This window comes from Cajanus cajan, chromosome 3, assembly GCF_000230855.2.
Source record: "Cajanus cajan strain Asha chromosome 3, NIPB_CcT2T_4, whole genome shotgun sequence".
Classification (NCBI taxonomy): domain Eukaryota; kingdom Viridiplantae; phylum Streptophyta; class Magnoliopsida; order Fabales; family Fabaceae; genus Cajanus; species Cajanus cajan.
The window spans coordinates 56,701,017-56,773,105 of NC_138519.1; the positions used below are offsets into that span (position 1 = coordinate 56,701,017).

The 72,089-nt window shown below is 40.1% G+C and overlaps 1 long non-coding RNA gene across 1 annotated transcript; it reads right to left on the reverse strand.

Annotated features, from left to right (window-relative positions):
* Positions 1-20,589: 20,589 nt before the first annotated feature.
* LOC145955795 (uncharacterized) lies at positions 20,590-24,874 on the reverse strand. Its single transcript, XR_014432488.1, has 2 exons — positions 21,403-24,874; positions 20,590-21,086 (listed from the first exon to the last, which is right to left on the reverse strand). It is a non-coding gene; the product is annotated as an uncharacterized LOC145955795 (long non-coding RNA).
* Between the last annotated feature and the right edge of the window lie 47,215 nt (positions 24,875-72,089).

Below are 72,089 nucleotides of genomic sequence, written 5' to 3' on the forward strand. Positions count from 1 at the left end.
AGAAAATTCCTAAGAAAGAAGAGGAATTCCCCCTACAAGTTCAACAAGAAGGCTAATAAGAAAGAGGAAGCAAGTACATCCTCTTACAATTGTTTTGAGTGTGGAAAACCAGGACACATAAAATCTGAATGTCCAAACCTCTTAAAGAAGCAACAAGAGGAAAAAAAATGAAGAAAAATGTCAAAGGGAAAAGAGCCTACATTGCTTAGGAAGACAATGACTCAAGCACAACAAGTGATGAATCTGAATTTGAAGAGAACAACTTATGTTTAATGGCTGGAGCTGATCAAGACACAATAGTAAAAGAAGAGGCTGTGAAATTAGATGCTTTAAATTCAAAGCTTAAAAACAAGCTGTCATGGTATGAAAATGCTTTAATTAGAGCTAAACAAGTGCTTGAAAAATTGAAAATTGAGCATGACAATCTTCAAACTATTTTGAACTTCAATGAAGCTCATTGTGAAACCTCCCCTTCTTCAAAAGTTGTTTGTGAAAATTGCAAGGCTTTGGAAAAGGAAAATTCTGATTTGAAAATCACTCTTGCAAAGTTCACAAATGGAAATGCAAATTTGAATATCATTTTGGGAAAGCAAAGAAATACTTTTGATAGAAGTGGACTTGGTTTTAATCAAAGCATGAATATGCCATTAAAAACAAAGGAAAGAGTTTTTAAGAAAAACCAATTTTTTAGAAAATACAAAGGCAATTTCATTAAACAAACAACTTGCTATTATTGTTGTAAGAAAGGTCATACAATAAGGAATTGCTACTCTAGGAAGTATGGTGTTCCAAATGGAGAAATAATTTGGATAAAAAAGAGCCAAGCGCTGAGAACTAACCATCAAGGACCCTTCACATGGGTACCTAAATCAATTTTCTGATATTTGTTGTAGGAATGCTTGATAGCCAAAAGCTTATTATGGTATCTTGATAGTGGCTGCTCAAGGCATATGACTGGAGATCCTTCAAAATTCTCAAGTCTGAAATTAAAGAATGAAGGGTTTGTTACTTATGGTGACAACAACAAAGGGAGGATTCTTGATCATGGAAACATTGGTAACTCTTCCTCCTTAACATTGATTGAGAATGTATTGCTTGTTGAAGGGCTGAAACATAACTTGCTTAGCATAAGTCAACTTAGTGACAAAGGTTTTAAAATTGAATTTGATAACACTTGTTGCTTGATATGTGACAAATTGACAAAAGAAATTAGATTCATTGGAAAAAAAATGATAACATATACATGCTAGATTTAGAACACTCAATAGCAATTTCCAACACCAAGTGTTTAATAACCAAAGAAGACAATATTTGGCTTTGGCATAGAAGAGCTGCACATATACACATGGATTACTTAAACAAACTCAGTAGAGAGGAGTTAGTGATAGGATTACCTAAACTCAAGTTTAGTAAGGACAAACTATGTGATGCTTGTCAAAAGGGCAAGCAAGTGAAGGCTAGCTTTAAAAGCAAAAATCAAATTACAACTACTAGACCTTTACAATTAATTCACATGGATTTGTTTGGTCCTTCAAGAACCATGAGTCTAGGTGGGAACTACTATGGGTTAGTTATTGTAGATGACTATTCAAGATTCACTTGGGTTATGTTTCTTGCAAATAAACGTGAAGCCTTTAATGCTTTTAAGAAATTTGCCAAGCTGGTTCAAAATGAAAAGAACATAAATATCACCTCAATTAGAAGTGACCATGGAGGTGAATTCCAAAATATTTTGTTCCAAAAATTCTGTGAGGAGCATGGTATTAATCATAATTTTTCAACACCTAGGACACCTCAACAAAATGGGGTTGTTGAAAGGAAAAATAGGTCTCTTGAGGAATTAGCTAGGACTATGTTGAATGAGACCAAACTACCAAAAACATTTTTGGGCTGATGTTATTAACACAGCTTGTCATGTGTTAAACAAGGTTCTAATTAGGCCTATTCTAAAGAAAACACCCTATGAGATTTACAATGGGAGGAAGCCTAATATTTCATACTTTAGAGTATTTGGGTGTAAGTTTTTTGTGCTGAATAATGGCAAAGAGCAACTTAAAAAATTTGATGCAAAAGCTGATGAGGCAATCTTCTTAGGATATTCTACAAATAGCACAACCTATAGGGTATATAACAAGAGAACTCTAATTGTTGAAGAATCAGTTCATGTTGTGTTTGATGAGATTAACAAACAAGAGACAAAGCAAACTGAAATAGAGGACTTGACTGATTTGCTTGATCAACCACCATTCGAAAGTGAACCTAATAAAAAGCCTAAAGAGAGTGAAATGAATGAAACCACTGAAAAGATAAGTGAACAATTGCCTAAGGAATGGAAAACTTATAAGGACTTATCAATGGAAAATATAATTGGAAATATTGGTAAAGGAGTGTCAACTAGAAGATCCATCAATAATATTTGTAATACTATGGCTTTTTTTTTCACAAGTTGAACCTAAGACAATAGATGAAGCACTACAAGATGAACATTGGTTAATGGCTATGCAAGAGGAACTAAATCAATTTGAATTAGAAATGAAGTATGGGATTTAGTGCCATTACCAAATCATTATCCAATTATAGGAACCAAATGGGTTTTTAGAAATAAGCTTGATGAATCTGGAATCATTATAAGAAATAAGGCAAGGTTAGTGGCTAAAGGGTATAATCAAGAAGAGGGAATTGATTATGATGAGACTTTTGCCCCTATAACAAGAATAGAAGTCATTAGATTACTTCTTGCTTATGCTTCAATAATGAATTTCAAGCTTTATCAAATGGATGTGAAAAGTGATTTTCTTAATGGTTTAATACAAGAAGAAGTGTATATGGAGCAACCACCAGGTTTTGTTGATTTTAAGTATCCTAATCATGTGTACAAACTTAAAAAGGCACTCTATGGCTTGAAACAAGCTCCAAGATCATGGTATGACAGGTTGAGAAATTTTTTGATTGAGAATGACTATGTAAGAGGGAAAGTAGATAATACATTGTTTGTGAAGAAGTTTAAAAATGATACAATGTATGTTCAAATCTATGTGGATGACATTGTTTTTGGATCTACTAATGTCTCTCTATGCAAAGAATTTGTTAAGACCATGCAAGGTGAATTTGAAATGTCAATGATGGGAGAGCTTACATTCTTCTTGGAGTTGCAAATCAAACAAATGAGTGATGGAATCTTTATAACTCAAAGCAAGTATTGCAATGAACTGTTGAAGAAGTTTGGTATGAAAGGGTGTAAGGAGGCTGCAACACCAGTATCAAACACATGCAATCTTGACTTGGATGAGAAAGGGATAGCTGTTGACAACTCAAAAATATAGAGGTATCATTGGATCACTTTTATATTTGATAGCTAGTAGGCCTGACATAATGTTTGCTATGTGCTTGTGTGCAAGATTTCAGGAAAATCTAAAAGAATCTCACATGAACTCTGTAAAGAGAATTCTTAAATATCTAAAAGGAACAACTAATGTAGGTTTATGGTATCCAAAAGGAGTCTCACTAAGTCTAATAGGTTACTCAAATTCAGACTATGCTGGGTGTAGACTTGATAGGAAAATCACAAGTGGTACTTGTCACCTACTTGGAAGTGCACTAGTCTCATGGCATAGTAAAAAGTAAGCTTGTGTTGCTTTAAGTATGGATGAGGCTGAATATTGTAGACCCCTAAAATTGTCCGGGTCGGAAATAAAGCTTGAAGACTCTCGAAGACCAAAGGAAAGTCAGCCGGAAGGACTCCTAGAAGACCATAGGATGACTATCTGTAGGTTTAGAGGTCTTAGAATAGCTAAAATAAGAAAAGTGGGAGGAATGAAGCCCAATACGGCCTCCCAGAGGTTCAGTACGGCCGTATTGAACATTTTGAACTTCAATACGGCCGCACTGAACTCAATACGGCCGTATTGAAGTTTCTGAACTTCAATACGGCTGCATTGAATTCAATACGGCTGCACTGAACTTTAATACGGCTGCATTGAATTCAATACGGCTGCACTGAACTTCAATACGGCTGCAATGAACTTCAATACGGCCGTATTGAGGTTTTTTGAACTTCAATACGGCCGTATTGAATTCAATACGGCCGTATTGTAGTTCAAAATTTCAGTGTTGACCGTATTGACCCCCAGAGACCGTATTGAGCCTTTTCCCTATAAATATGACGTCAATGGGACGTCATTTCACACTTTTGGACTGAGTTTTAACGCTCTTCTTGAGTATTCTGGGTTTTTTTGAGCAGTGCTCTGCCTAGAAATCACTCGGAGAGTTGATCCGACGAAGTTTTTGAGTTCTGAGCATTTTGCTTGAGTCTCAAACTAAGTCGAAGGGAAATCCATCGGATTTCCAAGTCAAAAATTATTTTTTAGGGGGGAGCGAGCGGTCTTGTAGAGGGAGGGAACGCCAAAACGCTTCCCAATTTCTGTCAAGATATATAAGAAAGCACGCTTCAAAGGTTTATATCTTTAAAGTCCCTTCTTTTACCGCTTTCTGTGTGTACATATTTAAACTGTCATCATGTAGATAGTTAATTTATAATTGCTTAGAATAAATAGGGGTAATTTAGTAATTTTGCACTATTATTTTTAAAATAATCTGTCATAGGGAACCCGAAAGGGGCGCTGTGGGGTGCTAACACCTTCCCCACGCGTAACCGACTCCCTTACCCGACTCTGGTTGTAATGGCCGAAGTCGATTTTTGAAATCGATTGCCTTAAACTTCTTTTTCCAATGTTTTGAGTAAAACATTGGTGGCGACTCCATGAACCCTTCAATTTTATGAAAATCGCTAATCCATGGAGGGTCCCGCTTGGGATTAACATGGATTGGTGAGCCTTTTAATAAAATTGCTCGTTTGACGAGGTCTCAGTTTGAGAATAAGTCATTCTAGCAATCCATATTTTTAAACAAATAAAAGAGTCCAACCATCCCTCGCGAATGCCGAAAGCCCGTTTCGGGCCGGTGGCGACAGATGGCGACTCCACTGGGGAAGCCTCGAGAGTCAGTCCCATTTAGTGACAGATTATTTTAACAAATAATAGTTAAAATTACTTTATTACCCCTTTGCTTGTATGATAACATGTTTATTTATTTGGCTTTAAATAACTGTTGTATGTTTAATTTTACGCAATTGTTTGAAATAAAAACTGCACACAAACCTTTGCACACAACAGTTCCCTCTATACCCGGGGGCATGAGTGGAAAGCCATAGGGAGTGGATGTTAGTACGGCCGGTTGTCGAAAGGGTCTATAGGTGCCCGTAGACCGGTGTCGGAAAGCATCACTCAAGGTGATAACCATGAACTCGAGTCCGACAGTGCGTTGGAGCTTTCCATCGGCTTACGACGAGAGGAATTGGGTCCCTATAATGGGGGCACCTTGGGGGCCTCAGACCGGTGAGAACAGTTAGAACCACCTTGAATATGCACTTTTCTGCAGGATACCCCTACCTCGTGATTCGCTCGTGACTGTTCGTGGATGAGTGAATTGTTTGTGCATTTTTATGTGACATTGTATGAGCATACATTGCATTTCTTTAAACATACAACATTTTTTAAATAATAAGAATAAATAGAAATAAAGATTTTCTAGTACATGGTGTTAACATCTACCTTCATTGCATTCATATAGGTAGTTTCCCTTTTCACCCAAAAAATACAAAAAAAATACAAAATATCCAAAAGAAAAAATATGCATTTATCCAAACCAAGCAATATCATGCATCATCTTAGGAAAATCCCAAAACATGATAATGCTTAGTTGAATATACACTATGCATGCATATTCATCTCCATCATCTCATATCATGCATTGTATTGTAGAATATGGAGAGGTCTAGGGAAGTGCAAAGGCAATTGAAGAAAGTAGACTTCTTATTATGCCGTGCCGAGAAGTTGGATCACCTCTGTTCCTTGATGCCACGAGAGGATCGTATGGAATTCGAGAAATCTTATGGACGAGTTCTCGACTTAATGAAGATATGTGTAGATCCGGCCTTTCTGAGAGCATTGGTCCACTTTTGGAGTCTTGATCTACATTGTTTCGAGTTCCCCCAGTTTGACCTAGTTCCTACTCTCGAGGAGTACGAGCTCATGCTTCGATGGCCCAAATCAGCAGGGGTCTATATTTTTCATGGAAATTATGTGGCCGTAGAGAGGGTCGCTACTCAGGTCAAATTGCCATCACGATTATCCGTTTTAGTGGGGAACGGCAGTATTAAGGGTTGGAAGCTTGCTATGATTGAAGATCACCTTTCTTCCTTAGCTGGTGAGGGAGATTGGTTAGCTTTCAACAGAACTCTAGCGTTAGCTGTGTTTGGGACGATCTTATTCCCCTTTCATGCTAACACAGTGGACCATGCTGCTATGGACGCTTTCTTCGCTTGGGACGTACATATGAAGAGTCCCGTGCCTGCTATTCTTGCCGACACCTTGCTTTCTGTTAACCTATCTCAACAGAAGCAAGGGAAGACTATACGATGTTGCACCTCCTTGTTGTATGTGTGGGGCATCACACACTTCTACGCCTCCAGTCACATGGGGACCTTGCCCGATCCATTGAGGAATTTTTCGAAGATCCCCTTATGTCGCCGATATGCTTCCGAGTGGAGGGAAGAGATGGAACAGTGGAGTATTGAGCACTTCACATGGGTTTGCCCTTGGTTCCGTCCAAGCAATGTATTGATGAGATGCGGCAATTACCCAAGCGTACCACTGATGGGCCTCAGAGGTTGCATAGCCTATTCACCTAAATTGGCTATGAGGCAACTAATGAGGACTCAAATTGTTCCTACCAAAGAAGAGCTTGGGGGGTTGTGTTTCTCCTTTGATTCCGAGCATCAGAGGGATATGCACGCTGTCATTAGAGCATGGGAGAGACCAATCTATGAGGGAGATCGAGAGCTTGGAAAGCCTCGGGTATCAGTCTCCACCGACTATGAGATTTGGAGGAGAGAGAGGGGGGTGTCCCAACCATCTACCTCTTGTGCAACTGCAACTACAAGGAGGTTAATGCAAGAACAAGTCGACGCCTTGACCAAGAAACTGGAAATCATGGGAGCTCAGATGAGAGTTCTTGAAGAGAAGAATGAAGAATCCAGTTTCACCATTGATGGTCTACAAAGGCAATGCAAGAAGAAAGACCATGAGATAGAGCGGCTCAAGGATGAGTGTGCTAACCTCAATGAGGAGGCTATTCGGGCATCCAAAATGCCAAAGGTTGAACCGAGTAGTCAACTCCAAGATGTCAACGCAAAAATAGCATGCCTTGAAGCCGAGCATGCAAGGCAGGCACAGTTGATCAAGGACATGCAAGAGGATTTGCTCTTGACTCGATCCGATGCGCAACAATGGTGGGAGGTTGCTCAACAACAAACCACAAGCCTTTCCGATTTCCACAGGAAGGAAAGGGAAGGACTAGCACTTATGGCTAAACTCCGAGAGGAGAAGGATAGAGCCGAGGATGAGCTTAATGAGCTGCAGGCCATGATCAACTATCATACTCAAAAGGCGAAGGACGCTCAGAAGATCAGTGATGATATGAGCCAAGCTGTCCATATGCAAGTCGAAACAATGGCCCGCCATGTTGAGGAAGCCGAAGACGAATGGAGGAGAAACATGAACCCGCCTGTGGGTTTTTATCGGCTTTTCTCATTTTGTAAAAAATTGCTTCAAAGCATTGTATGATAAGATGTACACTTTCTTCAATTAATAAAAATTGTATTTTTGAGATTTATTGCCTTTGCATCTCATTAGTCATTCATTTGCATTTATCTCTCCCGGTAATTTAATAATAAATATTAATAAAAAGAAAGAATTAATCGATGCGTATGTTCAGAATGGATCGCACGCCATTGGTAATTAAATGCAAACCAACAACTGCACCAAGCAAGCACACGGCGACTCCGTTGTTGGTAATCAAGACAGACAAAGGGAAAGGTCCGACACCGTTAAGGATCATCACTCCAAGGCCTTTCCCCTATGAATCAAATAAGGCTGTGCCATGGATATACGACGTCCATTCTTCTGCTGACAGCGATATCTCCAACATCGCTGGACTTGGGGGCATGACTAGGAGTGGAAGGATCTACACTCCCGAAGATCTGCACGACAAAGCTCCCAAGAATAAAGGAAAAGAAAAGGAGAAAACCGAGGAAGATAGAGAATCCGAGGAGGAGACTGATGAGCTGTTAAAATTCATCAAACAAAGCGAGTACTCCATTGTGGATCAACTTCACAAGACACCAGCAAAGATCACTTTGTTGTCGTTGATCCTAAGCTCCGAACCGCATCGGCAAGCTCTGTTGAAAGTCTTGAACGAGGCATATGTGTCGCATACTATCTCCCAAGATAAATTTGAGGGGATTGTTAGTCACATCACGGCTAATGATCACCTCTCTTTCACCGATGAAGAGATCCCCGCTGAGGGACCGAACCACAACAAGCCCTTGCACATCTCTGTAAAGTGCAAGGAGTATCACATCGCAAAGGTCTTGGTGGATAATGGATCTTCCTTGAACGTAATGCCAAAAAGAACGTTCGACCAAATGACAATCAAGGAAGTCCAAATGCGCCCGAGCAACATGATCGTTCGAGCTTTCGACGGCTCTAAAAGAGAAGTGGTGGGAGAAATCAGTCTTCTAATTCAAATTGGGCCCACTATCTTTAATGTCGAATTCCAAGTAATGGATATTACTCCTGCATACAGCTGTCTCCTCGGCCGACCTTGGATTCATGATGCGAAAGCTGTACCCTCTACGCTCCACCAGAAAGTCAAGTTCATAGTGGGTGACAAACTGGTGACCGTACAAGCTGAAGATGACATACTCATCAGCAAGCCATCCACCATACCTTATGTGGATGCAGCAGAGGAAGCTTTGGAAACCGCCTTCCTAGCATTGGAAATTGCCAATGTTGAGACGTTTCCCCGAGAAATGAAGAAGGTAGCTCATATGCTCACCAAGAATGGATACTTGCCGGGACAAGGACTTGGCAAGGACTCCCAAGGAATTTCGGAGCTACCCATCATTAAGGATAATCCGGGGAAACAAGGGTTAGGATACAACCCTGTTAAAGATCAAAGAACGAAGAGGAATCAAGATCCTTCTCGACGTTCTTTAAGCCAGATCTTTAGGAAGGCTGGTTCACAAAGGCCAGCTGTCGTCATCAAGTGTCCTTTTCCTTCTAATAGGGATGTGTAAATTCAGTGACTATTAGAGATCACTCCTCGGGGACAGCCCGACCCCCGAGCCTCAATAGGGCACATGTTTTCCACTATGATTATAATAAAATCATTCTTTCTTATTGCTTCTTTTCTTGCTTACAATAAAATTCTAGACCGCATTATTTAACCCTGTTTGAATAAACATAAATGAGGTTAAAATCGTCTTAATAATCAATAAACCCGCATCATTTTTATGTGGAAGTGTGTGTGACAACTTGGAGCACCTTTCCTTGGCCTCAATAAGTGCCGTCATGGATAAAAAGAAATCCATTCAGGACAAAAATCCTAAAAAACAAAAAGCTCGGCAGGAAACCCAAAAAGAGGACTGCGCAAAAATAAGAGCAAAAGACCCGTTAGGAATCCCACAAAAGGGTGACCTAGGCAAAAATTAGGGTTACAAAATAATGAACAAAAACAAAAGCCTGCTAAAACTCCACAAATGGCTGTTTTAGGCAAAAGTTAGGGCAATCGAAAAACAGAATAAATCCATGATGGTACCTCCAACTGAATTCAACAAAGGGGCTCAAGAAAAGCTATCCAAGTTATCAAATCACAAATGTTAATAACCAAGACGTGCTTAACTTCATAAGTGTTTAATCAAACAAGCCTAAACACTTAAGCCTACCATTGGCCAAGCCATTCTTACAAAACCCATTTTTTAGAATGAAAATAAATAATCCCTTCTAAAACACAAACTTTTGAAAATATATCCTTTCCTTCTTTTCTCTCTTGTCCCAACGATTTTTTTAATAATCTAGTGGAAACATGGAGATATAGTGGTCAATAGGAGGGTTGACACATCTTCTAAAGAAAGGGAAAGATCATTGGGTCGATGACACAAAAAACAAATATGCATCATTCCTCGGTCATAAAAGTTGGCAGCGCACAGTCCGTCTGGAGGAATGGCAAAATCCAAGCAAAAAACGCATCGGTTAATTCTTTTGAAAAATGAATCAAATAGAATTAGGTGCATCATACTGCATACATGCATACAAATGATAGGTGTACTAGAAGATCACTTATTCTCTGTTTAATTAAAAAAAAAAAAAAAAAATTTAATACGCCCGTATTGAATTTAATACGGCCGTATTAAGACGACCGTTGAAGCAACCTTTCAGCTTCAATACGGGTGTATTAAATCCAATACGCCCGTATTGACCTCCAATACGCCCGTATTAAATTCAATACGGGCCGTATTGGTTGCCAAAATTGCCCAATAACGGCTACACCAATACGGCCGTATTGAATCAATACGGGCCGTATTGGCAAAACTTTGTCTATAAATAAGCGTTTTCCTTCTCATTTTTGCATTCCAATCTTCATTCCTCTGCATCCTGCTTGTGAGTGAACCCCAAGAAGAAACCTCAGAAATGGCAGAATCATCTGGAAAGAGGCAGAGGGCCCCAGCTCGACGTGAGATGACAGACAGACATCAGGAACGGCTGCAGCTCATAGAGTCATTAACCTTCGAGCCGTCGAGGGCGCCCGACTTCGATATTCTCCGTACAGTGGGCTTGGAGGATGAAGTCCGAGGCTACTTCAACAGTATAGGATGGGGATTCCTCCTTGATCCCCCTTCTCACCTGTACTTGACGGCGACGAAGGAGTTTTTGGCCACTGTCGGCGTTACTGAGTCGACAAACAGTTTTGGGGAGGCTGTCTGCTCAGTTGACTTCTAGATAAACCAGGGGTACCGCTCACTGACGTTGGACGAGTTCAACGTCCAGGCAGGATTTTTCAGCAGGACTGATCAGCTCGCATATCGAGATGCTATATGCGAGTGGCCTGATCAGTGGACCCCGGTCGACATGTGGAGAGCGATCACAGGCCACGAGGATTATCATGCCGGGGTGAAGGGCACCCAGCTCCCGACCGCTCTTCGGATCTGTCACAAGATCCTCACCAGCACCATCCATGGCAGGTGGAAGAGCCCCGAGTCGGTGACACGGCTGGATTTATTAGCATTATACTGCATGGCCACCAGTCGGAGGGCCAACCCCGGATACTTCTTCCTCGAGCACGTTAGGAACTTGGGGGCACGAGAAGGAGGATCTAGGCAGGGATACATCCTGGTTGCCCCACTCCTCTCACGGCTTGCGGAGACTTGGGGATGCCCAGACGGCGTAGAGCCAGGGCCATTGGCACCGAAGCCAATTAATGCCTCCACCTTGATCAGTATGAAGATCATAGCGAGGTCAGGAGGGAGGTATGTACGAGCGGACGGCCCCGATGCCTTCGCCGAGCTCTTCAATGACGTTGATCTTCAGGGCGACGGTAGCCCACAGCCAGAGGCCGGCACCTCACAATCGGATAGGGCCTACTTTGATGCCCGCTTTGACGCTTTACAACAAAGCATCAATACTCAATTCGATGCTTTTCAGCACAGTATCGGCGCATGGCAGCAGAGCACCGATGCTCGACTGGACACTTTGGTGCAGGGGTTCGATAACCTCTCGGTCTGGATGCACCGCCAGTTTCCCGCTCCTCCACAAGACCCGCCGGCAGAAGAATGAAGACCGGCTTTCTTTTTCCTATTGTTATGTATTTGTTTGAATGGGCTGCGTCCCATCATTTCCCTTGTACAAAATTTCATGTTTATTTAATGAATGAAATTTTTTCACTCTTTGAGTCTAAATCTTTTAACACTTTTATTTCTGTACAACAAAAGCCAAAATCAACAAAAAAGGGCAAAATACAGAAAAAAGCCAAAATCAAAAAAGGCAAAAACACAGAAAAAGCCAAAATCAACAAAAAAGGCAAAATACAGAAAATCCAACAAATTGTACAGAATAACTGAGCCTGGAGAGGCTTGCCGAAATAATACTCTCTCAGAATAATTGAGCCTGGAGAGGCTCGCCGAAATAATACTCCCCAGAGATATCTCAGCTCCCACTCACGGGCCAAATTCCCCAGCGAGAGCTATCAAAGCAAGATCGGCAAAAATCCCCAATGGAAACGCGATCATCCAAAGCAAAATATTCAGTCAAAGGACTTAAAACTTCCTCAGTGGAAGATAGCTCTCCAACTCAGGCATTGAGTGAGTCTAAGCCTGTAGAGGCTTCCTAAATAATACTCTGGGATACATAAGATCCCTAAATCCCCAATCGCTTACTCAAGAAGCATTCCTACAAAAAGGAAAATATCAAAAAATATATATCAATAAATATTCCCCAAGCGGAATGCGGCATCCAGCCAAGCACCAAACATCAAGATTATTTGCCTAACAGAAGAGGCCAGTCAAGAAATGAATGACAAAATCCCCAGTGGATAAACAGCCTACACAGAGGCTACAAAAAATCAAAAAAATCGAAAAGAGACACCCGAATAAGGACAACCGGGATACTCCACCTACGTCAAAAGGACGTCAGCCAAAGGCACCGCTCAACTCAAAGAGAGAGCATCTGTGTCTACACCCCAAGGAGTCAGAAATTCCCCATGGGTACCAATAATGCAATGCAAATTGGAGCACAGGAACCTATGAATGACTGCACATCCCCTAGACGGATCCCTGCGTTATCCAGCCCTCAGCGGCACAAAATCAGAAAAACCGTCGAAGCAGCATTGTGGACTGTGGAGACAAAAATCATCTCAAATCCCTGGAAAGGGTAAACTCACACTGCCGAATGTTAAGAGGCAGGGCCTGGAGAGGCGATACTCAACTGCCGAATGTTAAGAGGCAGGGCCTGGAGAGGCGATACTCAACTACCTCATGTTGAGAGGCAGGGCCTGGAGAGGCGGTACTCAATCATCAGCGTCGTCAAAGGCACGTTGGTGTTCAACTTCCAGCTCGGGCGTCGAGTGAAGTTGACCCTGGAGAGGGTAAACTTAGCTGCCTAGGTCGTCAGAAACAACCGAAGCAGAGCCTGGAGAGGCGGTACTCAATCATCAGTGATGTTAACACTGGTATCTAGCTTCCGGCTCGGGCGTCGAGTGAGGCTAGGCCTGGAGAGGCGGTACTCAACCATCAGCGTCGTCAAAGGCACGTTGGTGTTCAACTTCCAGCTCGGGCGTCGAGTGAAGTTGACCCTGGAGAGGGTAAACTTAGCTACCGAGGTTGTCAGAAACGCCGAGGTATGCAACAACCTGGAGAGGCTACTCAACAATTTTCCACCGGAAGACGCTACAAGTCAGAAGGTTGGCACATCACCCAGACAATTGGGTCAACTCCTTTACTTGTCAGCCGGTACACCAAAAGGCCGTCCGACTAAGTAAAGGGGGGGCAGCTGTAGACCCCTAAAATTGTCCGGGTCGGAAATAAAGCTTGAAGACTCTCGAAGACCAAAGGAAAGTCAGCCGGAAGGACTCCCAGAAGACCATAGGATGACTATCTGTAGGTTTAGAGGTCTTAGAATAGCTAAAATAAGAAAAGTGGGAGGAATGAAGCCCAATACGGCCTCCCAGAGGTTCAGTACGGCCGTATTGAACATTTTGAACTTCAATACGGCCGCACTGAACTCAATACGGCCGTATTGAAGTTTCTGAACTTCAATACGACTGCATTGAATTCAATACGGCTGCACTGAACTTTAATACGACTGCATTGAATTCAATACGGCTGCACTGAACTTCAATACGGCTGCAATGAACTTCAATACGGCCGTATTGTAGTTCAAAATTTCAGTGTTGACCGTATTGACCCCCAGAGACCGTATTGAGCCTTTTCCCTATAAATATGACGTCAATGGGACGTCATTTCACACTTTTGGACTGAGTTTTAACCCTCTTCTTGAGTATTCTGGGTTTTTTTTGAGCAGTGCTCTGCCTAGAAATCACTCGGAGAGTTGATCCGACAAAGTTTTTGAGTTCTGAGCATTTTGCTTGAGTCTCAAACTAAGTCGAAGGGAAATCCATCGGATTTCCAAGTCAAAAATTATTTTTTAGGGGGGAGCGAGCGGTCTTGTAGAGGGAGGGAACGCCAAAACGCTTCCCAATTTCTGTCAAGATATATAAGAAAGCACGCTTCAAAGGTTTATATCTTTAAAGTCCCTTCTTTTACCGCTTTCTGTGTGTACATATTTAAACTGTCATCATGTAGATAGTTAATTTATAATTGCTTAGAATAAATAGGGGTAATTTAGTAATTTTGCACTATTATTTTTAAAATAATCTGTCATAGGGAACCCGAAAGGGGCGCTGTGGGGTGCTAACACCTTCCCCACGCGTAACCGACTCCCTTACCCGACTCTGGTTGTAATGGCCGAAGTCGATTTTCGAAATCGATTGCCTTAAACTTCTTTTTCCAATGTTTTGAGTAAAACATTGGTGGCGACTCCATGAACCCTTCAATTTTATGAAAACCGCTAATCCATGGAGGGTCCCGCTTGGGATTAACATGGATTGGTGAGCCTTTTAATAAAATTGCTCGTTTGACGAGGTCTCAGTTTGAGAATAAGTCATTCTAGCAATCCATATTTTTAAACAAATAAAAGAGTCCAACCATCCCTCGCGAATGCCGAAAGCCCGTTTCGGGCCGGTGGCGACAAATATATAGCTACCAGAAGTTGTTGTGCACAAATTCTCTAGATGAAACAACAACTAAGAGATTATGGAACTGAGTTGAACAAAATTCCTTTGAGATGTGATAATACAAGTGCAATAAATCTAACCAAAAATCCAATTTTGCACTCTAGGACAAAACATATAGAAATAAGGCATCATTTTTTAAGAGATCATGTTCAGAAAAATGATTGTGTTGTAGAGTTTGTTGAAACTAGTAAACAATTAGCTGATATATTTACAAAACCTCTACCAAGAGAGAGATTTAATCAATTGAGAATTGAACTAGGAATCATTAATGAGTCTTGTTTGAATTGATTGTGAATGTGTACTTGAGTTTGATTGCTTGATTGAAAGTTGGTTGATGTATGTGAAAAACATTAATGTATGATGCATAAAAGAGAAATTTTAAGAGTTGAAATAGATTAGGAATGGTTTAAAAGGTTATAAACAAGAGAAGAAAAACTTCTCTGGAATAATCAATCATTGTAAAATTTAATCGATTATTGTAAATGAGCCTAGGAGAATAATCGATTATTTGGAAGTTAATTGATTATCTGGGAGAAGAGGAATTCCAAAAGTCTCTAGAATAATCGATTATTTGGGCAATAATTGATTATCTGGGTAGCAAGAATACAAAGAGTCTCTGGAATAATCGATTATTTGGGCAATAATCGATTATCTGGGCAAGTGAGAGGAAATGACCCTCTGAAATAATCGATTATTCCAAAAATAATCAATTATTTAGTGTAGAAAGGGTTTTTCAAAGGATTTTACTGATACAAATAATCGATTATTTGTATAGATAATCGATTATTTGCACGACCCTTGGTTTTCTAGACAGTTTTTGAACGGTTTTATTTGCGCCAACCTCTAACTTCCCACTACTCTTCATAAGTGGAACCTCTCCTCTACCCCAATCCAGTGTTAGGGCTTTTATAACACCTAAACCTTATTATTTTTCAAATACCCACATTCTCTCAACTCTCAAACCCTAACACACTTTCTTCTTCATCTTCTTCATCTCCAACAAAGAACCCATCTTTAACCTCTAAATGGCATCATCTTCCAAGAGGCCAAAAAAGCTTGATGTCAAGGGGAGCAAAAGACCTCTGCCCATAAGAGTTGAGCAACTCATCTCCAAGTGGTTTGCTGATGAGAAGACCCAAGATTACTATTTTGAATGGTATGCATGTAGAAGAATCAACCCTCTGAAGACCTTGAAGCTAGAGTGGTTCAAAAATGAGGGTTTTAACTTTCCTCCCCTCTTAGAGCACCAGGAACTTGGGAAGTTCTTGGAGTTAGAAGGACTGTATTACCCTGAGCTTATAAGGATGTTCTTATGTTTTGCCTCAAGCAATGAAGGGATAATGCAATCTGTGGTGAAGGGCAAGCTCATAAAGCTTGATGGTCCAACATTGAAGGAAGCAGCTGGGCTGAGCAGAGACGGGAGTACAAAGCCCCAACCCTTCAACTTTGGAGACGAGCTGACAACGTTTAGAGATTGTCAAAGGAACCCGGAGACCACTAATTACACAATTTCTGGCCGGAGGTATGAAGAAAAATTCAAGATTAATTTCTTTTATTATAGCTTGGATGATTAAGCCTAGATTACATAATCATGCTCAAATGTCAAGGGATGACATTTTCCTGATGCATGTAATTAAGAAAAAGATTAAGATAGATTGGGTGTCTGTGGTGAATGATTGTATGTGGAAGGCAAAGAGGAAGGAGGATGGTCCAATACCATATGCTTTGTTATTATCTAGGATTTTTGAGAAAGCAGGTGTGGATCTGAAAGGGGAGAAAAAGATAATTCTCCATGCCTCGAATAAAATTGAAAAATCTTCTTTGAACAAATTGAAAAAGATAATTCAAAGGAGATGTCCCTCCAACACCTGAACCTGCAACAGATGAGGATGGTGTTCCATCTCATGATGAAGACCAGCCACCTCAAGTGAAAATTGAACGTGAACGGGAACAAGAACAGGAGCCTAAAGCATTTTCTCTGTTTGAGCAAATTATGATTAACAAGCTTGATGCGGTAATGGAGATTTATAGGAAGCACCAGTTGGATTATTCGGGCATTCTTGATCGGTTTGATAACCTTGATCATGAGATTGCACGAATTAAGGCTCAGCTTGGGATGCCAGAGGACTCGGAGTGATTCTAGGAGCTTTAGTGTTCTGTTCTATTTTTTTTAATTTTAGTTTAAATTTTTGGTTTTTTAATTTCAATTGGGTTATAATTGTTTTAATTCTTGAACAATATCGTGGTTTATTTTGATTTGAACAATTTAAATTCTGGTTCAATATGAAGTTTATTGTGGTTATATTGTGTTTGGAATGATTTGGTAACTTTGATTTGGATGTTTGATAATGCTATATTATGTTTTGAACATTGAGATGTGATAGTATTATTGCATATATGTTGGTGTTTACTGGTATATTTGAAATGATGCTAAGTATAGCTGATGTATCATGTGGAATCATTGATGTATGAAGTACATATGTGTTCATAATATATCAAAGTTGCTGATACAAGTTTTGGTATTAATTTGAATTGATTGGAAAAATGCCTATGGTGATATTGCTTGGTATCAAGTCAGTCTTGTGGCATTGATTATGAGCAAATGAGTCTTTTGCATAAATCAATACATGTGCAATCTGGACATATATATATATATATATATATATATATATATATATATTGGTTTGTTTTTTATGATGTCCAAAGGGGGAGAAAGGTTTTTGAGTTTGTTTTGCAGGACTTAAAATGTGAAAATACTAGTTTGCAAAACAAAATGGCTTGTATGGTTTGTCATCATCAAAAAGGGGGAGATTGTTGAGATTCATAGAGTGGTGGATCAACTCAAACTTGGAGAATGAAGGATTTGATGATAACAAAATGTGGATTATGAGAATCAAAGCTGACCAAGGACATCAACAAGTCAAAAACAAAGTCAAGAAGAAAATATGGCTATTATGATGTGTAATAGGGATAGCTCATAAGTTGTATTGTTTTGTTGAGCTTATTTTGCATGTGTGTGCTTTGTGCATGAGTCAATCTTTATCTAATCTGCCTAAGAGTAAGTATGATGATGAGTTAGATACTTGAAAAGTTATTTTGAGATATAAAACAGATTTTTTGAAAACTGACTCAAAATAATCGATTATCATTAAATATAATCGATTATTTTAGCAACAGGTGAAAAGGATGCCTTGCTGTAATAATCGATTATTTGGGAAATAATCGATTATCCCAGGAATCACTCTCTAGATTAATCAATTATCCTGCAAAATAATCGATTAATCTGTTCTTGGTTGATTTCCAGAAATCATGAAGAACAAAATAATCGATTATCCTTTAAAATAATCGATTATCTGATTCTGAAAATGTTATAAATAGTTTTCACACTTTGAAACTTCAGAACAAGAGAGAACAAAGAGTGAGTTAACAATCAAAAAATAGAAAAATGTTATTGTGAAGTCTTTGTGACCTTTTTGGAGTGTTTTCTTTGTGAAACCAAGAAGTAAAACATTTTTTGAAATGCTTTCAAAAAGATCATCAGCATCATCACATTCTTGGAAGAGAAGGATTGAGATTTGCTTCTGAATTCACAGTTTGATTTTTTCAGCTTCCGGGTGAAAGTGGTTATCTTGAATGTAGGAGTATATGCATGTGTGGTATGCTTGTAAAACTTCTTCATTTAGATAGTGGAACAAATCTTGATCAGTTTATGATTGAGGACTAAATGTAGGTCACATGTGGAGTGGCTCAACCAGGATAAAAGACTTGTTCATTCTTCTCTTACCCTTATCTTTTACTTTGAGTAATATCTTGATTGTGTGTTAAAAGGAATAATCTTGATTGTCGCCACCCGCCGAAACGGACACTGGCATTCGCGACGATGGTTGGACTCTTTTTAAAGTTTGGAAAAAATGATGCATTGTTAAAAAGACTTATTCTCAAACTGAGACCTCATCGAGCTAACAATTTTGTTTAAATGATTCTCACCAACCTATGTTAATCCCAAACGGGACCCTCCATAGATTAGCGGTTTTCGTAAAAAGAAGGGTTCTTGGAGTCGCCACCAATATTTTACTTAAAACATTGGAAAAAGATATAAGGCAATTGATTTTCGTAAATCAACTTTGGCCATTACAACCAGAGTCGGGTAAGGGAGTCGGTTACGTGCGAGGAAGGTGTTAGCACCCCACAACGCCCCTTTCGGGTTCCCTATGACAGATTATTTCATAAATAACAGTGTAAAGTTACTAAATTACCCCTATTTATTAGAAACGATTATAGATAAAATATTTACATGACGAAAGCTCTAAACATGCAATGCAATAATCAAAAAGCAATAAATAAGAGCAGTAAAAGAAAGGATTTAGAAAGAAACCTTCGAAGCGGGCTTTTATATATTCAAAACGAAGTTTAGGAGGCTTTTTGGCGCTCCTTCCCACTACACGTCCGCTCGCTCCTTTCCCCTAAAGATAATTTTTACTATGGAAATCAAAGAGATTACCCTTCGACTTGTTCGAATCTCAAGCTAATGGCTCATGACTCAAGAACTTCGTCGGATCGGCTCCCGGAGAGATATCTAGGGCAGAGAATAGCTCAAAAACCCAAGAATACTCAGCAGGAGGGTTGAGGAATGTGTAAAAAGTGTGGAAGGACGTGCCAATGACGTCCTATTTATAGGATTGAGGCGCAATACGGCCTGGGAGGTCAATACGGCCCGTACTGGGTTTTTGAACTACAGTACGGCCGTATTGAATTTGGTACGGCCGTACTGAAGTTCAAAAACTTTAGTACGGCCGTATTGAGTTCGCTACGGCCGTATTGCAGTTCAAATGGCTCAGTACGGCCGTACTGAACCTCTGGGAGGGTGTATTGAGATCCTCGCACACCCTTATTCTAAGCTACTCTAAGACTTCTAGACCTACAAAGAATCATCCTAGGGTCTTCCAGGAGTCCTTCCGGCTGACTTTCCTTCGGTCTTTGAGAGTCTTTGAGCTTTATTTCTGACCCGGACAATTTTAGAGGTCTACAGCTGCCCCCCCTTTACTTAGTCGAACGACTTTTTGGTGTACCGGTTGACAAGTAAAGGAGTTGACCCAATTGTCCGGGGAGTAAGCCATCCTTCCGACTTGTAGTGTCTTCCGGTGGGAAAATTGTTGAGTGGCCTCTCCAGGTTGAGTATTAGTCGTCGCCTCTCCAGGCTCGTTGCATACCTCGGTGTTTCTGACAACCTCGGTAGCGTGAGTTTGCCCTCTCCAGGGTCTGCATGCCTCCATGTTTCTGACGATGTTGGCAGCTGCATACCTCCGTGTTTCTGACGACGGGGTAGCTGAGTATTAGTCGTCCACTACAAGAAAAATCAGCATTATCTACGGAAAAAATCCGTAGATAATGATGAAAATCCGTAGATAACTGATAATTATCTACGGATTATCTACGGAAAAAAATCCGTAGATAATAAGGTCGTAGATAACATTATCTACGGAAAATTTTCCGTAGATAACGTTATCTACGGATTTTATCTACGGATATAAAATTTATCTACGGATGCGTTTATCTACGGAATTTATCTACGGATGCGTTTATCTACGGAAATTTCCGTAGATAACTTACCTACGGAAATTTTCGTAGATAACTTACCTACAGAAATTTCCGTAGATAAGTTATCTACGGAAATTTCCGTAGATAAAACATAAAATAAAAAAAATAAAAAAAACAACAATTTCTCTTAGATTATCAACAGAACTACACAAGCACCAGCAACGCAACTCAAAAACAAGATCCAATCAGAAAAAAAAAATGTAACAAAAAACTGCATAACAATAATTAAAAATGAAAACCAGCACCAAAATATCTAATAGCAACTCAAATTCAAAACAGTCAAACAATTCAAATCAAATAAAATAAAAGAAAATAAAATCCGCTTCAACAATCAACACAATAGGGGTTCCGCTCAGGCTATGCTTTCTTCCAAATAATATGGATTGAGTTAGCAACATCTATTCATACCTCCGACCAATCAGGATCAAATATTTCACTTTCAATATTAGAATAAGAATCCATTTAAAATTGGAAGTGCAAGCAACTCAATCTCTAACACATTTTCTTCCATCAGTTTAAATTCATATATATCCCACTAATTTGGGAATAAAACCCGCAAAATAAAGAATAAGACCCACACCCACTGTTAAGTAAAACTCACATAAGAATATAGGGTACCGGACTAGGGGAATTCAAAGATGGAGATCTCGTGATCACGATAATGCATAGTGTTGTTAATGCTGCAGCAAGAAGAACTTTTCCAACAAAATTGCTCTTCCTTTTTGGATCCACATAATCCATGCCTAAAAGACAAAAAATAGAAAAAAGAATAAATTTATCTTAAAACATTAATTTAATTATAATGATATGTAATGATGAATTATTAGTAAACAACCAACAAAACATAAAATAAATTACAGAATTTTGACAAATAATGAATTCACAAATTACGAACAACATATGCCACATCAAGAGTGTCCAAAGACTCCAAACTACCCTATACTGAAGTGCTAGAAAAGACAGTTTTAAAATTGATTAAAGCTTAAAGTACCTAAGCTTGATTCAATATAAACAGAGAGTTAGTTATACCACTATTTATTATCAATTTTAAAATCTTACCTCCCAAAGACAGAGATCTGGTAGACCTTGGCTGACTTCTGGTCCTAGCAAAATTTAGCATTTGCAAAATTAATAGGGTCTTACTCCACAATATCAATGATCATATCAAGCTCCACTCTTGAAGGATTCGAGTGGTATGCTGCGGTGAAAAGCAGACCATGTGAGTTTATTTTTCTCCGTAAGGAAAACACCAGAACAACCTTGAAGAAGATGAAATGAAAAACCAGCAAAGTGAGAAATTCAAAAGTAATCACCACAAAACTAAAGCAAACAAAACACAATCCAGCCAATTCACCAATAAATTCAAAAGTAAAAAACCTGATCAGAGAGAACACATCCAGAAATGCAAGATCCAGAGAACCCCAGAAGAAGAAAAGCAAACAAACAAGGCTAAAGATTTCAAAAACACTGTAAACAACATGCACATAAATCATCTTTCAGAGTCGGTCAGACTAGAAAGCATGAGGAAAAAACAAAACATCAGAAAAAGAACAAAAAAATCAAAAACAACCAACCAGAACAGCCTAGGACCAAAAATCCAACTTCAAAATTTCAATACCAAGATCCAACAAATGTCATAAAAAAATATTATTAAAAAAAAAATTCATCAGCTCAACAAAACTTGAACAATTCAAAATCACCAACTAACAACCAACCAACCAAGGAGATCAAGCACCAACCCAGAAACCAAAACCCACTGATTCATCAAACAAATGAATCAAAGGCCTTGAACAGCCCAATAGAAAGAGCATTGAGCAACAACACCGTCATAAAAATCACTCTTTTTAAAGAAGAGGTAAAAATAAGAACCTTTAGCGGTGCCCAGAAGAGCAGAGGAGCTTAAAAGGTGAAAAAGAGTGTAAATATGAGTGTTTGTCGAGAATAGGAAAAGTAGGAAATCAGGAAATGGAAGAAAAAGTAGCGGATTGTGTGCAGAAATGAGGGAGGGTTAGAAATGGTGCAGGTGGGAACAGGTGTAGTGGAATTTTGGAATGGTGTTGAAAATAGGAAGAAAAGAATGTAAGTAACTGCGAAAAGAAAGCGAAAGCGAAGAGGTAGGGTTTTTGTTTGGAGGACCTTAGAGTCATGTTGCGCGTTGTCGAGGGGGAAGTATACGTCGTCGACGTGCAATTGAAGGTAGGTAGGGTTGAGGAGGTGGAGGGAGGGGTTAGGGTTGAGGGAGAGAGAAACGAAGGGTTTTTCGAAGACGAGGGCGCAGACACAGAGTTGGAGAGGATGTGAGTGGTGGAGCTGATGAAGGAGTCCCAGGCAGAGGGGAAAGAGAGGAAGGGGGCGAAGTTCGCGTAGGTGGAGTTGCCTAGCCATGTTCGCCACACGCCGCAGCACGGAGTTTGGGTGATTGTTGATGATGAGTCTTTGGGCGTGAGAATATTAGGGTTTCCATTTCTACATCGGTTGTAAATAAAACCGATGTAGAACACCTCCTGGATTTTATTTTTACATCGTTTCTCCTCTCTTCTCTGTATATTTATAATAACAATAATAATAGTTCAATTTTGAAATTTTAACAAAATCTTAAAGTTTTATGTATAACACTTTTTCTTTGAATATAAAAAAAATTATATTCTCTCTAAATAACTACGTAAAATCTTCTAATATTTTATCTACCTATCATTATTAGTGGCACAAAGTGATTTAACATCTCTAGTATTTATAAAAATATTTAATTTTTAATATTATTTTTAAAAAAAAATTAGATAAAATCATTTTAATATTATTGTGATATAGAATATCATTTTGAAAGTTATTTAGTTACTTTTTATATTTTTATTTTATTTTCAATCAAAATTTATTTTCATGATAAACAAGTATTATTTCTTAAAACATATCATTATTCATTGATCTTATTACATAAAAATTTATTATATAATATCTTAAATAAGTTATTTCTTTAAATATATCCTTATTTATCGGATGTTTAATAGTAATATAATTTGTTGAAATCTTTATTAATATGATTCGCTGAATATCTAATTAAAACTTACATCGTATAAAATCCAAATTAAAGAAAAAGGTAACAAACACATGTACGATGACAACTAATAAACTAAAAAACCATAAACAGAAAATGAAACACAAAAGGAAAGCAAATTATATATATATATATATATATATATATATATATATATATTAAAGAAGATGGATCTTTTTACTCTAAGAGTTACATAGACTTACTCCGTTCAATAACTCATTTTCTCTATGAAATTTCAATTATCTAACCGTTCAATTTAAAGTTCTTAATGCATAGATCAAATATGTAAATTGTTAGAAAATTTAAAAATCATTTGATACTTCGTTTCATTAATTTTAATCAATGTATAAAATGATTCTATGATTATCCGTCAATTTGAATTAATGAAATGAAGTATCAAATGATTTTTAAATTTTTTACAAATTTGCAAATTTGATCTATGCATTAAAATTTTTAAATTGAACAGTTTGATCGTTAATAATAATTAAAAATTATTTATTTATTTAGGTTATCACATACCATTATACATTTCATGTCTTTAAATCTTTTAATAAAAAGTTAAATTAATAACTAAAAATTATTTATTTATTTCTTAAGAATTGAGGGTATATAATTATCCATTATTTTGGAGACAAAAATTAGTTACAAGATGACGTATATATATTTCCCTTTATCTATTACTATATACATATAATCAAACAACTATATATTTAACTATTTTTCTTCCATTCATTTCCTCAGTCTCTTTGTCTCTGTCTCTATATATATAGACAAACAGGTTATACTAACAGTAATACCGGGTGTAACTTTTATTAAGTATTACACACCACTCGATAATTAATTATTATATTATGAATAATAATAATATATATATTTAATTCATCTTTAAAAATAATTGAAGTTAAAAGGAAAAGAAATTTGATTAAATTAATATATTTTAAAAAATTAAAGACTCAATTGAGTATTTTCAAAATAAATTTAATATTTAAATAAGAAAATTAATTATTGAATCTTTTAAAAATAAGATAATCAAATTTAACTTAAAAAATATTAAATAAATTATATGAATTATTATATAATATAAGAAATATTTATAATTAATATAAATAGAAATATAAATTATTAATTGTTATATTAGTTTTTATTTGTTAAAAAAATTCAATCTTTAATTTGTTTCTTACGTTTAATAAAGTAAAACTGAATTCATCTTTTCTTTATGTTTTCCATTAAATATGGTACACAAAAGTTAAAGCTATTCATTATTCTAAATTATATTTTAATTAAAAATAATTTTTTAGTAAATAAAAAGTATTATAATAAATAATTAAACTAAAATAAATAAATTTTATAATGATTATTTTTTTTAATGATGTTAAATTAAATATTTTAATTATTTTATAAAAAAAATGTTTTACCTACGGAATTTATCTACGGAATTTTTTCCGTAGATAATTTCCAGTTATCTACGGAAATATCCGTAGATAAGTTATCTACGGAAATTTCCGTAGATAAGTTATCTACGAAAATTTCCGTAGATAACTTATCTACGGAAATTTCCGTAGATAACTTATCTACGGATATTTCCGTAGATAACTGGAAATTATCTACGGAAAAAATTCCGTAGATAATATTCCGTAGAAAATTAAATATTATCTACGGAAAATATTCCGTAGATAATATTCCGTAGATAATTAAATGTTATCTACGAAAAAATTTCCGTAGATAATATTCCGTAGATAATTAAATGTTATCTACGGAAAAATTTCCATAGATAATATTCCGTAGATAATAACAATTTTTCTTGTAGTGGTCGCCTCTCCAGGCTCGTGCATACCTTGGTGTTTCTGACAACCTCGGTAGCTGCATACCTCCGTGTTTCTGACGACGGGGTAGCTGAGTATTAGTCGTCGCCTCTCCAGGCTCGTGCATACCTTGGTGTTTCTGACAACCTCGGTAGCGTGAGTTTGCCCTCTCCAGGGTGTGCATGCCTCCATGTTTCTGACGATGTTGGCAACTGCGTACCTCCGTGTTTCTGACGACGGGGTAGCTGAGTATTAGTCGTCACTTCTCCAGGCTCGTGCATACCTCGGTGTTTCTGACAACCTCGGTAGCTGCATACCTCCGTGTTTCTGACGACGGGGTAGCTGAGTATTAGTCGTCGCCTCTCCAGGCTCGTGCATACTTTGGTATTTCTGACAACCTCAGTAGCATGAGTTTGCCCTCTCCAGGGTGTGCATGCCTCCATGTTTCTGACGATGTTGGCAGCTGCGTACCTCCGTGTTTCTGACGACGGGGTAGCTGAGTATTAGTCGTCGCCTCTCCAGGCTCGTGCATACCTTGGTGTTTCTGACAACCTCGGTAGCTGCATACCTCCATGTTTCTGACGACGGGGTAGCTGAGTATTAGTCGTCGCCTCTCCAGGCTCGTTGCATACCTCAGTGTTTCTGATCACTTTGGCAGCTTGAGTTTGCCCTCTCCAGGGTCTGCGGTTTGCCCTCCCCAGGTTGCATGCCTCCGTGTTTCTGACGACGTTGGCAGCGTGAGTTTGCCCTCTCCAGGGTCTGCGGTTTGCCCTCCCCAGGGTTGCATGCCTCCGTGTTTCTGACGACGTTGGCAGCGTGAGTTTGCCCTCTCCAGGGTCTGCGGTTTGCCCTCCCCAGGGTTGCATACCTCCGTGCTTCTGGTCACTTTGGTAGCGTGAGTTTGCCCTCTCCAGGGATTTGAGATGATTTTGTCTCCACAGTCCACGATGCTGTTTCGACGGTTGTTTTCGATTTGGGTGCCGCTGAGGGCTGGATAACGCAGGGATTCGTCTAGGGGATGTGCAGTTACTCATGGGTTCTTGTGTCCCAACTTTCCATTGCGTAGTTGGTGCCCACTGGGGAAATTCTGATTCCTTGGGGATGTAGACACAAAGATGCTCTTTCTGATGTGAGCGATGCCTTATGATTGGTGTAGACCCCTAAAATTGTCCGGGTCGGAAATAAGACTCGAAGACTCTCAAAGACCGAAGGAAAGTCAGCCGGAAGGACTCCTGGAAGACCCTGGAAGACCCTAGGATGATTATTCGTAGGTTTAGAAGTCTTAGAGTAGCTTAAAATAAAGATGTGGGAGGATTGAAGCTCAATACGGCCTCCTAAAAGTTCAGTACGGCCGTACTGAACAATTTGAACTACAATACGGCCGTACTGAACTCAATACGGCCATACTGAAGTTTTTGAACTTCAGTACGGCCGTACTCAAACCAATGCGGCCGTACTGAAGTTTTTGAAACTTCCGTACGGCCGTACTGAATTCAATACGGCCGTACTGTAGTTCAAATCTTCAGTACGGGCCGTATTGATGTCAGAGGCCGTACTGCGCCTCACTCCTATATATAGGACGTCATTTGGACGTCATTCGACACTTTTTCCAGACTTCTGGACCCTCTTCTTGAGTATTCTGGGGTTTTTGAGCAGTGTTCTACCCTAGAATTCTCTCTGAGAGCCGATCCGACGAAGTTCTTGAGTTCTGAGCATTTAGCTTGAGAATTCGAACTAGTCGAAGGGAAATCTTTTTGATTTCCATAGTAAAGATTAATTTTTAGGGAAGGAGCGAGCGAGCGTGTAGTGGGAGGGAGCGCCAAAAAGCCTCCTAACATTTGAATATATAAAAGCACGCTTCAAAGGTTTCTTCTTCAAAATCCTTCCTTTTACTGCTTTCTGATTGTTGCATTGCATGTTTAATTTATTCATCATGTAGATATTTTATTCATAGCCTTTTATAATAAATAGGGGTAATTTAGTAATTTTACACTGTTATTTATGAAATAATCCGTCATAGGGAACCCGAAAGGGGCGTTGTGGGGTGCTAACACCTTCCCCGCACGTAACCGACTCCCTTACCCAACTCTGGTTGTAATGGCCAAGGTTGATTTGCGAAAATCAATTGCCTTATCCCTTTTTCCAATGTTTTGAGTAAAACATTGGTGGCGACTCCAAGAATCCTTCTTTTGCGAAAACCACTAATCCATGGAGGGTCCCGCTTGGGATTAACATGGATTGGTGAATCATTTAATAAAATTGTTAGTTCGATGAGGTCTCAGTTTGAGAATAAGTCGTTCTAACAATCCACCACTTTTCAAACCTTTAAAACGAGTCCGACCATCGTCGCGAATGCCAAGGTCCGTTTCGGCGGGTGGCGACAGATGGCGACTCCACTGGGGAAGCCTCGAGAGTCAATCCCATTTAGTGATGGATTCTTTTCAAAATAATAGTTTAAAATTACTTTATTACCCCTTACTTGTATGATAACATGCTTTATCTATTTGGCTTTAATAACTGTTGTATTTTTAAATTCTCGCAATTGTTTGAAATACAAACTGCACACGAACCTTTGCACACAGCAGTTCCCTCTATACCCGGGGGCATGAGTGGTAAGCCATAGGGAGTGGATGTTAGTACGGCCGGTTGTCGAATGGGCCTAGGTGCCCGTAGACCGTTGTCGAAAAGCATCACTCAAGGTGATAACCATGAACTCGAGTCCGACAGTGCGTTGGAACTTTCCATCGACTTACGACGAGAGGGATTGGGTCCCTATAATGGGGGCACCTTGGGGGCCTCAGACCAGTGAGAACAGTTAGAACCTCCTTGAATATGCACTTTTCTGCAGGATACCCCTACCTCGTGATTCGCTCGTGACTATTCGAGGATGAGTGAATTGTTTGTGCATTGTTTATGTGACATTGTTTGAGCATACATTGCATTATTTAAACATACAACATTCCTTTTTAAAATAAGAATAAATAGGAATAAGAATCTTCCGTTACATGGTGTTTACATCTACCTTCATCACATTCATATAGGTAGATTCCCTTTTCACCCAAAAGAATACAAAAAACAAAATACCCAAAAAAAAGAAAAAAGGGTTATTTATCCAAACCAAGCAATATCATGCATCATCTTAGGGACATCCTAAAAACATGATAATGCTTAGTTGAATAAACACAATGCATGCATATTCATCGCCATCATCTCATATCATGCATTCTTATCAAAGATCATGGAGGGATCTAGGTTTGCATTTCATACATCCCTCCTAGTAAATCATTAATAAACATTAATAACAAGAAAGAATTAAGCGATGCGTATGTTCAGAATGGATCGCACGCCATTTGTTATTAAGTGTAAGCCAACAACCGTGCCAAGTGAATGCACATCAACTCCGTTGTTGGTAATCAAGACGAATAAAGGGGAAGGTCCGACACCGTTAAGGATCACTGCTCCAAGACCTTTTCCCTACAAATCAAATAAGGCTGTGCCATGGATATACGACATCCATTCTTCTGCCGACAGCGATATCTCTAACATCGCTGGACTTGGGGGCATGACTAGGAGTGGCAGGATCTACACTCCCGAAGATCTTCATGATAAAGCTCCCAAGAATAAAGGAAAAGAAAAATAAAAAGAAAAAACCGAGGAAAATAAAGAATCCGAGGAGGAGACTGATGAGCTGTTAAAATATATCCGACAGAGCGAGTACTCCATCGTGGATCAACTTCATAAGACGCCATCAAAGATTACTCTGTTGTCGTTGATCCTATGCTCCGAACCGCATCGGCAAGCTCTGTTGAAAGTCTTGAACGAGGCATACGTGTCGCACACTATCTCCCAAGACAAGTTTGAGGGGATTGTTAGTCACATCACGGCTAGTGATCACCTCTCTTTCACCGATGAAGAAATCCCCGCTGAGGGACCGAACCATAGCAAGCCCTTGCACATCTCTGTAAAGTGCAAGGAATACCACATCGCTAAAGTCTTGGTGGATAATGGATCTTCCTTGAATGTGATGCCAAAAAGAACGTTCGATCAAATGGCAATCAAGGGAGTCCAAATGCGCTCGAGCAACATGATCGTTCGAGCTTTCGACGGTTCTAAAAGAGAAGTGGTGGGAGAAGTCAATCTCCCAATCCAAATTGGACCCACCATCTTCAACGTCGAATTTCAAGTGATGGACATTACTCCCGCATACAGCTGTCTCCTCGGCCGACCTTGGATTCATGATGCAAAAGCTGTTGCTTCTACGCTCCACCAGAAAGTCAAATTCATAGTGGGTGACAAGCTGGTGACTGTACAAGCTGAAGATGACATACTCATCAGTAAGCCATCCACCATACCTTACGTGGATGCAGCAGAGGAAGCTTTAGAAACCGCCTTCCAAGCATTGGAGATTGCCAATGTCGAAACATTTCCCCGAGAAATGAAGAAGGTAGCCCACATGCTCACCAAGAACGGATACTTGCCCGGACAAGGACTTGGCAAGGATTCCCAAGGAATTCCCGAGCTACCCGTTATCAAGGATAATCCGGGGAAACAAGGGTTAGGATACAACCCTAATAAAGATCAAAGGACGAAGAGGAACCAAGATCCTTCTCGACGTTCTTTAAGCCAGATCTTTAGGAAGGTCGGTTCACAAGCGTCAAGGCCGGTCGTCGTCATCAAGTGTTCTTCTCCTTCCGATAGGGATGTATAGACCTGATGACTATTAGAGATTACTCCTCGGGGACAGCCCGACCCCCGAGCCTCGATAGGGCACATGTTTCCATTATGATTATAATAAAATCATTCTTTATTCTTTCTCATTGCTTCTTTTCTTGCTTACAATAAATTTCTAAGCCGCATTATTTAACCCTGTTTGAATAAACATGAATGAAGTTAAAATCATCTTAATAATAATAAACCCGCATCATTTTTATGTGGAAGTGTGTGTGACAACTTGGAGCACCTTCCCTTGGCCTCGACAAGTGCCATCATGGATAAAAAGAAAACCTTTAAAATAAAAGAAGCTCGGCAGGAAACCCAAAAAGGGGGCTGCGCAAAAATAAGAGCAAAAGACTCGCTAGGAATCCCACGAAAGGGTGACCTAGGCAAAAGTTAGGGTTGCAAAAATGAACAAAAACAAAAGTCCGCTAAAACGCCACAAAAGGGTGTTTTAGGAAAAAATAAGGACAATCAAAAAGCGAAAAGAAATCCATGATGGTACCATGAACCGAATTCAAAAAGAAAGGTTCAAGGGAAGCTATCTAAGTTGTCAAAATCACAACGTCAATAAACAAGATTTTATTAACTTCATAAGTGTATAATCAAACAAGCCTAAACACATAAGCCTACCTTGGCCAGCCATTCTTACAAAAACCATTTTTGAAAAAATAATCCCCTCTAAAACACAAACTTTTGAACAAAAAATATCTTTCCTTTCTTTTCTCTCTTGTCCCAAACGATTTTAGAATAATCTAGTGGAAACATGGAGATATAGTGGTCAATAGGAGGGTTGACACGTTTTCTAAAGGAAGGGAAGGATCACTTGGTTGATGACACCAAATCTCGATATAACACGCATCATTCCTCGGTTACATAAATCGGCAGCACACAGCCCGTCTAGAGGAATGGCAAAATCCAAACGCATCGTTTAATTCTTTTGAAAAAATAAATCAAATAGAATTAGGTGCATCATACCGCATACATGCATACAGATGATAGGTGTACTGGAAGATCACTTATTCTCTGTTTATTGAAAAAAAAAAAAAAACAAAAAATATAAACTTCAGAAAAAACAATGCGCCCGTACCATGTTCAGTACACCCGTACTAAAATCAGGGTTATGAACAAATTTTCAACTCAATACGGGCGTACCGAAATGAATACGGCAGCCTTGGCCATAACGTCCACACCAATACGGGCGTATTGAATTCAATACGGCCCGTATTGGCCCATTCTCATTCATCACAACATCTTCATTCCTCTGCATACTTCATCCGTGAGTGTGTTTGAGATCCCTCCAACAGAAAAAGCCGAAATTAACGAAAAAAGGCAAAATTTAGAAAATCCAACAAATATACAGAATAATTGAGCCTGGAAAGGCTTGCCGAAATAATACTCCCCAATTGTACAGAATAACTGAGCCTGGAGAGGCTTGTCGAAATAATACTCCCCAGAGACTTCTCAGCTCACTCTCGTGGATCAAATCCCCAGTAAGAGCTATCAAAACAAGATCAGCAAGATTCCCCAATGGAAGCATGATCATCTGAACAGAATATCCGAGTCAAAGGACTTTGACTTCCTCAGTGGAAGATAGCTTTCCAACTCGAGCGACGAGTGAAGCTAAGCCTGAAGAGGCTTTCTAAATAATACTCTGGGATACATAAGATCTTCAATCCTCATTCGCCTACTCAGAGGCACCCTTTCAAAAAGCAAAAAATCAAAAACATCAATAACCATTCCCCAAGCGGAATCCGGCACTCAGCCGAACACCGAACATCAAGATCATTCGCCTACTCAGAGGCACCCCTTCAAAAAAGAGAAAAATCAAAAAGATCAATAACCATTCCCCAAGCGGAATCCGGCACTCAGCCGAACACCGAACATCAAGATCATTCGCCTACTCAGAGGCACTCCTTCAAAAAGAGAAAATCAAAAAAAAAATCAATAATCATTCCCCAAGCGGAATTCGGCATTCAGCCAATCATTGAACGTCAAGATGATCCGCCTAACAGAAGAGGCCAATCAAGATCAAAACGACAGAATCCCCCAGTGGATAACAGCCTACGCAGAGGCAACAAAACCGGAAAATCAAAAGAGTCACCCAAATAAGGATAACCGGGATACTCCACCAACGTCGAAAGGACGTCAGCCAATCATAAGGCATCGCTCACATCAGAAAGAGCATCTATGTGTCTGCATCCCCAAGGAATCATAAATTCCCCAGTGGGCACCAACTACGCAATGAAAAGTTGGGACACAAGAACCCATGAGTAACTGCACATCCCCTAGAGGGATCCCTGCGTTATCCAGCCCTCAACGGCACCAAAATCAAAAACAACCGTCGAAGCAGCATCGTGGACTGTGGAGACAAAATCATCACAAATCCCTGGAGAGGGCAAACTCACACTGCCACCGTCGTCACAAACACGGAGGTATGCAGCTTCTGGCTCGGGCGTCGAGCGAAGCTATCCCTGGAGAGGGCAAACTCACACTGCCACCGTCGTCACAAACACGGAGGTATGCAGCTTCTGGCTCGGGCGTCGAGCGAAGCTAGCCCTGGAGAGGGAAAACTCACACTGCCACCGTCGTCACAAACACGGAGGTATGCAGCTTCTGGCTCGGGCGTCGAGCGAAGCTAAGCCTGGAGAGGCAGTACTCACGCTACCCCGTCGTCACAAACACGGAGGTATGCAGCTTCTGGCTCGGGCGGCGAGCGAAGCTAAGCCTGGAGAGGCGGTACTCAGCTACCAAGGTTGTTAGAAGCACCGAGGTATGCACGAGCCTGGAGAGGCGACGACTAATACTCAACCTGGAGAGGCTACTCAACAATTTTCCATCGGAAGACACTACAAGTCAGAAGGATGGCCTACTCCCCGGACAATTGGGTCAACTCCTTTACTTCGCAACCGGTACACTAAAAAGCCGTTTGACTAAGTAAAGGGGGGGCAGCTGTAGACCCCTAAAATTGTCCGGGTCGGAAATAAGACTCGAAGACTCTCAAAGACCGAAGGAAAGTCAGCCGGAAGGACTCCTAGAAGACCCTGGAAGACCCTAGGATGATTATTCGTAGGTTTAGAAGTCTTAGAGTAGCTTAAAATAAAGATGTGGGAGGATTGAAGCTCAATACGGCCTCCTAGAAGTTCAGTACGGCCGTACTGAACAATTTGAACTACAATACGGCCATACTGAACTCAATACGGCCATACTGAAGTTTTTGAACTTCAGTACGGCCGTACTCAAACCAATACGGCCGTACTGAAGTTTTTGAAACTTTAGTACGGCCGTACTGAATTCAATACGGCCGTACTGTAGTTCAAATCTTCAGTACGGGCCGTATTGATGTCAGAGGCCGTACTGCGCCTCACTCCTATATATAGGACGTCATTTGGACGTCATTCGACACTTTTTCCAGACTTCTGGACCCTCTTCTTGAGTATTCTGGGGTTTTTGAGCAGTGTTCTGCCCTAGAATTCTCTCTGAGAGCCGATCCGACGAAGTTCTTGAGTTCTGAGCATTTAGCTTGAGAATTCGAACTAGTCGAAGGGAAATCTTTTTGATTTCCATAGTAAAGATTAATTTTTAGGGAAGGAGCGAGCGAGCGTGTAGTGGGAGGGAGCGCCAAAAAGCCTCCTAACATTTGAATATATAAAAGCACGCTTCAAAGGTTTCTTCTTCAAAATCCTTCCTTTTACTGCTTTCTGATTGTTGCATTGCATGTTTAATTTATTCATCATGTAGATATTTTATTCATAGCCGTTTATAATAAATAGGGGTAATTTAGTAATTTTACACTGTTATTTATGAAATAATCCGTCATAGGGAACCCGAAAGGGGCGTTGTGGGGTGCTAACACCTTCCCCGCACATAACCGACTCCCTTACCCAACTCTGGTTGTAATGGCCAAGGTTGATTTGCGAAAATCAATTGCCTTATCCCTCTTTCCAATGTTTTGAGTAAAACATTGGTGGCGACTCCAAGAACCCTTCTTTTGCGAAAACCACTAATCCATGGAGGGTCCCGCTTGGGATTAACATGGATTGGTGAATCATTTAATAAAATTGTCAGTTCGATGAGGTCTCAGTTTGAGAATAAGTCGTTCTAACAATCCACCACTTTTCAAACCTTTAAAACGAGTCCGACCATCGTCGCGAATGCCAAGGTCCGTTTCGGCGGGTGGCGACAATTGGCTGACGTCCTTTCGACGTTTGTGGAGTATCCCGGTTATCCTTAGTCGGGTGACTCTTTTTTTTGATTTTCTGGTTTTGTTGCCTCTGCGTAGGCTATTATCCGCTGGGGGATTCTGTCATTTTGATCTTTTCTGATTTTCCCTTTTTTTGAAGGAGTGCCTCTGAGTAGGCGAATGGGGATTGAGGATCTTGTGTATCCCAGAGTATTATTTAGAAAGCCTCTGCAGGCTTAGCTTCACTCGTCGCTTGAGTTGGAAAGCCATCTTCCACTGAGGAAGTCTGAGTCTTTTGACTCGGATGCTCTGTTTGGATGATCATGCTTCCGTTGAGGAATCTTGCTGATCTTGCTCTGATAGCTTTCACTGGGAATTCGGCCCAAGAGTGCAAGCTGAGATATCTCTGGGGAGTAGTATTATTTCGGCAAGCCTCTCCAGGCTCAGTTATTCTGTATTTTCTGAATTTTGCCTTTTCTCTTTTTTGTCGATTTTTTGGCTTTTCTGTACAGAAATTAAAATGCTAAAGAATTTGGATTCAAAAGTGGAAAATTTCATTTATTAAATGGAATGAAATTTGTACAATGGTAATGAAAAGAGTGGGGCACAGCCCGAGCAAGAAAAATAGCCGGTCTTCACTCCTCTGCCGGCGGATCCTGTGGAGGGTCTGGGAAGCGACGATGCAGCCAGACTGACAGGCTGTCAAAATCCTGTCTCAGGGCATCTATTCTGTGCTGAGCAGTGTCAAATCGAGCGTCGATGCTCTGTTGCAACGCGTCGAAACGAGCATCAAAGTAGGCCCTGTCCTGCTGCGAGGTGTTGGCCTCTAGCTGCGGGTCCACATCACCCGGGAGCTCGATGTTCTCGAAGAGCTCGCTGAAGGTGTCGTGGGTGGTCGCTCGTACATATTGCCTCCCTGCCCTGGCAATGATCTTCATGTTGAGCAAGGTGGCAGCATTGATGGGCTTGGGCGCCAACTCCCCCGCATCTACGCCATCGGGGCACCCCCAAGTCTTGGCGAGTCGTGAAAGGAGCGTGGAGACCATAATGTATCCTCGCCGAGCGTCGCTACCCTCTCTTGCCCCCAGATTCTTTATATGCTCGAGGAAAAAGAATCCGGGGTTGGCCCTCTGTCCGGTGGCCATGCAGTAAAGAGCCAGTAGATCCTGCCGCGTCACTGACTCTGGGCTCTTCGGTCTGGCATGGATGGAGCCGGTGATCATCTTGTGGCAAATCCGGAGCGCCGTCGGGAGCCGAGTACCCTTTACTCCAGCGTGGTAGTCCATCTGACCCGTGAGCTCTCTCCACATCTCGTTCGGGGTCGGATTATCGGGGCACTCACAGATGGCGTCCCGATATTCCAGCTGATCAACTCGCTGAAAGAAGCCAGCCTGGACGTTGAATTTGTCCAGTGTCAGGGAGCGGTATCCTCCCCTCATCCAGAAATCCACTGAGTAGACTGTCGCGCCAAAGCTGTTCGTCGACTCTGTGACGCCGACGGTAGCCAGAAACTCTTTCGTCGCAGTCGGATAGATCTTAGGGTGGGGGTCAAGGAGGAACCCCCATCCTATGGCGTTGATGTAGCCTCTGACCTCATCCTCCCATTCCATTGCCCGGAGGATGTTGAAGTCGAGCACCCTCGACGGATGGAAGACGAACGTCTCAAGGAACTCCAGCGTCTCTTGATGCCGCGCGGTCATTTCGAGTTGCGCGGGGACTCTATGCCTCTTTCTTGATGACTCGGCCATTTCTCAGAATTGGAAACATCTCAAACACACTCACAGACAAAGTATGCAGAGGGATGAGAATGCTGTGAAGAATGAGAGGAGGAGGGGCGTATTTATAGAAAAAAGTACGACCCATACTGAATTCAGTACGACCGTACTGATCTTATTGTTGATGTACAAAAGAATGGGCCAATACGGGCCGTATTGAATTCAATATGCCCGTATTGGTGTGGACGTTATGGCTAATACGGCCGTATTCATTTCAGTACTCCCGTATTGAGTTGAAAATTTGTTCATAACCCTAATTTTAGTACGGGCGTACTGAACATGGTACGGGCGCATTGTTTTTTCTGAAGTTTATTTTATTTTTTATTTTTTATTTTTTATTTTTTATTTTTTATTTTTTATTATTTTTTTATTTTTTTCAATAAACAGAGAATAAGTGATCTTCCAGTACACCTATCATCTGTATGCATGTATGCGGTATGATGCGCCTAATTCTATTTGATTTATTTTTCAAAAGAATTAACCGATGCGTTTCTTTGTTTGGATTTTTGCCATTCCTCTAGACGGGCTGTGCGCTGCCGATTTCTGTAACCGAGGAATGATGCGTGTTATATCGAGATTGGTGTCATCAACCCAGTGATCCTTCCCTTCCTTTAGAAGATGTATCAACCCTCCTATTGACCACTATATCTCCATGTTTCCACTAGATTATTCTAAAATCATTTGGGACAAGAGAAAAGAAGGGAAAGATATTTTTGTTCAAAAGTTTGTGTTTTAGAGGGGATTATTTATTGTTTTGAAAACGGTTTTTGTAAGAATGGCTGGCCAAGGTAGGCTCATGTGTTTAGGCTTGTTTGATTAAACACTTATGAAGTTAAGAAAGTCTTGTTATTGACGTTGTGATTCGACAACTTAGATAGTTTCCCTTGAACCTTTCTTTTTGAATTTAGCTAATGGTACCATCATGGATTTCTTTTGCTTTTTTGATTGTCCTTATTTTTTGCCTAAAACACCCCTTTGTGGCGTCTCAGCGGACCTTTGTTTTTGTTCATTTTTGCAACCCTAATTTTTGCCTAGGTCACCCTTTCGTGGGATTCCTAGCGGGTTCTTTGCTCTTATTTTTGCGCAGCCCCCTTTTTGGGTTTCCTGCCGAGCTTTTTTTTGTTTTTATGATTTTTGTTTTTAAAGGATTTCTTTTTTATCCATGATGGCACTTGTCGAGGCCAAGGAATGGTGCTCCAAGTTGTCATACACACTTCCACATAAAAATGATGCGGGTTTATTGTTATTAAGACAATTTTAACCTCATTCATGCTTATTCAAACAGGGTTAAAATAATGTGGTCTAGAAGTTTATTGCAAGCAAGAAAAGAAGCAATAAGAAATAATAAAGAATGATTTTATTATAATTCTAGCGGAAACATGTGCCCTATCGAGGCTCGGGGGTCGGGCTATCCCCGAGGAGTAATCTCTAACAGTCATCAGGTCTATACATCCCTATCGGAAGGAGAAGAGCACTTGATGACGACGACCGGCCTTGACGCTTGTGAACCGGCCTTCCTAAAGATCTGGCTTAAAGAACATCGAGAAGGATCTTGGTTCCTCTTCGTCCTTTGATCTTTATCCTCGGATTCTTTATTTTCCTCGGTTTTTTTTCTTTTTCTGTTTCTTTTCCTTTATTCTTGGGAGCTTTATCATGAAGATCTTCGGGAGTGTAGATCCTGCCACTCCTAGTCATGCCCCCAAGTCCAGCGATGTTAGAGATATCGCTGTCGGCAGAAGAATGGATGTCGTATATCCATGGCACAACCTTATTCGATTCGTAGGGAAAAGGTCTTGGGGCAGTGATCCTTAACGGTGTCGGACCTTCCCCTTTATTCATCTTGATTACCAACAACGGAGTTGATGTGCGTTCGCTTGGCGCGGTTGTTGGTTTACACTTAATAACAAACGGCGTGCGATCCATTCTGAACATACGCATCGATTAATCCTTTCTTTTTATTAATGTTTATTAATGAATTACTAGGAGGGATGTATGAAATGTAAACCTAGATCCCTCCATGATCTTCGATAAGAATGCATGATATGAGATGATGGCGTTGAATATGCATGCATTGTGTTTATTCAACTAAGCATTATCATGTTTTCGGGATGTTCCTAAGATGATGCATGATATTGCTTGGTTTGGATAAATATCTTTTTTTTTTTTGGGTATTTTGTTTTTTTTTTATATTTTTATATTTTTTGTATTTTTTGGGGTGAAAATGGAAACTACCTACATGAATGTGATGAGGGTAGATGTTAACACCATGTAATGGAAGATTCTTATTCCTATTTATTCTTATTCTAAAAGGGGAATGTTGTATGTTTAAAGAATGCAATGTATGCTCAAACAATGTCACATAAACAATGCACAAACAATTCACTCATCCACGAAAAGTCATGAGCGAATCACGAGGTAGGGGTATCCTGCAGAAAAGTGCATATTCAAGGAGGTTCTAACTGTTCTCACTGGTCTGAGGCCCCCAAGGTGCCCCCATTATAGGGACCCAATTCCTCTCGTCGTAAGTCGATGGAAAGTTCCAACGCACTGTCGGACTCGAGTTCATGGTTTTCACCTTGAGTGATGTTTTCCGACAACGGTCTACGGGCACCTATAGACCCATTCGACAACCAGCCGTACTAACATCCACTCCCTATGGCTTTCCACTCATGCCCCGGGTATAGAGGGAACTGTTGTGTGCAAAGGTTCGTGTGCAGTTTGTATTTCAAACAATTGCGAAAATTTTAAACATTCAACAGTTATTAAAGCCAATAAGATAAAACATATTATCATACAAGCGAGGGGTAACGAAGTAATTTTAAACTATTATTTTAGAAATAATCCATCACTAAATGGGACTGACTCTCGAGATTCCCCAGTGGAGTCGCCATCTGTCGCCACCCGCCGAAACGGACACTGGCATTCGCGACGATGGTTGGACTCTTTTTAAAGTTTGGAAAAAATGATGGATTGTTAGAACGACTTATTCTCAAACTGAGACCTCATCGAGCTAACAATTTTGTTTAAATGATTCTCACCAACCTATGTTAATCCCAAACGGGACCCTCCATAGATTAGCGGTTTTCGTAAAAAGAAGGGTTCTTGGAGTCGCCACCAATATTTTACTTAAAACATTGGAAAAAGATATAAGGCAATTGATTTTCGTAAATCAACTTTGGCCATTACAACCAGAGTCGGGTAAGGGAGTCGGTTACGTGCGAGGAAGGTGTTAGCACCCCACAACGCCCCTTTCGGGTTCCCTATGACGGATTATTTCATAAATAACAGTGTAAAGTTACTAAATTACCCCTATTTATTAGAAACGATTATAGATAAAATATTTACATGACGAAAGCTCTAAACATGCAATGCAATAATCAAAAAGCAATAAATAAGAGCAGTAAAAGAAAGGATTTAGAAAGAAACCTTCGAAGCGGGCTTTTATATATTCAAAACGAAGTTTAGGAGGCTTTTTGGCGCTCCTTCCCACTACACGTCCGCTCGCTCCTTTCCCCTAAAGATAATTTTTACTATGGAAATCAAAGAGATTACCCTTCGACTTGTTTGAATCTCAAGCTAATGGCTCATGACTCAAGAACTTCGTCGGATCGGCTCCCGGAGAGATATCTAGGGCAGAGAATAGCTCAAAAACCCAAGAATACTCAGCAGGAGGGTTGAGGAATGTGTAAAAAGTGTGGAAGGACGTGCCAATGATGTCCTATTTATAGGATTGAGGCGCAATACGGCCTGGGAGGTCAATACGGCCCGTACTGGGTTTTTGAACTACAGTACGACCGTATTGAATTTGGTACGGCCGTACTGAAGTTCAAAAACTTCAGTACGGCCGTATTGAGTTCGCTACGGCCGTATTGCAGTTCAAATGGCTCAGTATGGCCGTACTGAACCTCTGGGAGGGTGTATTGAGCTCCAATCCTCGCACACCCTTATTCTAAGCTACTCTAAGACTTCTAGACCTACAAAGAATCATCCTAGGGTCTTCCAGGAGTCCTTCCGGCTGACTTTCCTTCGGTCTTCGAGAGTCTTTGAGCTTTATTTCCTACCCGGACAATTTTAGGGGTCTACATTGATTAACATGTTTGTATGCACAACATTGCTTTAAACTGAATCAAAGTGTTGCATATTGATTGTTCTTAACTTTGAAGGGTGCCTAATACCTTTCCTACACGTAACTGACCCTCGAGCCCAATTCGGGCTATGAAGGCCATAATTGACTTTTCAAAAACCTTTCTTTTTTCATATGTATTGAGTAAAACATCAGTGGCGACTCCTTCAAACCTTTTCAAAAACCATTGATTAGGGATTTGTCTAGTTTCTGGGCATTCCCTAATCGTTGAGATTTTCAAAACGGAGGTCCAAACCATTTGTGGGCTAGATTAGAATTTTTTGAGTTTCGATAGATGGCAACTCCATTGGGGATGCTTTAAGAGGGTCAGGCACAATAAATGATGAAATTAGCAAGATATGCATAATAATTCAAATATCTTGTCCCCTTTACTTTGCTTTGTTTTACATGTAAATATTTACTTGTTTGGCTTTGATATTTATTTTTTTATTTAAATTTCGCACTTGTTTGAAATAAACAATTGTTCACAAACCTTTAAACACAACAGTTCCCCCTACAGTCGAGAGCATGAGCGTATAGACCAAAGGAAGTTGTTAATGTACGGCCGATCCAAGAATGGCCTTGAGCCTGTAGGTCTTGTTGGAAATCACACTCAAGGTGATAACCGATTAATCTAGCCCGAAATATTTCTTTAGACCCTAGAGTCTACCAGGTAACGGCGGTAGAGGTACTGGGTGCTTATATATCACGCCTTTATCATGCATCATCTCTCCTTAGATAACAAGAAAATGATAAAGTATAGGCAAAAAAAATGTCATGCATTTATTTTCGGTAGGTTATGGAAGGATTAAGTAGTAGCATGTATAGAAAGTTAAGAAAACTGGATGCTTTAATATATGACTGATAAATCATAATTTTCGTGCATTTTCTTACCTTTGTAATCTCCTATTAAATATTGTTAGTGCCTAATTGTTTTCTCTTGCCATATTTTATTGTTTTGAGGTTTATTGGGCTATTAATTTGGAACTTCATTTAATTGGAATTATTAGCTTAATTTATTCCATAATCATTTTGCAGAGGACTTGGAAGCACTTACAGGACTAGGAGCACTACCACATGGACCTGCCACGTGGACCAACTTCAGCAAAGTTTTTATTTCATTTTTCTTATTTCATAATTTGGTGTGTAGTGGGCCAATTGGGTCAGCCCAAGGGTTGGACCCGAATTCACATTCTCATAGGGGACAAAAGGAATTTTTAGGTCTGGATGGGACATGAGAGGGCACAACCACCACTCCCTTTTTGGCTCCTGGACAAGTTTTGAAGGAAACCATTTTTGGAGACTCACTTTTCTGTAGTTTTTTCCCTTTGCATTTCGTTTTCTTTTTCTCTTCTTCCATTTCTCTCTTTGTTTTCTTCTTTGTCTTCCTCCATGAAAGGCTAAACTTACACTTTCTAACTCAGTTTAATGTTCATTGAGGTTTGTTTATTTCACTGCATCTTCATGTTCTAACCCTTGTATTCTCCATGCTTAATGGTATTTCTTCATCTGGATTGAATGCTTTGTTCATGGTTTTCTTAATCCTGTGAAACAGAGAAATGAATGTATGCTAATGCTTCATTTGTATATGTTCAAAACAAGATTAATGACGTTTAGTGATTACTAGAAACTGAACCAAGGTTTAAAACGATTGAAGATAATATTTTGAACCAGTGATGTGTGTGTGATAACTGAGTTGGAAAGTGTACTATTTTATTGATTACTGTTGATGTATTTTTTCATTTGAATCTGAAAACCCCCTATACTGTGTGTTCTTGTTTTCATTATAAGAACCTCGGACTGGCTTGTTGCTCCTTGAGAGACGACCTAGGAGTCGCTTCCTAGTACTACAAATTTTGTATTATTTGATCGGGTACGACACCGGTCAAATTTTGTGCCATTGCCGGGGAGAAACGCTCCAGCCAAAGGTTCATAATATTGTGTATGTTAATGTATTCATTGTGAAGTGTAGTGAGTTAGTAGGGTAATTTTATTTTTTGGTGCGTTTTAGTGCGTGTTGGTGCATTCTGGTGCATTTCTAGTGCGTTTCTGATGTGTTTTTGGTGCGTGTGTGATCTATTTTTCATTTAGTGTGTGTGGGCTTGCTCTATTTTCTCTGTCTACTACTCCTCTGTTTGGGGTGTGAAAATCGGGTCAAGTTGTTGAAATGTTGCAATTTCATGTGCACGTAAATAGACTTGTTATTTTTGCCTCAAATTTTGTGTGTTAACTTCTTTCAACCTATATTTTGTGTGAAAAATACCAGAGGCCCTCAAGGTGGTTCAGATTTGGAGATACAAAAATTTTTTAGACTAGATTTTTTCCAAAACTTCAAACAGCCATAACTTTTGCTCTGGTTATCAGAATTGGACAAATTATTTTTTCAAATTGTGTAGAAAATGAGATTTATCAAACCCAGACAGCTATGTCGTCTGGCCCCAGCTAGATTTTCAAAAAAAGGTCATTTTCTATTTTTTTTCCTAATTTTGAAGTTTTATTTCCCTATTTTTCCAAACTTTTCATAGGTGGTTCATATAGTTAGGCTTTGAATTTTTTGTGGTAGTTTCTAATGATTTTAGGATGATATTGGTGCATTGGTTTTGATGGTTTCCAAGTTTGCATTAAAATTCCCATTTTGCCCCTACTATTCATGTGGTAGTTGCATGAGATTGCATGTAGTGCATGACTAGGAATAATCCAGGAATTTTGCATCCATTTGATCCTAAAATAGATAGGACCTTCCTTAGATTATTTAGAGAACATATAGTCCCACCTCCTGAGAGTGATAGCCATAGTGTAAGTGTAGCATCTGAAGTTGACTTAACTAAAAACATGGGTGACCAACCTGCACCTCGAGAGAGAACCCTTAGGGAAATGGCTGCACCTGATTTCACATGAGAGTTTATACATTCAATACCCTGATGAAGATGTGCCTTTTGTGCTAAAAACTGGACTAATCCATTTGTTGCCTAAGTTTCATGGTCGTGCAAGTGAGGATCCACACAAGCATCTCAAGGAGTTCCACATAGTTTATTCCACCATGAGGCCACATAATGTCCCTGAAGATCACATCTACCTGAAGGCATTCCCTTTTTCATTGGAGGATCTTGCCAAGGACTGGTTTTACTATCTGGCTCCTAGTTCAATAACAAGCTAGGATGACTTGAAGAGAGTGTTCCTTGAAAAATTCTTCCTAGCATCCAGGACCACTACAATCCGAAAAGATATATATGGAATTAGGCAACTCATGGGGAAGAGCTTGTACGAGTATTGGGAGAGATTCAAGAGGCTGTGTGTTAGCTGCCCTCACCATCAAATTTTTGAGCAATTATTATTGTAGTATTTCTATGAGGGATTGAACATAATGGACAGGAGCATGATTGATGCAGCCAGTGGAGGAGCTTTAGGAGATATGACACCTGCTTCTGCTAGGGGGCTGATTGAAAAAATGGCATCCAATTCACAAAAATTTAATATGAGGAGTGATGCCATAGTTGTGAGAGGTGTCCATGATGTGGGAGCCTTTGAGTTAACATAACATAAGAAACTGGAGAGTAATATTGATGCTCTCACCACCTTAGTCTCCCAACTTGCTACAAGCCAGAAATCTGTGCACCAGCAAAAGTATGTGGCATTTGCACTTCAATTAATCATCCAACAGATTGTCCCTCCTTGCAAGACTCTTCTGCTGGTCCTGATGCCCCACAAGCATATGCTGCCAACATTTACAACAATAGACCTCTGATGAGCCGTAATTTAGTGCTTCAATTCATATCATTATGGCATTGATTACTTCTCACATTTAGGGTTAATTTCGTGGTTTTATCATGTTTGCTAATTGTCATTTGAATTATGGGCTTAATTGCAAAACTAATCAAATTTCTGTTTCTGGACAGTTTGACCTTTGCTCGGTGTTTTGGCCATATCTGGAGCTACAAGACTCCGAATTGAGCAATCTTAGTGGCGTTGGAAAGATAAGAGAAAAAGATACAAATGTCTCACTAATGTGCATCTCCTAATTCTAAGCCTAAGATGGTCAAAATGGAGCCCGAAAATGACCCACGGAATCTGGAAACGTTTTGGGCCTTGTTTTGCAATGTTCAAATCAGTTTGGGCCCAATTTGACCCAAGCCTTCTAGAAGGGCAAAAGGGTAATTTAAGAAACCCTAAAAGAGAGAAGAAGACAGGGGCTAGAGGCACACTCACGGGGGCTTGCTCCCACTTCCACCTTCTCTTCCGTTTTTAGTTTTTCTTAGGTTTAGTTTAGGTTTTCTTCTTCTTTCTTGTTCTTCTTTCTTTTTCCTTCATTTTCAACACTTCTTGGGACTCCTATGATGCGAATTTCTCCATGGGTTAGGTATGTAATCTTTAATTTCAGTTGTTATTCACTTTCCCCTCTTTTAATTTAGAATTTCAAGTTCAATTTGTCTTTAGTTTCATGCTTCTTGCTTTGGTTGAAATTTATTGCGATTCTAGCTTCTCATTCATGCCTTGTGGTTGTTGCTACTGTTATTTTGCTGCTGCACACGAATTTAATTTCAATTTTATGGCTTTAATGTTGATTAGCTTAGGGTTTAATTTACTAGCTAGTGCTATGAGTAGCTAAGTAGCTTTGGTTGGATTTCTTAATGTGGATAGCAACGTCTCTTTGAGGTTAATGGTATTGTAATATTGTTTTTGAGTTGAATTATGTTCCATAATCTCTAATTAAGTTCTTAATGAATGGTTCTTATATTTCCACTTAGTTAATTGACGAACCATTATTAATTTCACAAGTCATATAATTGGGTTTTTGCTTAGTTAACGAGATTATGTGAATTGTGATGAGATTTATAAATAGAGAATTGAAGTGGGTTGTGTAAGTGCTTAACTGCAACTTACTTTGTTTAATTCTTAATTAATCTTCGCTTAGTTGGTTAATTAGGAGCTCGAATGTGATTTAACTCAGTAACTTGCATGTTTAGATTAATTGAGGATAAGAGGTCAAGCTATCTAGTTAAGGAATCCAACTGTTTGGTTTATTGTTTGTTACCGTTTGGTTACCATTTATTTTTTTCTTTTTCAATCAAAATCCCCCCCTCTATTTTAATTTCCGTTGCTTGAATCCTATGGCTTAAATGCATTATTCCTTGAGAGAACGACCTAGGTTAACCCCTAGTTGCACTTAATTGTGTTTATTTTTGGTTGAGTTGCGACGGCTCATCAACCTCCACACCAACAACAACAAAATTATGACCTGTCTTCCAATAGATACAATCCTGGTTGGAGGAATCATCCCAATTTGAGGTGGGGAAATTCTCAGCAGTAGCAAAATCAAGCACCTTTCCAGAACCATCCCTCAAGTTCTTCATACCAGCCTCCTCAACAGAGAACTCCTTCTGCACTTGCAGCCCAACCAGCTCAACCTTCTACTTCTTCTGAGCCTTCATTGGAGGAGCTGGTGAGGCAGATGACCATCCAAAACATGTAGTTCCAGAAAGAGACCAGAGCTTCCATTTAGAGTTTGAAAAATCAAATGGGTTAGATGGCCACTCAACTCAATCAGGCACAATCCCAAAATTTAGACAAGTTACCTTCACAAACTATGCAGAATCCAAAAAACGTGAGTGCCATCACCTTGAGGTCTGGAAAACAAATTGACATACTAGCACCTACAGTTGTACCTACACCTGCACCTAAGCCTACACTTGAGAAAGAGGCCCCTGCAGGTAGTGGCAGAAAATTTCATACAGGTAGACCTTCTTCTAGTGCACATAGTGGTGATGTACATCAGCCTCCTATCCCTCTTCCATTCCCACCAAAATCAATTCCAAGTAAAAAAAATGGAAGAGTTGGATAAGGAAATATTGGAGACCTTCAAGAAGGTGGAGGTGAACATACCTCTATTGGATGCCATCAAGCAAATTCCCAGGTATGCTCAGTTCCTGAAGGAGTTGTGCACCCACAAGAGGAAGCTGAAAGGCAATGAGCGAATCAGCATTGGTAGAAATGTCTCAGCACTCATAAGTAAATCTGTTCCACACATCCCTGCAAAGTGTAAGGACCCAGGTACATTCTGTGTACCTTGCATTATTGGTAACAGTAAATTTGAAAATGCCATGCTTGATTTAGGAGCTTCAATTAATGTCATGCCTCTGTCTATCTTTAAATCTATGTCTCTTGGACCTTTGCAACCTACGGGTGTGGTCATTCAGTTGGCCAATAGGAGTGTTGCCCACCCTACAGGTTTTTGTTGAGCTTAGGAGAGCTTAAAGAGTTTTGATGATCACAACATGAGAACAACAACTTGGAGTACAAAAACAAAGTCAAAGAAGAGTCAAGAAAATGCTAGGAGTTGGAGCTATGTAATAGAACTTAGGATATAAATTGTTGTGAATGTGTTTCTATATTTTGTGTGCTTAGTATGCTTTGTGCATAATCAAATATTATCTAAACCAAGTAGAGAGTATATGATGATGAGTTAAAAACATTGGAAAGTTATTTTTAGTCTTAAAATGAAGTTTTAAGAACTAACTCAAAATAATCGATTATTGTTAAATATAATCGATTATTTCAGCAAATAGGCTAAGTGGAATGCCTTGCTGTAATAATCGATTATTTGCCAAAATAATCGATTATCCCAGGAACAACTCTCTGGAATAATCGATTATCCAGCAAAATAATCGATTATATTGTTCTTGGTTGATTTCCAGAAAATCTGAAGAACAAAATAATCGATTATTCTTTAAAATAATCGATTATCTGTGTCTGAAACTTTTATAAATAGTTTGAACTTTCAGAAACTTCAGACATGAGTTAGAACTGATAATCAATTTGTGAAAAATGTTTTTGTGAGTCTTTGTGACATCTTGGAGAGTTTTCTTTGTGAAATCCAAGAGTGAAAACGTTTGTGAAAAGCTTTGATAGAAGATCATCATCATCATAATCTTGAAAGGGGAAGATAAAGATTTGTTCAAGAATTCCAGGTGAATTCGTTCCTTTTATTCTTTGTGAATCTTTGTTGAAAATCTTGAGAAGGGTTTCTCAAGTAATAAGATTTCTTGTAGTGGGTTCTACAAGGGGTGCTTTCTTGGGGTCAAGAAAGTGGTTATCTTTAGTATAGAAGTATATGCATGTGTGTTTGCTTGTAAACCTTCTTGATTAAAGATAGTGGAACAAATCTTAATCAGGTGTTGATTAAGGACTGGATGTAGGTCACATGTGGAGTGGCTGAACCAGTATAAAAGACTTGTGCAATCTTCTTCAACCTTATCTCTTACTTTAAGTAATTTCTTGGTTGAACTTTAAAGAAGATAAAACTTGATTAACAAGTGCATGTGAATCTTGATGGTTTAAATCTGAACATTATTGTTGAACCTCATTATGTTGTAATCAAGTAAGCATATTGCATTCATACTTTAATAACAAGTCTTTAGAAGTGCTTCATTTGGAAATTCTGTCATAGAAAAGTTTTGATTGAAATTAAGATCCAAAATACTCTGATAAATTTTTAAAGGGTCATTGAATCCAATTCACCCCCCCTCTTGGATTGTGCCATTCTTTTCTATCAGTTTTGTAGAAGATGTCTTGGTTCGGGTTGGTGAACTTATTTTTCCTGCAAATTTTTATGTTCTTGATATGGAGGAGGGATTCTACCATGGTTATGTCCCAATCATTTTGGGTAGACCATTTTTGAAAACAGACCAGACCAAGATTGATGTATATGTTGGTACCTTGTCTATGAAATTTGGTGATATTGTTGTTCATTTTAATATTTTGGATGCCATGAAATTTCTTTCTGAAGCTCATTCTATTTTTCGTGCTGATTTGATTGATGATCTAGTTGATGAGCACATTCATGATTTTGATTCTTCTCATGCTAAGAAACATTCATTTTTATTTTATCTGTATAGATGCCTTTCATGCATTGAGCTGAGTCTGAATCTAAATATGAGTCTGAATGTGAAATTGATTGTGATGAGGCATCTGAATTTGATACTTTAGGTGTTGTACCTCTTGGTCTTGATTTTATAGTGTCAAAATGCACTAACCATCTTGTAGGAAGTAAAAAAGAATCTGACTTGGAGGTTGAGGTACTGGCTGCGGAACCCCTTCTCCCTTCTCTGGTTCCTTCTGATGTTCAGCTAGCACCCACACTAGAGTTGAAGCCTCTTCTAGAGAACCTCAAGTATGCTTACTTGGAGGATGATGAGAGATTTCCTGTGATCATTTCCACCTCCATTGATTCTAATTAAGAGGAGAGATTGTTGCATGTTCTTAGGAAGCATAAGAAGGCAATTGGTTGGACCCTGGCAGACATTCCTGGCATTAGCCCATCCACATGCATGCACAGGATATTATTGGAGGATGGAGCTAAACCAGTGAGACAGCCATAGAGAAGACTTAACCTGGTGATTCTGGACATGGTAAAGAAGGAGGTGACCAAGCTTTTACAGGCTAGGATCATCAATCCTATTTTAGATAGTCAGTGGGTGAGTCCAGTCCAGGTGGTCCCCAAGAAGACAGGCCTCACTATTGTTAATAATGAGAAGGATGAACTCATACCCACCAGAGTCCAAAATAGTTGGAGGGTCTGTATTGACTACTGGAGGCTCAACCAAGTGACAAGGAAGGATCACTTTCCTCTACCCTTCATTGATCAAATGCTTAAGCGTCTAGCAGGTAAATCTCATTACTATTTTCTTGATGGCTTTTCTGGTTATTTTTCAGATTCACATTGCTCTTGAGGATAAGGAAAAGAAAACATTCACCTGCCCCTTTGGCACTTTTGCCTATAGGAGGATGCTCTTTGGCCTATGCAATGCCCCTAGAACATTCCAGCGGTGTATGCTCAATATTTTTAGCGATTTTCTTGAAAATTGCATAGAGTTATTTATGGATGATTTTACTGTTTATGGATCGTCTTTTGATGCATTTTTCGATAGTTTGGATAGAGTTCTGAATAGATTCATTGAGACTAACTTTGTTCTTAATTTTGAGAAATGTGATTTCATGGTAAAGCAAGGTATAGTTTTAGGGCATATCATTTCTAGTCAGGGCATTGAGGTAAACCTTGCAAAAATATCTGTTATTGCACAATTACCTTACCCTTCTTATGTGCGAGAGGTGCGATCTTTTCTTGGCCATGGAGGTTTCTACAGGTGCTTCATCAAGGACTTCAGCAAGAAAGCCCTCCCACTATCCAGCTTGCTGCAGAAGTATATTGACTTCCATTTTGATGACAAGTGTAAGGAGGCTTTTGATTTCCTCGAGAATGCTTTGACCATCACCCCCATCATCTAGGCCCCTGACTGGACGGTCCCTTTTGAGTTGATCTGTGACGCGTCTAATTATGCATTGGGGCCTGTCCTCGCACAAAAAGTTGGTAAATTACCAAGGATCATTTATTATGCTTTTAGGACTCTAGATGCTACACAGGTTAATTATACCACCACTGAAAAGGCACTCTTAGCCATTGTGTTTTCTCTTGATAAGTTTAGATCATATTTTCTTGGTTCTAGAGTTATTGTTTATACTGACCATCCAGCTTTAAAGTACCTATTAAAAAAGACCGACTCCAGGCCACGGTTGATTAGATGGATGCTTCTACTCCAGGAGTTTGATTTGGAGATTCGTGATAGGAGTGGAGCACAAAATTTGGTGGCAGATCATCTAAGCAGAATAGAGCAAGTTGTTGACACCTTTCCTATCCAAGATGATTTTTCTGATGAACAGCTCTTCAATATCTCTGTCTCTCACCCTACCCCTTGGTTTGCTAATATTGTTAATTACTTGGTTGCTTCTATTTTTCCACCATTTTCATCTAGGATCTCAGATTGATAAACTTAAAAGTGATGCTAAATATTATGTTTGGGATGATCCATTTTTGTGGAAACTATGTAGTGATCAGGTGATTAGGAGGTGCATTCCAAATCATGAGATTCAATCAGTCCTCAATTTTTTCTATGCTTCAACAGTGGGTGGCCATCTTGGCTCCCAAAGAACAGCAAGGAAGGTGCTTGACTTTGGATTTTACTGGCCCACCATCTTCAAGGATGCGTGGAGGATTTGTAGCACATGTGAGGAGTGCCAAAGAGCAGGAGGTGCCATTTGATGGAAAACTTGTTGGAGAATCCGGATTGATGTGAGTCCTCTTCAAGTTCCTCCCTAGATCTTTGGCTCCTTGATTCTTCCTAAGCTTTGCTAAGGTCTCCAATGGAGGAGGAGACTTTAAAACCACCACGGTTTGGGGGAGAACTCTCCCAGGAGACGCCACTCCTTGATGAAGAGATAAGTCTCTTCAATTCTCACCAAACTCTTCTAGTGAAGGGATAAGAGAATTGGATGAATATCAAAGAGGTTTAGGGACTTTTAGAAGAGAGAAATCTGAACAATTTTTCAGAAATGAAATTTCAATATATCCAAAAGTGTTTCACAATGAAGGAAACACGAAAATATAGGAGTAGGAAGCTTGGAGAGCAAGCTAGCCTTAACCATGGTTCACTAGGAACCATGGTAAGGTCTAGCTAATCCATAGTCTAGAGGCTTGGAGAGCAAGCTACTCAATTAGTTTGCTTGGTAAGCAAGCTAAGGAGAAGCTTGTGCTTCAAGCTTCTAAGCTTGAGTGTGAACAAGCAATGTGAACACAAATCAAGGTGGGCGGCTCATGGACTTTATTTTACTCCAACTGGTTTTGAAAAAATGTTGATTTGGTTTAGTTAGGTTCATATAATGTGAATGAAACCTAGCTAAATCAAATCTATGAAAAATTAGGAGTAAAATGAGTATAATATGTAAAATTTTGCCTAAGCCCATCTCTAGGTCCAATTGCTAGTAACACTCTCTAGCTTGCTAGTTACACTCTCTAGCTTGCTAATGCCACTCCCAATCCTACTACTAGAAAACTAAGAAAAGAGTGTATTTCTAGATTAGGTTAAATGGAGTCAAAGTGCCCAAGTAACCTACCCTAGAAATAATATACAATAGCTAATAAAAGGAAATAAAGTGCCTCACAAATACAAAGGTAAAAATACACCTATACAAGTATCTACTATATACAAGGTACAAGAAATCAAACTATACAATGTATATACAATAAAGACTATGAGACTAAAAAGAGGAATCATACTCAATACTCATATTGAGCATAGGTCTAAGAAGCACATCCTCTCTAGAAGCCTCGTCTAGCCTCCTAACCATGGACCTAGTTAAAGGCCCAATGGTCTTCAAGTGTGAGCCTCCTTGGATCAACCTTCACCCTTCTTGGTCTTACCTCTTCCAAAGGGATCCTTGGGGATTAGATTTCCATCATACCCTCCCCCTTCGAAAGGATTTGTCCTCAAATCCCGTGGTCCTTCCACAAAGATAGCATCACCTACAATGAAAATAAGAAACAAAGCATTAGGGATGACATATTCATATAACATATGTGGAAAGTGCACCCTATGAGGAATTCCTTCTACAGTCCTAACAAGGGTTCTTAGACTAGGAAGGATGGGTTCTCTAATTATAAGAATAGGATCCTCACTATAGTGTACTCTAAGTGTAAAACTAAATGTTATAAATGTTAAAGTACTAAAACTATAAGAAACTAATGAAGTACTCCTACATAAGGTATCTTGCCTAAAGTAGCCTATGTAGTAACCTAGGAACCTACAATAAACAAAGTGAATATAATAAGGAAACTACCTAGACAACCCTTGATCATATTATATGTTAGATACATCATGGAAGAGGGTGTAAAGAGTTTAGAAAAGTCATAGAATCTAATTTGGTCTTGAAGGGAAGTAGTCAAGTTAAGTTCAAAGAAGTTTGAACTTCCCTTAAGATCAAAAATAGAAAATAAGACACAATGAGATGTATCTAATAAACAATATAAACCAAAGGTTGGGTGCTTTATTAGGATAACTAAAGTAAGAGAAGTCCTAAATAGACAATGGCTGTCTACTTTGGGCACTACCAAAGTAGTAGCATAAGAAGTAGAACTAGGTGAAGTCAACTTCTTCTTCACAATACTAAGAACTTGAGATCCTTTATTTTCAAAAATATTTAGGTTGTGGATCTTAAGCTCTAAGGTTGTGGCAGCAGTAGAAAAAGAGCTAAAATCTTTATGTAGAAGAAAAGTCTTTTTGCAATTATTTTGAATTATAAAGTGACTTTCCTTTTTCACAAGATTTTTGGAGAAAAAACTATCCTCCTTACTCTTTTCTAAGAGTAGTGTCTTTTTAGTATTGAGAAGGTAAAGAGGTTCTTCAACTAGAAGAAATTTTTTAATAGAATGTTCTATTAAAAATTGACTTCTAGGAACAACTTCCTTGGAGGAGACACTACCCTCCAACTCTAGAACCTTCTTTTTCTCCTCTTTTCTTTTTTTTATTTCATAAATACTTGATCCTCTAACACTTGTGAAGGTGAAAGAGGAGTCAAGGTGTGTTTCTTGCCTAGGTGGACTAGGCGAATTTTGTTTGTAACACCATCATGAATGGCCTTCCTATCATGTTGCCAAGGCCTTCCAAGTAAAATGTGGCTTGCATCCATTGGTATTATATCACATAAATTTCATCTTTATATTTTCCAATGGAGAAATGAACATTTACTTGATCCTTAACTTCTATAGGTCCATCCTCATTAAGCCATTGAAGTTTATAAGATTTAGGATGTGTTATAGTAGTTAGGTTAAGCTTATCAACCAACCTTTGGCTTACAAAGTTATTACAAGATCCACTACCAACAATGAGAGAACAAGTTTTCTTAAAATTTTGCATCTAGAATGGAAAAGGTTCTCTCTTTGTGATTGGTCTTGATCATTGGGTTGGTTGGTAAGTAACCTTTGAGCAATGAATAGGTCACCTTCACATGGTGCTTCCTCACTAGAACTAAGGCTTTCATTTTCTTCACTTGAGGAGCATGAAGAAGATGAAGTGCTTTCCTCACTTAGGATCTCATTGCCCCTAATGATCATGGTCTTTTTTGTGGGGCATTGGAAAGCTATGTGTCCCCTCCCTAAGCATTTAAAGCACTTTATAGAACTAGTCCTAGTTTCATCGGAAGGTTTTTCTTTTTGTTTTTCTAGTGGTCTATCTTTTGAATAGGAGGATTGACCCTCCTTCTTGAAGTCCTTTCTAGGGTGAGAGGTAGATTCTTTCCTAAGGCTAGGATTTCTCCTAAGTTGTTGTTCTACCCTCACACAAAGTTGAACTAATTCATTAAGGTCTCTATAGGGTAGTAGTTCAACCTTGTCCCTAATTTCTAGGTTAAGACCACTTTGGAACCTAGCAATGGTGGTTCTTTCTTCTTCCCTAATTCCAGCCCTTAGCATAAGCAACTCCATTTTTTGCCTATATTCCTCCATACTAAGGTTCCTTTGTTGGAGTCTTTGGAGCTTGTCCATTAACTCCCTCTCAAAATAAGGAGGAATGTGCCTTCTCCTTAAGGCACTCCTAAGTTCATTCCAATATTTAATGGAGGGCTCTCTCATAATTTGTTTTTCTCTCATTAGGGAAGTCCACCAATGCATGGCACTCCCTTGAAAACTAAGGGTGGCCATAGGAACTCTTTTCTCTTCACTCACATTGTGGCAAGTGAAGAGTTGTTCAACCTTCATCTCCCAATCCAAGTAATCATCAACATTATCTTTTCCATGAAAGGGAGGAAGGTCAACTCTAGGTTCTTTTAGAGAGCTTGAGTCATGCCTAGGCCTATGTTGCCTAGGGGGTCTTTGATAGTAGCCTTCATCATGGTGACTACTATAAAACCCTTCACTTGATGATAAGTGAGTGTGTGAATGGTGACTCTTGGGCCGTGAGTATTCTTCTTCATGTTGGCCTCCATGAGGCTTAGAAGGCCCTTCACCATTATGTTTTTTGTGCCTAGAAGGCCCATGACCCTCATTAGCATGGGATTTGCTAGATTCACTCCCCACCACAAGTTTGTTTAACAACTCTCTTATTGTTTCATTATTTTTTTCATTTTCTATTTCTTTTTTCCTAATATAATCCCTAAGTTCTCTAAGCTCATCTTTAGTACTCCTATGACTTCTAGGAGCATGATGACCATGCACACTACTTTCATGAGAATGATCACTCATTTTTGCAAGAGAAAGGTTTTCACAAATGTTAAAGAATTTTGCAAATTGAGTGATAAAGATTTTCACAAAAGGTTTTCTCTTTTAGGTGTAATACTAAGTACTTGGAGGTCTAAGTATACAAGTTGCACTATCAAGGGAGGTGAGCTACAAGGAGCCACTTAATAACCAAGCCTTTTCAAGTGGAAATTACTAAACCCCCTTATACTTTTCTTACAAAACAAATTTTTCACACAAGCAAGTAAAGTAGTTGTGTGTGTGTGCACGAAACCCCTATTAGGCAAAGGAAGCCTTCTAAACGAGCTTAGAAATTAAAACAAGTAAAGGAAAGAAAATAAAGCATACACTAGTCGAATTGTCCTAGGGTGGAAGTCCAAGTGGCACTTGAAGCCTTTTGGGACACTTCCACAAGTCCTAAACGTACTATGAAAGCAAGTAAACTAGGTGTATCCTAGTGGAAGCCCAAATGGCACTTGAAGCCTTTGGGGACCCTTCCACAAGTACTAAACGTGTATAGGAATATTTATTTAGAACTATTTAGGAAGTGGTGGGACTTAATCAATTTCCCAAACAACCACTCCTAAATGTAGGTTTGTTTTAACAAAACAAAATTAAAAGTTAACCCAAGGGTAGGGTTAAGGAATTACAACAAGAAATTAATACAAATCAAAAGAAATTGAAGAGTCTCTTCAAAGGTCTTGAGGACTGAATTTGGATCATCTTTTGCAACAAGTTTAGTGACCAAAATGTAGGAAGATGAGGAACTCCACAAATCTGTCACAACCTCCCAAATCTGTCTCTAATTTCCTTCCAAAATCCGTCTCCAATTTTGACCTAAAATTAAAAACAAGTCTTGACTGCAAAAAGGAACAAACAAGTGAGCCTTTCCAAGGTGTTTCACTCAAGTAATTTGTACCTCAATCTCCTTCAAGTGTTGACCCCTTTGAGATTAGTCCAATGTGCCTCAATTAACTCTTCCTTCCAAGTGTAATGGCTTGAAAAAGAGTTATATCCCACCAAGGCTTAACAATCAACAAGAGAGAGTAGAGGCCAAGAAATTAAAACTGAAAATGCACAATTAGAATAGGCTACACTCTTATAGGAACTGATGTGACAAAACAAAGAAAGCCAAGAAGACACAAAGCAACAATTAAAGGCTAATTTCAAAAGCTAGCACACAAAAGAATAATCCTAGGAATGGATCTAGAATTGATTACAAAAATCAAAACAAAATTTGTTCTATGAATTTGAGTATTTAAAAGTCTTTTTCCAACCACTGGACAGCAAGCAAACCTAAAAAAAATTCACACAAAAATTCAAGGCCAAGTGCTACTATTAGTGTTTTGTTTTCACTTTGCTTTTTCAAGGTTTTTCCTCTTTTGTTTTCTTTTCTTTTTCTTGTATTTTTGTCTCTTTCTTTTCTTTATTTTCTTTGAATACAGAGAGTAAGCACTTAAAACAGAGGCCAAACAATTAATAAAGAGGTTTCCAAGTGGTGGAGAAAAGAGAAGTAAGAAGAGTAGAAGTGTAAGTGTACTAGTCAAAAATTTCAACACAAATTGTTACTAGTTTTGGTACTAGTTTGTTCTCATCTTTTGTACACTTTGATTTTCGTTTTTAATACACTTATAACTCTGTTTTCTTTTTTCAAAACAAGCACAAGACACACAAGGAATTGCTGGTCACAAATTGCTAAGAAACAAATAGCAATTGAAGTTCACAAAAATTGACTCTAGAACATGTTAGGTCTAACAACATGCATTGGAATCATTTTATGAGCACTCTAAGAATTATTAATGTTCAACCAGCAATGACACCATATATGAACAGAGGTTAACACATTTAGATTCAAAAATGAAAAGGCACAACAAGGATTTAATGAAAAGTAAAACAACTACACATGACTCTAAGACAAAACTAGTAGATTAAGAAATGTAAAATGCTTGTATTCTTGTTTCTTTTTGGGAATTTCTTTTTAGTCCGAAATTAATAGGAGTCCAATGGAAGATAAAAGCAATCCTAAAACATTTAAAAATACATACAAAGAATACCTAAGGCACACACAAAGATTGATTCACAAGAATTTAGAATATGAACCAAAAATAAGAAAAACAAAGTGAGTGTGTTCTATAGATTTATAGATGTGACACAAGAACCACTCAAGGAACACAAACTCAAGACAATAAAAGGAAATACACGTAGGAACAGTTTAAACACACTTTTACATTATTTGAACCGAACAAAACAAGACAAGAAAGCTTAAGAATGAATTTACCAAGGAGACCTAGCACTTGATACCAAATGATGGAAAACTTGTTGGAGAATCCGGATTGATGTGAATCCTCTTCAAGTTCCTCCCTAGATCTTTGGCTCCTTGATTCTTCCTAAGCTTTGCTAAGGTCTCCAATGGAGGAGGAGACCTTAGAACCACCACGGTTTGGTGGAGAACTCTCCCAAGAGACGCCACTCCTGGATGAAGAGATAAGTCTCTTCAATTCTCACCACACTCTTCTAGTCAAGGGATAAGAGAATTGGATGAATATCAAAGAGTTTTAGGGACTTTTAGAAGAGAGAAATCTGAACAATTCTTCAGAAATGAAATCTCAATATATCCAAAAGTGTTTTACAATGAAGGAAAAACGAAAATATAGGAGTAGGAAGCTTGGAAAGCAAGCTAGCCTTAACCATGGTTCACTAGGAACCATGGTAAGGTCTAGCTAACCATCCATAGTCTAGAGGCTTGGAGAGCAAGCTACTCACTTATTTTGATTGGTAAGCAAGCTAAGGAGAAGCTTGTGCTTCAAGCTTCTAAGCTTGAGTGTGAACAAGCAATGTGAACACAAATCAAGGTGGGCGGCTCATGGACTTTATTTTACTCCAATCGGCTTTGAAAAAATGTTGATTTGGTTTAGTTAGGTTCATATAATGTGAATGAAACCTAGCTAAATCAAATCTATGAAAAATTAGGAGTAAAATGAGTCTAATATGTAAAATTTTGCCTAGGCCCATCTTTAGGTCCAATTGCTAGTAACACTCTCTAGCTTGCTAGTTACACTCTCTAGCTTGCTAATGCCACTCTCAATCCTACTACTAGAAAACTAAGAAAAGAGTGTATTTCTAGATTAGGTTAAATGGAGTCAAAGTGCCCAAGTAACCTACCCTAGAAATAATATACAATAGCTAATAAAAGGAAATAAAGTGCCTCACAAATACAAAGGTAAAAATACACCTATACAAGTATCTACTATATACAAGGTACAAGAAATCAAACTATACAATGTATATACAATAGAGACTATGAGACTAAAAAGAGGAATCATACTCAATACTCATATTGAGCATAGGTCTAAGAAGCACCTCCTCTCTAGAAGCCTCCTCTAGCCTCCTAACCATGGACCTAGTTAAAGGCCCAATGGTCTTCAAGTGTGAGCCTCCTTGAATCAACCTTCACCCTTCTTGGTCTTACCTCTTCCAAAGGGATCCTTGGGGATTAGATTTCCATCACCATTACTTGGAGACAGCAGATCCTTCCGCTACCCATGTTGTTCTTTGAGGTTTTTGATGTCTGGGGTATTGATTTCATGGGCCCTTTCCCTATTTTTTTTGGTTTCTCTTATATATTACTTGTTGTTGATTATGTTTCCAAGTGGGTGGAGGCTAAGGCCACCACGACTAATGATGCTCGAGTTGTTGTAGATTTTGTTAGATCTCATATTTTTTGCAGGTTTGGCATACCTAGAGCTATTGTTAGTGACCAGGGCACCCATTTTTAAAATAGATCCATGCAAGCTATGCTACGAAAGTATGGGGTTGTCCACAAAGTTTCTACTCCTTATCACCCCCAGACTAATGGGAAAGCTGAGGTTTCAAATAGAGAGATTAAGAGGATCTTGAAGAAGATAGTAAAACCTAACAGGAAGGATTGGAGCCGTAGACTTAAGGATGCGCTTTGGGTGCATAGGACAGCCTACAAAGCACCTATAGGGATGTCTCCCTATCGGGTTGTTTTTGGTAAGGCATGTCACCTACCAGTTGAGATAGAGCACCGTGCATATTGGGCTGTGAAGACTTGTAACTTAGCTCTTGACCAAGCTGGAGAGGAAAGGAAGCTCCAACTGAATGAGCTTGATGAAATCCGCTTAGAGGCCTATGAGAACTCTAAGTTTTACAAAGAAAAAACAAGAGATTCCATGACAGCTTGATAGCTAGGAAGGAGTTTCTTGTTGGGTAGAAAGTGCTGCTATTTAACTCTAGACTTAAGCTCATGGCTGGTAAACTCCGTTCTAAGTGGATTGGTCCCTTTTTGGTCACTAATGTTTTTCCTTATGGTGTTGTAGAAATCAAGAGTGAATCCTCTGATAGGAGCTTCAAGGTGAATGGTCATCACCTCAAGCATTTTCATGAAAGTCCCTCACTTGTGGATGTCACTATGGAGGAGTGCACACTAGAGGAGCCCACTATTGACCCACCATGATTAGGGAGTTTCTTCTTCCCTCTTCTACTCTTTTGTCTTACATGTCATATTTTGTTGATTGTGATGATTGTGCTTTCATTGAGGACAATGTTTGATTTAAGTGTGGGGGAGTGGTTTAGGAGTAGGATTTCTTTTTCAAATAAATGGTTTTATTTTTCATTGAATTGTTGGATTTGTATGAGTTATTGGACACTTTCTTGCTACTTTGTGGATTGAATATTTGTGAACTCTCTTGTTATGTCAAGTTGGTTTTGATGAGTAAGAGGTTGGATAGATAATTGTTCTCTCTTGTGTGATTTCACTCATGATGCTTGCACTCTAGAACTTGGCTTGACTCTTTTTGACACAACTTGATCCACATTCATGTATTGAAGTGATTTAGGCAATTGATTTCTATTAGCCACTGTCGCCACCGGCCCGAAACGGGCTTTCGGCATTCGCGAAGGATGGTTGGACTCTTTTATTTGTTAAAAAATATGGATTGCTAGAATGACTTATTCTCAAACTGAGACCTCGTCAAACGAGCAATTTTATTAAAAGGCTCACCAATCCATGTTAATCCCAAGCGGGACCCTCCATGGATTAGCGGTTTTCATAAAAAGGAAGGGTTCGTGGAGTCGCCACCAATGTTTTACTCAAAACATTGGAAAAAGAAGTTTAAGGCAATCGATTCAAAAGTCGACTTCGGCCATGACAACCAGAGTCGGGTAAGGGAGTCGGTTACGCGTGGGGAAGGTGTTAGCACCCCACAGCGCCCCTTTTGGGTTCCCTATGACAGATTATTTATTAAATAATAGTGCGAAATTACTAAATTACCCCTATTTATTCTAAGCAATTATAAATTAACTATCTACATGATGACAGTTTAAATATGTACACACAGAAAGCGGTAAAAGAAGGGACTTTAAAGAGATAAACCTTTGAAGCGTGATTTCTTATATATCTTGACAGAAATTGGGAAGCGTTTTGGCGTTCCCTCCCTCTACAAGACCGCTCGCTCCCTCCTATAAAATTTTAACTATGGAAATCCAGAGGATTTCCCTTCGACTAGGTTCGAGACTCAAGCAAATGGCTCATGACTCAAGAACTTCGTCGGATCAACTCTCCGAGTGATTTCTAGGCAGAGCACTGCTCAAAAAAACCCAGAATACTCAAGAAGAGGGTTAAAACTGTGTGTAAAAGTGTGAAATGACGTCCCATTGACGTCATATTTATAGGGAAGAGGCTCAATACGGTTTATGAGGGTCAATACGGTCCGTATTGAAGTTTTGAACTACAATACGGCCGTATTGAAGTTCAAAAACCTCAATACGGTCGTATTGAAGTTCAGTGCAGCCGTATTGAGTTCAAAAACCTCAATACGGCCGTATTGAAGTTCAGTGCAGCCGCATTGAGTTCAATGCAGCCGTATTGAAGTTCAGAAACTTCAATACGGCCGTATTGCACTTCTGGGAGGCCGTATTGGGCTTCATTCCCTCCACTTTCTTATTTTTTTGCTACTCTAAGACCTGTAAACCTACAGATTGTCATCCTAGGGTCTTCCAGGGTCTTCCAGGAGTCCTTCCGGGTGACTTTCCTTTGATCTTCGAGAGTCTTCGAGTCTTATTTCCGACCCGGACAATTTTAGGGGTCTACAGCTGCCCCCCCTTTACTTAGTCAAACGACCTTTTAGTGTACCGGTTGATAAGTAAAGGAGTTGACCCAATTGTCCGGGGAATAAGGCCATCCTTCCGACTTGTAGTGTCTTCCGGTGGAAAATTGCTGAGTAGCCTCTCCAGGCTTTGCTTCGCTCGTCGCCCGAGCCGGAAGCTGCATACCTCCGTGCTTCTGAACACTCTGGTAGCGTGAGTACCGCCTCTCCAGGCTCAACTTCACTCGACGCCCGAGTTGGAAGTTGTGAGTACTGCCTCTCCAGGCTTAGCTTCGCTTGCCGCCCAAGCTGGAAGCTGTGAGTACCGCCTCTCCAGGCTCTGCTTCGGTGCTTCTGACATCCTAGGCAGTTGAGTTTGCCCTCTCTAGGGTTAGCTTCGCTTGCCGCCCAAGCTGGAAGCTGTGAGTACCGCCTCTCCAGGCTCTGCTTCGGTGTTTCTGACATCCTAGGCAGTTGAGTTTGCCCTCTCCAGGGTTAGCTTCGCTTGCCGCCCAAGCTGGAAGCTGTGAGTACCGCCTCTCCAGGCTCAACTTCACTCGACGCCCGAGCTGGAAGTTGTGAGTATTGCCTCTCCAGGCTTTGCTTCGCTCGCCGCCCGAGCTGGAAGCTGCATACCTCCGCGCTTCTGAACACTCTGGTAGCGTGAGTACCGCCTCTCCAGGCTCAACTTCACTCGACGCCCGAGCTGGAAGTTGTGAGTACTGCCTCTCCAGGCTTAGCTTCGCTTGCCGCCCAAGCTGGAAGCTGTGAGTACCGCCTCTCCAGGCTCTGCTTCGGTGCTTCTGACATCCTAGGCAGTTGAGTTTGCCCTCTCCAGGGTTAGCTTCGCTTGCCGCCCAAGCTGGAAGCTGTGAGTACCGCCTCTCCAGGCTCTGCTTCGGTGTTTCTGACATCCTAGGCAGTTGAGTTTGCCCTCTCCAGGGTCTGCGTCCGTGTCTTCTGATCACTTCGGCAATGCGAGTTTACCCTCTCCAGGGATCTGAGATGATTTTTTGTCTCCACAGTCCACTATGCTGCTTCGACGTTTTTCTGATTTTGTGCCACTGAGGGCTGGATAACGCAGGGATCCGTCTAGGGGATGTGCAGTCATTCATAGGTTCTTGTGCCCCAACTTGCATTTGCATAGTTGGTACCCATGGGGAATTTCTGACTCCTTGGGGTGTAGACATAGATGCTCTTCTTGAATTGAGCGATGCCTTATGTTTGGCTGACGTCCTTTTGACGTAAGTGGAGTATCCCGGTTATCCTTATTCGGGTGTCTCTCTTTGATTTTCTGATTTTGTAGCCTTTGTGTAGGCTATTATCCACTGAGGGTTCTGGATGTTGATTTTGATTTTGTCTCCACAGTCCACGATGCTGCTTTGACGATTGTTTTTGATTTTTGTGCCACTGAGGGCTGGATAACGCAGGGATCCGTCTAGGGGATGTGCAGTTACTCATAGGTTCTTGTGTCCCAACTTTCTTTTGCATAGTTGGTTCCCATTGAGGAATTTCTGTTTCCCTGGGGTGTAGACACGAAGATGCTCTTTCTGAGATGAGCGGTGCCTTATGATTGGCTGACGTCCTTTCGACGATAGTGGAGTATCCCGGTTATCCTTATTCGGGTGACTCTTTTTGTTTTTCTGGTTTTGTCGCCTCTGTGTAGGCTGTTATCCGCTGGGGGATTTTGTCATTGATTGTGATTAGCCTCTTCTGTTAGGCAGATCATCTTGACGCTTGATGTTTGGCCAAGAGCCGGATTCCATTTGGGGAATGATTATTGATCTTTTGATTTTTTTCCTTTTTGTAGGAATGCCTCTTGAGTAGGCGACTGGGGATTTGGGGATCTTATGTATCCCAGAGTATTATTTAGGAAGCCTCTACAGGCTTAGACTCACTCAACACCTGAGTTGGAGAGCTATCTTCTACTGAGGAAGTTTTAAGTCCTTTGACTAGATATACTGCTTGGGTGATCGTGCTTCCATTGGGAATTTTGTCGATCTTGCTTTGATAGCTCTCGCTGGGGATTTGTTCCGTGAGCTTGAGTTGGGGTTTCTCTGGGGAGTATTATTTCTGCGAGCCTCTCCAGGCTCATTTATTCTGTACAGTTGGGGAGTATTATTTCAGCAAGCCTCTCCAGGCTCAATTATTTTAAGAGGGAGTATTGTTTCGGCAAGCCTCTCCAGGCTCAATTATTCTGAGAGGGTATTATTTCAGCAAGCCTCTCCAGGCTCAGTTATTCTGAAGGAGTATTATTTCGGCAAGCCTCTCCAGGCTCAGTTATTCTGAAGGAGTATTATTTCGGCAAGCCTCTCCAGGCTCAATTATTCTGATGAGGGAGTATTATTTCGGCGAGCCTCTCCAGGCTCAATTATTCTGAGAGAGTATTATTTCGGCAAGCCTCTCCAGGCTCAATTATTCTGTATGATGAATTGGTTTTTTGTTCAGCCCGAGAATGCGAGCTGAGACGTCTTTTGGAGAGTATTATTTTGGCAAGCCTCTCCAGGCTCAGTTATTCTGTATAATTTGTTGGATTTTCTGTATTTTTCCTTTTTGTTGATTTTGGCTTTTTCTGTGTTTTTGCCTTTTTTGTTGATTTTGGCTTTTTCTGTGTTTTTGCCTTTTTTGTTGATTTCGGCTTTTTCTGTATTTTTTGTTGATTTTGGCTTTTTCTGTATTTTTGCCTTTTTTGTTGGTTTTGGCTTTTTCTGTACAGAAATGTCTCTGAGGAGTATTATTTTGGCAAGCCTCTTCAGGCTTAGTTATTCTGAGAGAGTATTATTTCGGCGAGCCTCTCCAGGCTCAATTATTTTGTGGGAGTATTATTTCGGCAAGCCTCTCCAGGCTCAATTATTCTGAGGGAGTATTATTTCGGCGAGCCTCTCCAGGCTCAGTTATTCTGAGAGAGTATTATTTCGGCGAGCCTCTCCAGGCTCAGTTTATTCTGTATGGTGAGAAAGTATTGTTTCTGCAAGCCTCTCCAGGCTTAATTATTCTGAGGAAGTATTTTTTCAGCAAGCCTCTCCAGGCTCAATTATTCTGTACAAACTGAGGAGTATTGTTTGTATCCTTGCCTTTTTTCGTTTTCGGCTTTTGTTGACTGCTGTCATACACAAGCAATTTTCCTATTTTTCTATTTTATGCAATTGCCTCATGAAGAGGTCTTTGAAATTTCTTTATGGCCAATACGGCCGTATCCATTTCAGTATGCTCGTATTGAATTGAAAATTTGTTCATAACCCTAATTTTGGTACGGGCGTACTGAACATGATACGGGCGTATTGTTTTTCTGAAGTTTATATTTTTTTGTTTTTTTCAATAAACAGAGAATAAGTGATCTTCCATTACACCTATCATCTGTATGCATGTATGCAGTATGATGCACCTAATTCTATTTGATTCACTTTTCAAAAGAATTAACCGATGCGTTTCTCTGTTTGGATTTTTGCCATTCCTCTAGACGGGCTGTGTGCTGCCGATTTCTGTAACCGAGGAATGATGCATGTTATATTGAGATTTGGTGTCATCAACCAAATGATTTTCCTTTCCTTTAGAAGATGTGTCAACCCTCCTATTGACTACTATATCTCCATGTTTCCACTAGATTATTCAAAAATCGTTCGGGACAAGAGAGAAAAGAAGGAAAGGATATATTTTTTTTCGAAAGTTTGTGTTTTAGAGGGGATTATTTATTTTTTGAAAAATGGATTTTGTAAGAATGGCTTGGCCAATGGTAGGCTTAAGTGTTTAGGCTTGTTTGATTAAACACTTATGAAGTTAAGCACGTCTTGGTTATTAACATTTGTGATTTGACAACTTGGATAGCTTTTCTTGAGCCCCTTTGTTGAATTCAGTTGGTGGTACCATCATGGATTTATTCTATTTTTCGATTGCCCTAACTTTTGCCTAAAACACCCATTTGTGGAGTTTTAGCGGGCTTTTGTTTTTGTTCATTATTTTGTAACCCTAATTTTTGCCTAGGTCACCCTTTTGTGGGATTCCTAGCGGGTCTTTTGCTCTTATTTTTGCGCAGCCCCCTTTTTGGGTTTCCTGCCGAGCTTTTTGTTTTTTAGGATTTTTGTCCTGAATGGATTTCTTTTTATCCATGAAGGCACTTATTGAAGCCAAGAAAAGGTGCTCCAAGTTGTTACACACTTCCACATAAAAAGATGCGGGTTTATTTTTATTAAGACGATTTTAACCTCATTCATGCTTATTCAAACAGGGTTAAAAATAATGTGGTCTAGAGATTTATTGCAAGCAAGAAAAGAAGCAATAAGAAATAATGAAGAATGATTTTATTATAATCATAGTGGAAACATGTGCCCTATCGAGGCTCGGGGGTCGGGCTGTCCCCGAGGAGTAATCTCTAATAGTCATCGAGTTTATACATCCCTATCGGAAGAAGAAAAACACTTGATGACGACAGTCGGCCTTGATATTTGTGAACCAGCCTTCCTAAAGATCTGGCTTAAAGAACGTCGAGAAGGATCTTGATTCCTCTTCGTTCTTTGATCTTTAACGGGGTTGTATCCTAACCCTTGTTTCCCCGGATTATCCTTGATAATAGGTAGCTCGGGATTTCCTTGGGAATCCTTGCCAAGTCTTTGTCTTGGCAAGTATCCGTTCTTGGTGAGCATGGAGGCTACCTTCTTCATTTCTCGGGGAAATGTTTCAACATTGGCGATTTCCAATGCTTGGAAGGCGGTTTCTAAAGCTTCCTCTGCTGCATCCACATAAGGTATGTTGGATGGCTTGCTGATGAGTATGTCATCTTCAGCTTGTACGGTCACCAGTTTGTCACCCACTATGAACTTGACTTTCTGGTGGAGCGTAGAGGGAACAACTTTCGCATCATGAATCCAAGGTCGGCCGAGGAGACAGCTGTATGCCGGAGTAATGTCCATCACTTGAAATTCGACGTTGAAGATGATGGGCCCAATTTGGATTGGGAGATTGACTTCTCCCACCACTTCTCTTTTAGAACCGTCGAAAGCTTGGACGATCATGTTGCTCGGGCGCATTTGGACTCCCTTGATTGCCACTTGATCGAGCGTTCTTTTTGGCATTACGTTCAAGGAAGATCCATTATCTACCAAGACTTTTGCGATGTGATACTCCTTGCACTTTACAGAGATGTGCAAGGGCTTGTTGTGATTTGATCCCTCGGCGGGGATCTCTTCATCGGTGAAAGTGAGGTGATCATTAGCCGTGATGTGACTAACAATCCCCTCAAACTTGTCTTGGGAGATGGTATGCGACACATATGCCTCGTTCAAGACTTTCAACAGAGCTTGTCGATGCGGTTCGGAGCATAGGATCAACGACAACAGAGTAATCTTTGCTGGCGTCTTATGAAGTTGATCCATGATGGAGTACTCGCTCTGTCGGATAAACTTTAACAGCTCATCAGTCTCCTCCTCGGATTCTTTTTCCTCGGTTTTCTCCTTTTCTTTTCCTTTATTCTTGGGAGCTTTATCGTGAAGATCTTCGGGAGTGTAGATCCTGCCACTCCTAGTCATGCCCCCAAGTCCAGCGATGTTAGAGATATCGCTGTCGGCAGAAGAGTGGATGTCGTATATCCATGGCACAGCCTTATTTGATTCGTAGGGGAAAGGCCTTGGAGTGATGATCCTTAACGGTGTCGGACCTTTCCCTTTGTCTGTCTTGATTACCAACAACGGAGTTGATGTGCGCTCGCTCGGCGCGGTTGTTGGTTTACACTTAATAACAAATGGCGTGCGATCCATCTTGAACATACGCATCGATTATTTCTTTCTTTTTATTAATGTTTATTAATGAATTACTAGGAGGGATGTATGAAATGAATGACTCCTAGATCCCTCCATGATCTATATGCATGATATGAGATGATGATGTTGAATATGCATGCATTGTGTTTATTGAACTAAGCATTATCATGTTTTCGGGATGTCCCTAAGATGATGCATGATATTGCTTGGTTTTGGGTAAATATCATTTTTCTTTGTTTTTTGAATATATATATATTTTTTTTGTATTTTTAGGGTGAAAAGGGAAACTACCTATATGAATGTGATGAAGGTAGATGTTAACACCATGCAATGGAAGATTCTTATTCCTATTTATTCTTATTTAAAAAGGAATAGGAATGTTGTATGTTTAAAGAAATGCAATGTATGCTCAAACAATTTCACATAAACAATGCACAAACAATTCACTCATCCACGAACAGTCACGAGCGAATCACGAGGTAGGGGTATCCTGCAGAAAAGTGCATATTCAAGGTGGATCTAACTGTTCTCACCGGTCTGAGGCCCCCAAGGTGCCCCCATTATAGGGACCCAATTCCTCTCGTCGTAAGTCGATGGAAAGCTCCAACGCACTGTCGGACTCGAGTTCATGGTTATCACCTTGAGTGATGTTTTCCGACAACGGTCTACGGGCACCTATAGACCCATTCGACAACCGGCCGTACTAACATCCACTCCCTATGGCTTACCACTCATGCCCCCGGGTATAGAGGGAACTGTTGTGTGCAAAGGTTTGTGTGCAATTTATATTTCAAACAATTGCAGAAAATTAAACAAACAACAGTTATTAAAATTTATATTTCAAACAATTGCAGAAAATTAAACAAACAACAGTTATTAAAGCCAATTAGATAAACATGTTATCATACAAGCAAGGGGTAATAAAGTAATTTTAAACTATTATTTGTTAAAAATAATCTGTCACTAAATGGGACTGACTCTCGAGGCTTCCCCAGTGGAGTCGCCATCTGTCGCCACCGGCCCGAAACGGGCTTTCGGCATTCGCGAAGGATGGTTGGACTCTTTTATTTGTTAAAAAATATGGATTGCTAGAATGACTTATTCTCAAACTGAGACCTCGTCAAACGAGCAATTTTATTAAAAGGCTCACCAATCCATGTTAATCCCAAGCGGGACCCTCCATGGATTAGCGGTTTTCATAAAAAGGAAGGGTTCATGGAGTCGCCACCAATGTTTTACTCAAAACATTGGAAAAAGAAGTTTAAGGCAATCGATTCAAAAATCGACTTCGGCCATGACAACCAGAGTCGGGTAAGGGAGTCGGTTACGCGTGGGGAAGGTGTTAGCACCCCACAGCGCCCCTTTCGGGTTCCCTATGACAGATTATTTATTAAATAATAGTGCGAAATTACTAAATTACCCCTATTTATTCTAAGCAATTATAAATTAACTATCTACATGATGACAGTTTAAATATGTACACACAGAAAGCGGTAAAAGAAGGGACTTTAAAGAGATAAACCTTTGAAGCGTGCTTTCTTATATATCTTGACAGAAATTGGGAAGCGTTTTGGCGTTCCCTCCCTCTACAAGACCGCTCGCTCCCTCCTATAAAATTTTAACTATGGAAATCCAGAGGATTTCCCTTCGACTAGGTTCGAGACTCAAGCAAATGGCTCGTGACTCAAGAACTTCGTCGGATCAACTCTCCGAGTGATTTCTAGGCAGAGCACTGCTCAAAAAAACCCAGAATACTCAAGAAGAGGGTTAAAACTGTGTGTAAAAGTGTGAAATTACGTCCCATTGACGTCATATTTTTAGGGAAGAGGCTCAATACGGTTTATGAGGGTCAATACGGTCCGTATTGAAGTTTTGAACTACAATACGGCCGTATTGAATTCAATACGGCCGTATTGAAGTTCAAAAACCTCAATACAGCCGTATTGAAGTTCAGTGCAGCCGTATTGAGTTCAAAAACCTCAATACGGCCGTATTGAAGTTTAGTGCAGCCGCATTGAGTTCAATGCAGCCGTATTGAAGTTCAGAAACTTCAATACGGCCGTATTGAACTTCTGGGAGGCCGTATTGGGCTTCATTCCCTCCACTTTCTTATTTTTTTGCTACTCTAAGACCTCTAAACCTACAGATTGTCATCCTAGGGTCTTCCAGGGTCTTCCAGGAGTCCTTCCGGGTGACTTTCCTTTGATCTTCGAGAGTCTTCGAGTCTTATTTCCGACCCGGACAATTTTAGGGGTCTACAGCCACTAGCCAAATGAGCCTACCTTGAATTCATCCCATTTGATAGCCCTTTTGAGCTTATGTATCCTTTTTCATTATTTTGTAGCTCATCACAAGGCCTTAGCCTGAAAAACCATGATGATTGTCCCTACCTTAGGAAATTTTGGAGCTTTGGAATTGTTTTGGGAATGGGTGCTTAAATAAGTGTGGGAGTGTGCCTTTTGTGTTGGTTCTTGGTAAGTTTATAAATTATGAGTGGCTATTCATCATGGTTCATTATAACATGGGTGTATATGGTCTGGTCTCTAGACTTTGCTGTTTAATTCAAAAAAAAATTTAAAAAAATTTAAAAAAACATTTAAAAAAATGAAAATAAAATACAGTCCAGTAGCAACAGCAAAAAATAATAAAAAGTTGGAGTTGGATTAGGAATTTTGAGAGGATTGGAATTTGAAATTAGAATGGAAGTTTGGGGTTTGCCTTGTCGCCACCGGCCCAAACGGGCCTCGGCGGTCGCGAAGACGGTCGAGCTCGCTTATTATTTTAGTTTTGAAAATGTATTGGATTATTAGAACGACTTGTTCTCAAACTGAGACCTTGTCGATCCTATCCAATTTATTTATTAAAACGTCTCACCAATCCATATTAATCCCAAGCGGGACCCTCCATGGATTAGTGGTTTTCGTAAAAGGAGGGTTCGTGGAGTCGCCACCAATGTTTTACTCAAAACATTGGAAAAAGGGATAAGGCAATTGATTTTATAAATCAACTCTGGCCATTACAACCAGAGTTGGGTAAGGGAGTCGGTTACGCGTGGGGAAGGTGTTAGCACCCCACAGCGCCCCTTTCGGGTTCCCTATGACAGATTATTTTCTAAAATAACAGCGTAAAATTACTAAATTACCCCTATTTATTCTAAGCAATTATAAATTAACTATCTACATGATGACAGTTTAAATATGCACACAGAAAGCAGTAAAAGGAAGGATTTAAGAAGAAACCTCTTGAAGCGTGCTTTTATATATTGAGTAAAACTGGGAAGCTTTTTGGCGTTCCCTCGCTCTACAAGCTCGCTCGCTCCTTCTAAAAACTTTTAACTATGGAAATCCGGAGGATTTCCCTTCGACTAGGTTCGATCCTCAAGCAAAATGGCTCAGGGCTCAAGAACTTCGTCGGATCAACTCTCCGAGTGATTTCTAGGGCAGAACACTGCTCAAAAACCCCAGAATACTCAAGGAGAGGGTTAAAACTATGTGAAAAAGTGTGGAATGACGTCCAATTGACGTCATATTTATAGGGAATAGGCGCAATACGGCCTACAGAAGCAATACGGCCGTATTGAAATTTTTGAACTTCAATACGGCCGTATTGAGTTCAATACGGCCGTATTGAAATTCAGAAATTTCAATACGGCCGTATTGATTTCAGTACGGCCGTATTGAAGTTTCTGAAACTTCAATACGCCGTATTGAGTTCACTGCGGCCGTATTGAAGCTTCAATACGGCCGTATTAAGTTCAGTACGGCCGTATTGGGCTTCATTCCCTCCATTTCCTTATTTTGAGCTATTCTAAGACCTCTAGACCTACAGAGAACCCTCCTAGGGCCTTCCAGGAGTCCTTCTGGCTGATCTTCCTTCAGTCTTCGAGAGTCTTCAAGCTTTATTTCCGACCCGGACAATTTTAGGGGTCTACAGCTGCCCCCCCTTTACTTAGTCGGACGGCCTTTTGGTGTATCGGCTGACAAGTAAAGGAGTTGACCCAATTGTCCGGGTGATGCGCCGACCTTCTGACTTGTAGCGTCTTCCGGTGGAAAATTGTCGAGTAGCCTCTCCAGGTTTTGCTTTGCTTGCTGCCCAAGCTGGAAGCTGTGAGTACCGCCTCTCCAGGCTTAGCTTCACTCTTTGTTCGAGCCGGAAGCTAAGTACCCTTGTGACAACGGTAGCAGTGTGAGTTTCGCCTCTCCAGGCTTAGTCTCGCTCTTTGTTCGAGCCGGAAACTAAGCACCTTTGTGACGACGGTGAGCAGTGTGAGTTTCGCCTCTCCAGGCTTAGTCTCGCTCTTTGTTCGAGCCGGAAACTAAGCACCTTTGTGACGACGGTGAGCAGTGTGAGTTTCGCCTCTCCAGGCTTTGCTTTGCTTGCTGCCCAAGCTGGAAGCTGTGAGTACCGCCTCTCCAGGTTTAGCTTCACTCTTTGTTCGAGCCGGAAGCTAAGTACCCTTGTGACAACGGTAAGCAGTGAGTACCTCCTTTCCAGAGATAGCTTCGCTCATTGCTCGAGCCGGAAGCTGCATACCTCCGTGTTTGTGACGACGGGGGTAGCGTGAATATTTCCTTTTCAGGGATTTGTGATGATTTTGTCTCCACAGTCCACGATGCTGCTTCGACGGTTGTTTTTTGATTTTTGTGCCACTGAGGGCTGGATAACGCAGGGATCCGTCTAGGGGATGTGCAGTTACTCATAGGTTTTTTGTGTCCCAACTTTCCATTGCGTAGTTGGTGCCCACTGGGGAATTTCTGATTCCTTAGGGATGCAGACACAAAAATGCTCTTTCTGATGTGAGCGGTGCCTTATGATTGGCTGACGTCCTTTCGACGTTGGTGGAGTATCCCGGTTATCCTTGTTCAGGTAACTCTTTTTGATTTTCTGATTTTTTGTTGCCTCTGTGTAGGCTGTTATCGGCTGGGGATTCTGGATATTGATTTTGTCTCCGCAGTCCACGATGCTGCTTCGACGATTGTTTTTCTGATTTTGTGCCGCTGAGGGCTGGATAACGCAGGGATCCGTCTAGGGGATGTGCAGTCATTCATAGGTTCTTGTGCCCCAACTTGCATTGCATTGTTGGTACCCATGGGGAATTTTTGACTCCTTGGGGTATAGACACAGATGCTCTCTCTCTGAGTTGAGCGATGCCTTATGTTTGGCTGACGTCCTTTTGACGTGGGTGGAGTATCCCGGTTGTCCTTATTCGGGTATCTCTTTTGAGTTTTCTGATTTCGTTGCCTCTGTGTAGGCTGTTATCCGCTGGGGATTCTGGATGTTGATTTTGATTAGCCTCTTCTGTTAGGCATATCACCTTGATGTTCAATGATTGGCTGAGAGCCAGATTCCACTTGGGGAATGATTATTGATCTTTTTATGATTTTTCCGTTTGAAGGAGTGCCTCTTATGTAGGCGATTGGGGAATGGGGTTCAGTGTTCAGCTGAGTGCCGGATTCCGCTTGGGGAATGGTTATTGATGTTTTTTATTTTCTTCTCCTTTTTGCAGGGATGCCTCTTGAGTAGGCGATTGGGGATTTGGGGATCTTATTGTATCCCAGAGTATTATTTAGAAAGCCTCTTCAGGCTTAGCTTCACTCTTCATTTGAGTTGGAGAGCTATCTTCCACTGAGGAAGTTTTAAGTCCTTTGACTAGATATACTGTTTGAATCATGCTTCCGTTAAGGAATTTTGCTGATCTCTCTTTGATAGCTTTCACTGAGGAATTTGGCCCGTGAGTGGAAGCTGAGATTTCTCTGGGGAGTATTATTTCGGCGAGCCTCTCCAGGCTCATTTATTCTTTGATGTGGAGGATGAGGAGTATTTTGGTAAGCCTCTCCAGGCTCAGTTATTCTGTACAAACTGATGAGTATTGTTTCGGCAAGCCTCTCCAAGCTCGGTTATTCTGCGGGATCTTTTTGTTGGATTTTCTATATCCTTGCCTTTTTCATTTTCGGCTTTTTCTGTATTTTGCCTTTTCTTCTGATTTGGCTTTTTCTGTATTTTGCCTTTTTTATGTTTTTGGCTTTTGCTGTACAGAAATTAAAAGTGCCAAAGAAATTAAATTCAGTTATTATGAGAGAGTATTATTTCGGCAAGCCTCTCCAGGCTCAGTTATTCTGAGAGTATTCTTTCGGCAAGCCTCTCCAGGCTCAGTTATTCTGTGAGTATTCTTTCGGCAA